The sequence below is a fragment of the Odocoileus virginianus genome, chromosome X (assembly GCF_023699985.2).
Source record: "Odocoileus virginianus isolate 20LAN1187 ecotype Illinois chromosome X, Ovbor_1.2, whole genome shotgun sequence".
NCBI classification, from domain to species: Eukaryota; Metazoa; Chordata; class Mammalia; order Artiodactyla; family Cervidae; genus Odocoileus; species Odocoileus virginianus.
This window is the reverse complement of record NC_069708.1, coordinates 45,612,299-45,684,387: the sequence shown is the minus strand read 5'-3', so window position 1 is coordinate 45,684,387 and position 72,089 is coordinate 45,612,299.

The following is a 72,089-nucleotide window of genomic DNA, read 5'->3' as shown; positions in this document are numbered from 1 at the left end:
GAGACATGACAGAATATGAAAGCTATAACTTAGGCACATTAATACAGATAGGCTGTGTTGCCTGTTTACTTCCTAAAAACTGTGTTCTTTACATTTCAAAGAAATAATACTTAACCCCTAAATATTGTTTAGGAATTTTCATTAATATTGAGGGAGAGTGAGCTACCTGATGAATCTGTTGTGACCACTTGGATAAGAAGTTAACAGTAAAGATTAGAATGTGAAAAGCATAGGTAGCAGTTATAATTCAAGAATGAGTAAAAATGCCAGCATACCGAGGGTTATCAATCATTAAGATTGGAAAATCTATGAGGTAGGTACTTCAAAAGTGCTTCGATATCTGGATTCACTTCAATCCTTGCCAAGTCACTTATAACTCCTAAACAAAGGACCATTTAACCAGCTTTGCATTTGACTGGACTGAGATTGCATAGCTTGGATGTAATTTTCAGTTTGGCTGAACACCAATAGAGATTCATTCATTCTAGCTCATACAGTGTGTGATGCATTCAACTTCTTTACCATTCACTCAAAGAAAAGAAAGGAGAGGGCAAATATCCATCCCTCAGCAGATTTTGTGGTGGTGTAGATGGTGGTGGTGGTTGTTACTGTTGTTATTTTACCCTTAAGTGGCAACTGTGTTCTCATTTAATAGAAATAGTGGCAAAATGCTTTTGTGAGGTATACTATGTCTTTGTGAACTATGATAGGAATTTTCTGCAATTGTTTCAGTTGCTTTAAGAAGATACACATTCTACAGACTTCCCTGGTGATCCAGTGGTTAAGAATCCACCATCCAATGCAGGGATGCGGGTTTGGTCCCTGGTCAGGGAACTAAGATTCCACATGTCACAGGGCAACTAAGCTCTTGAGCTGCAAGTACTGAGCTTGTGCTCTAGAGCCCCCAGACCACAACTAGAGAAGCCTGTGTGCTGCAACAAAGAGCCCACAGGCCCCCATCTTCCCCCAGCCCCAAAAAACAAGAAAATGCACGTTCTAGACTATTTGTAAAAACCTATTATGTCCTGGCCATTTTCAGTAGATGTGTATGTGTATAAGAAAGATGAACCTGAACTCCCTGAAGGCTTAAGAAAGTCAGATAAGTGAACAGTTTTGTTTTTAATCTAAACTTCGGGTTTTTTAGGTGTTGTGGCATTTTCCCCGGGGCTATCTGGTACCAGCTTTCAAAGCTGTGAGATATCTATCCCACTCTAAAACCAACAATTTAATTCAAGCCATGTTTCTTTCATATTTCCATGTTAAAATAATCCATGCATAGGTATACACATGTAATACACATATGTACCTTTATCAGATCACCACAATAGCTCAAATAACATTTAAAAAGCAAAGAAGGAATATTAAAATATAGATGATGAATGTCACAATTTTCAAAGAATTCTAGATGGAGCTTAAGAAGCATTCTTAGCTGAGTATAGAGCTTGGCAGTGTTTGGAGACAGTAGCAATAATTATAGACTAAAGATCCCTGAAGTTTGCTTCATCTGCACAAGGCTCCTGAACAGCTTCCTGGGAGCCCAGCAGTGAGCTAGACGCTAAGGAGAACAGAGAAAAGAACATAGTGTAGTGATAAGAACAGGAATTGGAAGTCAAGAGATTTGGATTCTAATCTTGTTACAGTCTTCCCTGAATCTCAATTGTCTCAGCATGTGTACAATGAGGAAAGGGCACAGGATGAATGCCCTTTGGATTTTTACAGACCTAAGGTCATATGATCTGACTCAAGAGAAATAGAAGTCATTGGTTCCTAACCCAGGCACGTAAAGCTACTTTAGAGAGGTTAGACTAGCAAACATGAAGCTATTAGTGAAGTGTTTAAAAGATAGCATGAACAAATGCTGGGTAATATAGAATATGATGTAGGATGTCAGGTAAGATTTATATCTGTGCTGTGGAAAAGAAGGTTTTTTGGAGGGTGCAGTCTATACTTTGGGTCTTGCAGGTTGAGTAGAAAATAGCAGAAAATATTATTGGCTTAAAAAGCCATGGGACAACATAGTTGCACTTCAACCCTAATATTTAAACTATAATTAAAATGACATAGTCACTTATATTTGTCTACAAGAAAGGAAGGCAATGTTCAGTACCTTAAAAGTGAACTAAATGTTTTTAGAACTTTGTGTAACATCCCTTGCTATTACCTTGGCATTTCTCTCTTTTTAAAAATTTTGTTAATGCTTACAATGTTGTGTTAATTTCTGCTGTACATCAAAGTGGTTCATATATGTATATATTCCTTTTCATATTCTTTTGGATTATGGTTTATCACAGGATATTGAATATAGTTCTGTGTGCTATACAATAGGATCTTTTTATTTATCCACTCTCTATATAATAGTTTGTATCTGCTAACCTCAAACTCCAAATCCTTCCTTCCCTGACTCCCCCTTCCTTAGCAACTACAAGTCTGTTACCTATATCTCTGAATCTATTTTTGTTTCATAGATATGTTCATTTGTGAGGCATTTGAGATTCCACATAGATGTTACATCATATTTGTCTTTCTATGTTGACTTACTTCATTTAGTATGATAATCTCATCAATCCAACCATGTCACTGCAAATGACATTATTTCATTCTTTTTTATGGCTGAGTAGTATTCCACTGTATATATATACCACATCTTCTTTATCTGTTCATCTGTTAATGAACATTTAGATTGTTTCCATGTCTTGGTTATTGTGAACAGTGCTGCTAAGATATGTTCTTAGGGGTGCATGTATCTTTTCAAATTATAGTTTTGTCTGAATATATGCCCAGAGGTAGGATTGCTGGATCATATGGCAACTCAATGTTTAGTTTTTTGAAGAACTGCCATACTTTTTTCCCATAGTGACTACACCAATTTGCATTCCCACCTTGGTGATTCTCTTTAAAACAAGTAGCAATTATGCTTGGCCTTCCAGAATATATTCTCTAACAGTTCTCAAAGTTATAAGTAATTACTCCTTTTGGTGAAAATAGAACCTCCAAAGTACTTACTAGGTTACTGATGCAAAGTGATTATACTAAATGTTAAGGAAAAAATGAATTATAGCTTCAACACATATAATGTGATTCTTAAGTGTAAGTGTGCATGGTATTTTCTACATGAATGATTTAATTTTATGAAGTCATTTAATACAATTGGTAGAGATCAACAAAAGCATGGCAAATAGCTAAAGTGAAACTTTTTATGTTAGGTGCAATTTAAGAGTATATTTGACATGTTTATCATTTTAAATTCTTCAGTCAAAATAAATAAATAAAATGTTCAGTCATTATTTCCAGCCAGAAATGCAACCATTCACTGCTATTTTATGCTGTTTCATGATTAGAATACTTGTTTGTATTTTTTTCTGGATATTTCTTAACTTTTTGAATAGAAATATGCCTTTTCTTTTTGATGAAATGTATTCCCTAGGAAGTCAGTAAGTAAAAATATGAAAAAAATGAGTTAAAATATGAATATGGTAACTTCTTTTTGTAATTAAAACCATGACAGAGATGACTAGTTTCATGATACATAGTCATGTGGTACTTCAAATTAACTTTTACTGATTCAACATGATTTTGTGTATAGTGATAACCATTGATTCAGTTACTAAGGAAGGAGAGGAAAATAGAGACATTTTTCAATTTTTTGAAGAATCTCCACACTGTTTTCCATAAGGGCTGGACCAATTTACATTCCCACCAGCAATGTATAAGGGTTCCCTTTTCACCACATCTTCAATAATACTTTCTGTCTTGTCTTCTTCATAAGAGCCATTCTAACAGGTGTGAGATGACATCTCACTGTGGTCTTGATTTGCATTTTCCCAATGATTAACATCTTTTCATGTGCCTTTTGGCCATTTTGATGTCCCTCTTTGGAAAAATAACTATTTAGTTCTTCTGCTCATTTTAATTGGATTGCTTGCGTTTTTATTAAGTTGTTTGAGTTCATTCTGTAGATTATCTTTTCATTGTGTTGTTTCTTTTGCTGTACAGAAGATTTTGAGTAGTCCTACTGGTTGATTTTGTCATTTCTTGATATGGAATAATTAAAATAATACTTATGTGATTTTCACATAAGGCTTTGTTTGTCAAGAATAAAAACCAAAGAAACCATTTTCAGTCTACACAAACTGAGATATATAGAATTTGACTAGAATGGATTTGAAGCAGTGGTCAATGGTTTAATGTGTGAATATATGACCAATTCCAAAATTTTAATAAAAACTCTTATGCTAGAAGAAGTCTACTGGAAACCCTCTGTATATTAGCTATGTTAAGCCTGTTTAGTTTCTGAGATAAAAGGGGTGTTACCTTAGGTTCTAAGTAGGAACTATGGAACATTGTGACATGCCTTATAAGAAACAAACCAAAACAAAAAGTAAAATTTTGAATATGGCATCAGTCTCAAATGAGGACTTTTTTTCCCCCTAATACATTTCGTTAGATAATAGGAATTGGACTTAGGAGTAACTAGACTAGGAATGGGCTTTAAGGGGGTACTGTCCTCAAATAAATAATCCACCTTTAAGATATCCCTAGAGTCTACCACACTGAAGGCTTTAGCTATTTTAATGCAATTATTCCATCAGAGGGATCACGACTTAACTGCTTCCAGTAAAATCCTAGCTAAATCGATAGAAACATCATCTAACATAGGGACTTGGAATGTGTAGAAGAAGAGAGGATGCAATGAATACTGGTAATGGGGAAGTGAGAGGGTGTCAGGCTGGCCCTTTCACACTTTTCTAGAATTAACTGCACATGTGCATGAATAACTCAGTGTACCTAGGATGGAGAGCTTTGTGGCCTCCTTACATATGGAAGTCCTCTTGAGGTGCTAAGGTATCATCTCCATGTCACCTCAACTTGCAGTATAATAAAAAAAGAAGGTATCCTGCTAAAATTTTTATTTAACTAGCTTCAATTCACAACAGTGTTAAGTTTAGCAGATCCTTGTGACACCTGCTCTGCCTTTGCCAAATTTTAATTACACGCAGCTCTGCTCAGTAAAAGACAAGCATTTTTCTGCATTTGGTGGTGGGAGAAATGCTGACTGCCTGGGGACTAGAGTGAGCTCAGCAAACATATATCTTTGCTTCTTAAAAAATGCTAGCAGAAAGTCACCAATAAAAAGCAGCATACAAAATAGAAACAAAACAGAGAAATAATCTCTTAAAGAAGTGTGGCATGAAATATTTGCTGAAATTCAAATACCTCTCTTCTTCATCTGTATTAGGTTAATTTCCTTTGAGCAGAAAAAGATGCTACTCTGTTAGTGAAATTTATTTAATGTGACATATTACATCTTTTGGGGAACAGTAGAGAAGGAAATTAAAGCATTCTCAGATCATTACCACTGGCTGTGCAATCCTGAAGCCCTGGCAGAATGAGAAAGTGATTCTCCAAAAGAAAATAGAAATAAAGGATTGTAGGTCAAAGTTTTAATGGAACAAATCCTGAATCTGAGTACTTAAAAGTTGAATGACATGCAGTTTCATTTAGTTTTAGTTCAAAAGGAAACAAAAATTTTATAGTCATTTTAGCAGTTACCTTTATTATGTAGTTTTCTTTTTTGTGTATAAGGATAATAAACTAGAAGATGGTAGGTTGTTTCTCTAATAAAAATTCCATTTAAAATAAATCTTGTATCAGAAGAAGTAGACAAGTTTAAACAGCACTTCTCCTCTCCCCAGGAAGGCAGTAAATAATAGAGCTTCAGAAGATTTGAAAAGAGAATGTGCTTTGGAGGAGGAACTGAAGAGAATGTGTTTTGGAGGAGGAACTGGTTAATCTATGTCTCTTAATTTGTTACTCCCTATTTTCCTATTGTAAACAGTAGTGAAAATAATTTTAACAGGGGGCTCTGAACATGCATTTCTGATTATGGAAACTGCATTGTACTCCACAGTTAGACTTGGGGGTTGAAGATCCAAGAAATACTGTGGCTGGTGACAGCCTTAAAAAAATAAAATAAAATGGGATACTGGCAGAGCATGTATATGTAAAGCATAGTGCAAGACCATTGTTAAGTGATGGGGCCTATGGCAACCTGGGGAATGAAATGTATGTTTGAAGGCAGTCAAATTCAGATTCTTAAGAAAATAATGTATTGGCCAAACAAGTGAATCTGTGGGCTAATGACCACCAACAGTTGCTGTTTCACCTGTGCCCTGGGACCTGGCAAATAAATAAATGAATAAATGTTTCATTTATTAAAAGGACTTTGAAAATCCTATGCAGGGCAGTAACGTGACCCTGAACTTTAACTTTAGGAGGCTCCTGAGTAGTTCTCTACTATGAGTTGGCAAAGGTTTCATAAAGGAGTTGATATTTAACTTAGAAATTGAGGGATGTCTTTTTACAGATAATGAATTGGATTTTGAATCAGGGCTTGAGTAAAGGCAAAGAGGCAAGGAATATGTTTCAGTTCAGTTCAATTCAGTTCAGTTGCTCAGTCGTGTCTGACTCTTTGCGACCCCATGAACCGCAGCACGCCAGGCCTCCCTGTCCATCACCAACTCCTGGAGTCCACCCAAACCCATGTCCATTGAGTCAGTGATGCCATCCAACCATCTCATCCTCTGTTGTCCCCTTCTCCTCCTGCCCTCAATCTCTCCCAGCATCAGGGTCTTTTCCAATGAGTCAGCTCTTCGCATCAGGTGGCCAAAGTATTGGAGTTTCAGCTTCAACATCAATCATCCAAATGAACACCCAGGACTGATTTCCTTTAGGATGGACTGGTTGGATCTCCTTGCAGTCCAAGGGACTCTCAAGAGTCTTCTCCAACACCACAGCTCAAAAGCATCAATTCTTCGGCGCTCAGCTTACTTTATAGTCCAACTCTCACATTCACACATGACTACTGGAAAAAACATAGTCTATATGTTTAGGGAACAGCAAATAGTCTGGTGTCACAATAGCAATAAAAGAGGCTGCGAATATTGGTTGGGGCATTGTGAAAAAATTGAATGCCATGTTAAGAAATTGACCATGTCCAAGATGATACGTAGCCAAGTGGGAAGATTTATCAGATGGATTCTCAACCACCCATCCATAAGAATGAGTATTTGTGGGGGAAAAAAAATTTCTGGCACATTTGACGGGCAGTGGATTCTAAGGTCTACTGTCCTTCCAAACATTGTTAATCAACTATATTCTGATATAAAACAAAATGTTAAAAAATCAAGATAGGAAATAAAATAACCATGACATAAGGATCCTAAAAAAAAAGTATCAGAGTGAAGACAACACTTTTATATTATCTACTTCAGCTTCCTTTTATTTCACTGATGGGGAAACTAGGACTAGGGAAGTGATATAGTATGATTAAGGTTACATAGATATAAGAGCTAGAATATTCTTTCTACTATCCCAAACTATCTCACTAAGTTTCAGGTCAATTTCTCTTCACATGGTTCTTACATTTTGCTTTTATTTTTGCTGATCTGTGAATTCTTGGAGTTAGGCAAGGCTGCATATCACTTCCAAAGAGCTATGAAATTTTCTGCCAGTGAAATCAATAGTACTTGATACTCTGCAGTCTCCAGGTGTGAAGAAAGATTCTTTCATGGGATTCTGGCTAGCCTCTGCCATTTTAGGTGAGCTGTGCAAATAATTTGAAATGCATTGTAAATTAACTGTGGCATGTCTGTTACTACAGTCTTGGGCATGTTGATTTAGAAGTAGTCATTCTCTTTTCAGTGCTGATTCATTTTCTAATCATGAGTTGTCTCCCCAATTTGCATCTAGGCAAGACTGACCTTATTCAAAGGTAGAAGAGATAGATGTTTATGTGATGTGGTTTGAAGTCCAATCCCTATGTAAAGTTTCTAATTCACATGCTTAGGCTCATTCCTTAGGGATTTGCTTTAGGCATATACATTTTAATAATGTCATATCTTCATTATTGATTATAGCTCATATCACTAGAAAATGACCCTCCTTATCTCCTTTAATACATTTTGCTCTAAATTTTACTTTTATTATATTCATAATGCCATTCCTAACACTTTACTTTTGAGTTTGATTAATGTATCTTTGCAGCATATGAATTTTAAGTGTTTTTAGACATTCTGTTTCTTAGATCACACATTAACCAGGTAGCATATTTAGTGAAGATGCATTTATCTAATTTACCCATTGTATTAGTTTTGTATTGCTGCATTAAAAATATCATAAATATTACAGTTGAAGTAAGTAAGTAAGTAAGTGAAGTCCCTCAGTCTTGTTCGACTCTTTGCGACCCTGTGGACTGTAGCCCACCAGGCTTCTCCATCCATGGGATTCTCCAGGCAAGAATACTGGGGTGGGTTGCCATTTCCTTCTCCATTATAGTTGAAAGCAGCACACAAATTTATTAGCTCATAGTTCTATAGGTCAAAAGTCCAACAAAGCTCAACCTATTCTCTGCTGAGGGTCTCACAAGACTAAAATTCAACTGTCTGCTAGGTTGAGTTCTTATCTGGATGTTCTGGGGAAAAGTCTACTTCCAGGGTTTTTCAAGTTGTTGGTCACATTCATTTCCTTGCAGTTGTAGGACTGAGGTCCCCATTCTCTTTCCAGTTGTCAATTGGGATCCTCTGTTAGTGCCTGAAAGCTTCTCATGTTTCTTCTCCATAACCCCTTCCATCTTGAACCCAACAATGGCCAAGTCCTTCTCCTGGTTCAAAGTCCACATACTTTTCTCTTACTCTCCTGCTGTCAGCTGGAGAAAGTTCTCAGCTTTTAAGAGTGCCTATGAGTAGGATAGGCCCACTCAGATAATCTCAACTTTTTAAGAAGCAAGGCTCCTGCTAAAAGAATGTGGAATTCTCTATATATTGAAGGGGATAGGAATTATGAATATTCCTGGGATGAAGCAGGGCAACAAGTAGGGATGGTGGTGAGGGATAGAGAGCAACTTGAGGACACAGTGTGGTTGTCAGGCAGAGGGAAAGAAGGGTGAGGGCAAGCAAGTTGGAAAGTATGTAGGGGAAGAGCTTCTACTTCCCACTTTCTTTTCTGCCCTGGTCCAGAGGACAATGTAAACTTGCTTCAAAACCACAGAGCATCTCATATGGGTGATCCTTTCTTCAGACATGCATTCAAATTGCTATGGAAAGAGTGGTACTATTTTTCCCTATAGAATCTTACAGTGCCTTTTAACCACTGCTAGGAAGAAGTAGAAGAGATGGTCATTCTTCCAGCTTCATGTAATAATAGAGGATCTGCAAAGTAATACTAGCATCATTTATTGTCATGGCAAGTTCCATTAGGCAAAATACATGTAATTAGGTGGCAGCAAAGATCCCAAACAGTTTAGCTATTGTGAGCATGTTGTTGTTCAGTAGCTAAGTTGTGTCTGACTCTTTGCAACCCCATGGACTGCAGCACGCCAGGTTTCCTGTCCTTCACTATCTCCTGGAGTTTGCTCATACTCGTGTCCATGGAGTCAGTGAGGCCAAGTAGGGTAATTGCAGAAGTACCCTCGAACTTCTTGACAATAACTTCAAACTATTAGGGTGATGTGTGGACATCAGAGAAGCAACAGCAGACTGATGGGCTTGGTGTCCAGCAATTGAGGATGGGGCAGCCATCAAACAGTATCAGAATCCCCCCAAACAGAGTCTTTCTTCAACTAGAAATGAAATGGAAAATTTATATTCATCTTCCAAATTGGATTGGCCATCCTTCATTTGTCTCCTCAGCTCTATAATTTATAAGCAGTAATGACATCATCTTTGAATCATAACAGTTAATAGGAAAAAATGGTCAAAGAAAAAGGAGGGTTTATTTTTTTTAGTGGAAATGGGTTATATAATCCAAGATTAAATTGGACTGTGTCCTATGACTTTGGTATCTTCAATCCTGTCATTTACTATATTCCTTCAGAGTTGAATCAATTGATGTAGCTTCCAGTATGCTATGAATAAAGTTATTTAGTCATACCCCATAGAGATGACTTCTTTCTCTGTTTTTGGTTTTTATTTGCCTCCAAGTAACATCATTCCAGTAAATGCTGAGGTGTTTGTTTTTACCAACACTATTTTCTGTGGAGTTTCATTATTTATGGATATGAAAAACCAGAGTGTGCAGTAACTATAAACATGAAGGTGTCTTTCTGTGAATAAAGACAGCAATATAAATTTGAACTCTGACCTTCAGATTTTAAAACTTTTCTCTGATGCCTTGCTAAACTATTTTTTGTTCTTAAAAAGAGAAAAGGGGGGTTAAGTTATTATAAAATGCTTTACTATTTAGGCCATATTGAAGTGGCATTTTATGACTTTCAGGAGTGGCAGTAAACCACATTTCACTGATCTTGTTTTATAAGTCACAATGCATTTTTAAAGATGGAATACCAATTCATTCTACTGAGTGTAGTTGGTTCTGTAGATGATAAATATCACACAGGAGAGAGCAGGTTTTCTAACTATAAAACCGTTCTCACCTTGTTTCAGGAAAATTAAAGAATAAATAACTCACAAAAGAGTAAAACCAGGAGGGTGTATGTTTGTATTCTGTGTGAGATTAAAAGCACCCAGATTTAACTGTAATATTGTAGTAGCAATCAAGTAACTTATTACCTATTTTCCCATGGAATCAAAATAAATTCTCCAAAATATGCTTCCCTTTCTATATTCTTCATTTCTTTTTAATTCCTCTTTGACTAGGACTTATTTGCTCTAAGTGCATAGTGGTTAAGCGGTATGTGGACTTCTTTTATGGACTAGAAATGTGCTATATATGCTCCCTAAAAGACGTTCACATATCACTTAATCACTTTTAAGAAAAACCTCAAAATATTATCTAGACAACCATCCTGGTATCAGGTAATCTTCTGTACTTTCTCAGATACTTGTCTGTCACCTTGACTTTAGAATTATCCCCAATAAATCCTTGTGTTCTAAATTCCACACACAAAATTTCATTGGGGCAAAATGAAACATACAATCATTTGCCCATTTTACATATACTGGGCTTGATTCTTTATTATGCCTGAATTAAGGAGAGGGAGGGTGCCTTTTAAGGCACTCACGATAACCCAAACTCAGGCAGCACAACTTTCAGGACAAACAAGCACAGGTCACTAAGAATACCATTTTTGCCCCCGATTAGGCATACGATGTCAGCTTCCCTGGTGGCTCAGACAGTAAAGAATCCGCCTGCAATGCAGGAGACCTGGGCTTGATTCCTGGGTTGGAAATATCCCCTGGAGGAGGGCATGGCAGCCCACTCCAGTATTCTTCCCTGGAGAATCCCCATGGACAAAGGAGCCTGGTGGGCTACAGCCCATGGGGTCACAAAGAATTTGACACAACTAAGCAATTAAACACAGCACAGCACAGGCATAAGATCTATCATTTCTTTTTGTAGTTAATTCCATTAAACCCCTGGTGTTATTGTTCAGGCCTGGTCCATATAGGTAAGGTGTGTATAATTGTACTTATTAGGAGTATAGGCCCTTGTTATCTTTTCCCTTAGTCATACAGTGGAGATCTGAATGCACTTTTATAAAAATTTGTACCCCTGTTATTGGGGATAGGGCAGAGATTTATCCCCATAAGGGAATATTTCAAATGAAGATACCCTTTTTGATATAATGGATATGTGACTCACTCATGTAAAAATTTGTATTCATTTGGAAATGAAATGCAGTTTCTACCTGTATCAGAGTATAGGAAAGCCCTCAAATCTATCTCACAAGATGCAAGAATGGTAAATATTAACTAATATGAAAAGAAACGCATCTTCATGACAATAATTCCAATTTTCAAAAAACCCTGAAAAGTAATGTTAAATCACCTAATGGAATGTAGCTGAAGTAAGGCATGGAGTTTTTGTTTCACCACCATCGTATCAAGTTTTCATGGATGGTTTTCAAAAAAATGAATGAAAATGAACCATTCACTTATACATGATGTCTTTGTTAATGACATCAAATCTTTACATTATACAGACTAGGACTACAAATTAAGCTTTGGGAGAAATAAACAGAACATTTTTGCAAGAACTGATATTAGTTTTCACCCCCTATAAACTGATAAGGTAAATAAGAAGAAGTAGTAATTGGAAAAATGACAAGACTTTCATTAAACATAAGAAAAAAAGTAAAATACATATTTCTCAAGGGCTATTCCATGTTTATCCATGGAGAATTTGTGTGATAGATACTTGTAATTCACAAACCTTAGGCCTTGGTTAAAATATCACTCCTCTTCTCCAATAGTAATTGCCATGGATTCATTTCCAGGAGAGTGTAAAGAAAGTTGGATTCAGACCAGGGCAAGGAAGGTGCCTGACCTCCAGCAAGTAGTCATGCTGTTGAAAACATTGCTAGGAAGTGGATACATTAGTCCAAGTATAGGAGACTGGACTAAGATAAAAAGCTAAAGAAAATTTCCTATCTTCCAAAGCCAAATTTCCATCAGAGTAAGGAGTTTGCTTAGGTGAACTGTCTTCAAGCAAAGATTAGGATCAAATTGTTAGAAAACAGTGGTAGGTGTGATTGAGACTTTGGCAACAGCGAGATGTAATAAAATGATTGGGAACTTGAAGAAAATCTATGCACATAGTAGAATACAAACTGAACCATTTAACTGAATGCTTGTTTCTTCTTGGTCTAATGCAATGAACTACTGCAGATTGAGGGCAAAAATGGGGAAAATATATACATATATAAGAGAGGACAAAAATGAATCCTATTATTTATAAGTAAAACCTTTAGGAAAAAGAGAGGTAAGATAAACCAGGTATAGCTTAATTTAAAAGGAAACCATCATCAAAGAACATGTGAAAGTTTACATTCTTGTGGATGTTATTAAAGACGTAGGATCTTATCCTTGATTTGGGAGCCTGATCTCAAGCAATTCCAAAGCTAAGAAGGCAATGTCAAAGGCATACTAACAAATGAACATATTGGTAAATTTCATATACCTGTTTAATTTGTTTACTTCCCACAGTAGAAGTACATCTTATTTTCCACTCACATAACTCTGTAGCTCATTTCTAACAGTTTACCTAGGTTAAATCCACCCAGCTTACCCCTTATGAATATGACTGCCCCTACCTACCCCCACACCACCCTCGCCCCATTCAAAGCACCTTGGGCAAATACTGCATGAAGTAAAACCTTTAATAAATTAGATGTCCTTATAACAGGAAATGGACAATGGTAACATGGAAATATTAAGAGGAAGAACTATGTATATGAAGAGAATAAAATTAGTACGGTGTATAAATGAGGTACAGAAGGGAGACTTAAGAAGACAGAAAAGATGTAAGAGGAGCGATAAGGATAGAGTCAAAGGAATATAACAGCAACTCTAGCTTGTCTTCTCTGTTCTATTTTCCCGAGGGTACTATCTCTACATCAGTCTATATCTTGAGGGATTAGTCTTCCTTTTTCTCTTTAGCACAAACTCTTAGGTGAAAGAGAAGTCGATCTACCTGATATTTATGTAAACATTGCCTAGATTCATTATGATCAAAGGGCTCCAATACACCTATTGAAGCAGTAATTTTCAACCATGACTCCTCAAAGAAGCACATGTTAGGAGATTTTACATCTGCCTATGCCTATTCCCAGTAAGAGTGTGTATGTGTTTTTGTCTGTGACTGTGTCTGTGTCTGTGTCTCTGTGTGTGCTCAGTTGCTCTTTGCAACCCCATAGACTATAGCCTGCCAGGCTTCTCCATCCATGAACTTTTCTAGGCAAGAATACTGGAGTGGGTTGCCATTTCCTACTCCAAGGGATCTTCCTGACTCAGGGATTCATCTCACATCTTTTGCATCTCCTGGACTGGCAGGTGGATTCTTTACCACATCACTTTGCCAACAAAGGTCTGTCTAGACAAAGCTATGCTTTTTCCAGTGGGCTGGACCATAAAGAAGTCTGAGCAATGAAGAACTGATGCTTTTGAACTGTGGTGCTGGAGAAAATTCTTGAGAGTCACTTGGATAACAAGATCAAACCAGTCAATTCTAAAGGAAATCAACTTCAAATATTCATTGGAAGAAGTGATACTAAAGTTGAAGCTCCAGTACTTTGGCCACCTGATGGGAAGAGCCAATTCATTGGAAAAGACCCTGATGTTGGGAAAGATTGAGGGCATGAGGAGAAGGAGGCAACAGAGGATGAGATGGTTGGATGACATCATCAATTCAATGGACATGAGTTTGAGCGAACTCCAGGAAATAGTAAAGGACAGGGAAGCCTGGAGTGTTGCAGTCCATGGCGTCACAAGGATTTGGTCATGACTGAGCAACTGAACAACAACAACAGCACCTGGGAGCCTCCGGTACAACAGAGTCTCTATTAATTGAGTGGAGCTTACGGACTTTTTTTTTTTTTTTTTTTTTTAAGTTTTTTAGGTATAACTAATGGAGAGCTAGTGTTTAAACCAGTGCTAACTCATTTGTTCTAAAAATTTTATGCAGAAATAATTCTCTGGGGAGCTAGTGAAAAAGGTAGATGTCTAAGCCCCAGAATTTCTCATTTAATAGGTATGAGAAAGGACCTAGGACTTCACATTTTAAAAAGGACACTACATAATGATCAAAGGATCAATTCAAGAGGAAGACATAACAATTGTATATTGCTATGCTCCCAATACAGGGCACCTCAATACATAAGACAAACACTAACGTACACAAAAGGGGAAATTGACAGTAACACAATAATAGTAAGAAATTTTAATATCCCACTCACACCAATGGACAGATCATCAAAACAGAAAATTAAAAAGGAAGCACAAGTCTTAAATGATACATTAGATGAATTGGATCTCATTGATACTTTCAAGACATTCCATCTAAATGCAGAAAAATACACCTTCTTCTCAAGTGCACATGGAACATTCTCCAGTATAGACCACAGCTTGTGTCACAAATCAAACCTCAGTAAATTTAATAAAATTGAAACCATATCAAGCATCTTCTCTGATCACAACACTATGAGACTAAATATCAATTAACAAGGAACACACTGTAAGAAACACAAACACATGGAGATTAAACAACACGTTTCTAAATAACCAGCAGGTTACTGAAGAAATCAAAAGGGAAATCAATAAATTTCTAGAAATAAATGACAATGGAAACATGACAACTCTAAACCTATGGGATGCAGCAAAAGCAGTTCTAAGAGGGAAGTTTATACTAATACAATCCTATCTCAAGAAACAAGAAAACCATTGAGTAGACAATCTAACTTTACACCTAAAACAACTGGAAAAAGAGGAACAAAACACCCCAAAATTAGTAGGGGGAAAGAAATCCTAAAGATCTGAGCAGAAATATATGAGAAAAAAGAAAGAAACAATAGTAAAGATTAATAAAACTAAAAGCTAGTCCTTTGAGGAGACAAACTAAATCGACAAACCCTTAGCCAGACTCATCAAGAAAAAAAGAGAGGAATCAAATCAACAAAATTAGAAATGAAAAAGGAGAGGTTGCAACAGACAATGCAGAAATACAAAGGATTATAAGAGACGATTAAGAACAAGTATATGGCAATAAAATGGATAACCTGGAAGAAATGTACAGATTCTTAGAAAAGTTCAATCTTCAAGACTGAACCAGGAAGAAGTAGAAATTATGAACAACCCAATTACATGCACTGAAATTGAAGCTGTGACCAGAAATCTCCCATAGAAAAGCCCAGGACCAGATGGCTTCACAGGAGAATTCTATCAAACATTTAGACAAGAGCTAATGCCTATCCTTCTAAAACTCTTTCAAAATATTGCAGAAGAAAGAACACTTCCAAATTTATTCTACAAGGCTACCAGCACTCTGATACCAAAACCAGACAAAGACAATGCACACACAAAAGAAAATTACAGGCCAATATCACTGATGAACATAGATGCAAAAATCCTCAGCAACATTTTAGCACACATAATTCAGCAACACATCAAAAAGCTCATATACCATGACCAAGTTGGGTTTATTCCAGGGATGTAAGGATTCTTCAATATACGGAAATCAATCAATGTGAAACACCATTTAAAAAAATTGGAAGATATAAATCATATGATCATCTCAATAGATGCAGAAAAAGCCTTTGACAAAATTCAGCACACATTTATGATTAAAACTCTCAAAAAAATGGGTATAGAAGGAACCTACCTCAACATAGTAAAGGCTGTATATGATAAGCCCACAGCAAACATTCTCAGTGGTGAAAAGCTGAGAACATTCCCCCTAAGGTCAGGAAAAAGACAAAGGTGTTCACTTTCACCACCATTATTCAACATAGTTCTGGAAGTCCTAGTTATAGCAATCAGGGAAGGAAAAGACATAAAAGGAATGCAGATTGGAAAAGAAGAAGTAAAGCTCTCACTGTTTGCAGATAACATAATACTGGACATAGAAAACCCTAAAGATAGTATCAGAAAATTGCTAGAGCTAATCAGTGAATTTAGCAAAGTTGCAGGATACAAAATCAATGCACAGAAATCACTTGCATTTCTAAATACTAATAATGAAAACTCAGAAAGAGAAATTAAGGTATCAATCCCATTCACCATTGCAACAAAAATAATTAAATATCTAGGAATAAACTTACCTAAGGAGACAAAAGAACTGTACACAGAAAATTATAAGACACTAATGAAAGAAATCAAAGATAACATAAACAGGTGGAGGGATATTCCATGTTCCTGGGTAGGAAGAATCAATATTTTGAAAATGACTCTACTACCAAATGCAATCTATAGATTCAATGCAATCCCTATAAATTACTGATATTTTCACAGAACTAGAGCAAAAATATTTCAAAATTCGTATGGAAACACAGAAGACCCCAAATAAACAAATCAGTCTTGAGAAAGAAGAATGGAGCTGGAGGAATTAACTTTCCTGACTTCAGGTTATACTACAAAGCTACAGTCACCAAAACAGTATAGTACTGGCACAAAAACAGAAATATAGACCAATGGAACAAGATAGAAAGTCCAGATATAACTCATGCACCTACAGGTCCCTTATTTTTGACAAAGGAGGCAAGAATATACAATGGGACAAAGACAGCCTCTTCAATAAATGGTGCTGGGAAAACTGGACAGCTCCATGAAAAGAATGAAATTAGAACACTTCCTAACACTATACACACAGATAAGCTCAAAATAGATTAAAGACCTAAATGTAAGACCAGAAACTAGAAAACTCTTAGAGAAAACATCAGCTGAACACTCGATGACATAAATCAAAGCAAGATCCTCTATGACCCACCTCCTAGAGTAACGGAAATAAAAACAAACATAAACAAATGGGACCTGGTTAAACTTCAAAGCTTTTACACAGCAAAGGAAACTATAAGCAAGGTGAAAGTCAACCTTCAGAATGGGAGAAAATGATAGCAAGTGAAACCACTGACAAAGGATTAATTTACAAAATATACAATCAGCTCATACAACTTAATACCAGGAAAACAACCCAATCAAAAAGTGGGGAAAAAACCTAAACAGACATTTCTCCAAAGAAGACATACAGATGGCTAACAAGCACATGAAAAGATGCTCAGTTATTAGGTGCTCATTATTAGAAAAATGCAAATCAAACTGCAATGAGTTATCACCTCACATCGGTCAGAATGGCCCTCATCAAAAAGTCTACAAACAATAAATGCTGGAGAGGGTGTGGAGAAAAGGGAACACTCTTGCACCGTTTGTGGGAATGTAAATTGATACAGCCACTATGGAAGCTGGTGTGGAGATTCCTTAAAAACTAGAAATAAAAGCACCATATGACCCAGCAATCCCACTCCTAGGCATATACCTTGAGGAAACCAAAATTGAAAGAGACACATGTATCTGTTTGTTCATTGCAGCACTATTTACAGTAGCTAGAACATGTAAACAACCTAGATGTCCACTGACAGATGAATGGATAAAGAAGTTGTGATATATATATATATATATATATATATATATATATATAATGTAATATTACTCAGCCATAAAAAGGAACACCTTTGAGTCAGTTCTAATGAGGTGGATGAACCTAGATATACAGAATGAAGTGAGTCAGAAAGAGAAAGTTAAATACCATATTCTAACACATATATACAGAATCTAGAAAAATGGTATTAAAGAATTTATTTACAGGGCAACAGTGGAGAAACAGACATAGAGAACAGACTTATGAACACAGGGAGAGGGGAGGAGAGGGTGAGATGTATGGAAAGAGTAACATGGAATCTTACATCACCATATGTAAAATAGATAGCCAAAGGGAATGTACTGGCTCAGGAAACCCAAACAGGGGCTCTGTATCAACCTAGGGGGGTGGGATGGGGAGAGAGATGGGAGGGAGGTTCAAAAGGGAGGGGATATATGTTTGCCTATGGCTGATTCATGTTGAGGTTTGACAGAAAAGAGCAAAATTCTCTAAAGCAATTTTCATTCAATAAAAAAATCAATTAAAAAATAATTTAAAAAACCCCTCAAGAACAGGAGGCTAAAAACTCCTCAAAATGAATTTCAAAAAGCATTATTCAAATGCCAGCTGAATCATAGCTGGATGAAAAATGTTAAACATGTATATAATTCTCTAATGTGGCATTATTAACTTTGGGAATTTTTTTTTTGACTGTATATAACATCTGTTACTATATTCTTAAAATTTTATAATGTTGGAAGATGACCTGTTGGGTGAAAACTGAGAAAATTCTCTTTGATGATATGTATTACTGATACTTTCCATTTCATAAGTACTTAAATTTGGGGAAGATGTAATTTTCTTTATATAAAAATATATGTTACAATTTAAAGCAGTAGGAGTTAAAAACTGCACTTCGTTTCCGAGGAAGGTTTTTCTGCTTCACTGATTATCAGAGGGTAGGTCCCTAATAATAACTACTGGTCATAGAGTAGTATGACCTTGAGTCTTCTCCCATTCAGCAACACCAATGCATTTCATATATGATCTCTAGATTTTATGGGCTGAGATGATTGAACAAGTGACCCTCGCTACTATTATCTAGATACTGTACCTACTGGAAAGACAATATTAAGCTTGAAAAGTATGTTATCTAAACTTGAATCCGCATGCTCTCATGTGAAATACAGAATGTCAATCACCCAGGTCGTATTGTTTGGATGATTGACACCTTTGCAGTTGATTAAGCCCTCAGTTCAGTTCAGTCGCTCAGTTGTGTCCGACTGTTTGTGACCCCACGAATCTCACCACGCCAGGCCTCCCTGTCCATCACCAACTCCCGGAGTTTACTAAACTCATGTCCATCGAGTCGGTGATGCCATTCAGCCATCTCATCCTCTGTCGTCCCCTTCTCCTCCTGCCCCCAACCCCTCCCAGCATCAGGGTCTTTTCCAATGAGTCAACTCTTCACATGAGGTGGCCAAAGTATTGGAGTTTCAGCTTCAGCATCAGTCCTTCCAATGAACACCCAGGACTGATCTCCTATAACCTAAGGTTAGTCATATAATCATATAATTAGCGTTTCTAATACTTTCCACTGGCATCTGTTAGGTTGTCCATTATATGGTTTGTCTATCCTCTTAACCCAAAGCACCTTCTATAAAGTAACTATAAGAGAAAGAAATAAACTTTTTGCATATATAAATGACGTGATATATATTATAATGAATTTAAGCAGTTAGTCTGTTGGCTGCCACACCTTTTCTACCTGTAAATGTCTCACAGATGCCTTAAAGGGTTATGGGCATTCAAGGATTCCTAAGCATCAGATGTATTGTGATTTTAATGGGATACTGTTAGAGAATTTATATTCCATATAACACGATTAAAACCCCCTTCCTTTGTTTGGGTTTAGGGAAAGTAAAATCAAAGTTAGATTCCTTTCGATGACTCTTGTATTGAATATATTGAAACCAACTGTTAGATGCACTTTGCAATATGACCCTGAATGTGCAGCCACTAGTTTCTTCTTGTACAATTTTGTTTGATTTCAGAGCAGAGTTACACATGGGAAGAGTTGGCTACTGTCTCACTCTGGCACAATTACAAATTCAGTAACTTTAACATAATGAGTGTTTTGTTTTTGTTTGATTTTTTACACTTAATTTAATTCCGTGAAAAGATTCACATGGCTCAACAATGAACAACTATAAACAGAGTGAAAGGTCTCCTGTTAACTCCTGTACCTAGGTCCTACTTCACATTTCACATTTAACTGTTGCTAATTTGTTTGTTCTGTATTTTTCCATGTCACTATTCATTGGCTCAATTTCTGCACTTCTTTTCTGTTGCATTGATCTGTCTATCAATTCATGCAACTACAAGACTGTGTTTTACTTTAGGGCTTTATATTAAATTTTAATACTTAGAAGGGTTGATTTCTCCTGCTTGCCCTTCTGTTTTCAATTTTTTATGATTTTTTTTTTGCTTATTTTTCCATACAAACTCAAGAATCAGCATGTCTAGTTAAAAAACCTGTTGGTATTTTAAGTGGTTTACATATTTATAAGTTGATTTAGGGAACACTGACATTTTGATGATATTGTCGTTGTCTAGAGAAGCATGCTAAAGTCTCTGGATGATAGATTTGCTAATAATACTAAAGGGCAAGTGAAATAAAATTTCCAAATTTCTGGCTTAGGTTTCTGGGTGGATGTGGACTTGCAACCAAGCAAGTTACAGAGTATAAAATAAGTTGAAATCAACACTTTGTATGTATGTTACGTGTGTATGTTGGAGAGGGGAAAAAGTGAAGTACTAAATTCACTCAGTTTTTACTTTTATTTGAAAATAATTTCAAACACTGAGACAAATTATAAGAATAGTATAATGAATACCTGCATCTCTTTTATTGAATTTGACTATTAACAGTTTGACTCATTTGCTTTGCCTCATTTGCTTCCCCTACTCTCTCTCTCTCACACACATGCGCACGCGCACACACACACACACACACACACACACACACACTTTTTCTGAACCACTGAAAGTAAATATTTCAGTCTGCATTGGCTAAGAATGAGGATGTCCATCTGTGTTCTGAATTTTTTCAGTTTACCCAATCATGCATTTTTAGTTGAGAATAATTCCTCAGCTTTTCTTTGTCTTTTAAGATGTTTACAGCTTTGAAGAAGGCAGGGCTTTAAAAATAGCAATAGTCACTTTGAGTTTACATCTTGTTTCCTGATGATTAGATTCAGATTATACAACCTGGGGTTAAATGCTACATAAGTGATGTGTCCTTCTTAGAGTGTGACATCCCTAGACACACAATGTACCTCTGTGCATTAATGGTGGTGTTAATTTTATCATTTAGACAAAGTGTTGCTAATTTCTCAATGGTATACTTTTTTTTTTTTGCAAATAATAGGTAATCTGTGGGAAGACATTTTAAGACTGTAAAAATGTTCTACTCCGGCCTGATCATGTTGGCTCTTTCAGATTTAGTATCCACCGATAATCTTTGTCTGTATCAATCTTTACTATGACAGCTGCAAATGATTATTTTTCTGGCTGTAGCAATCCCTATAACTTTATCATGGATTATCCCACTCTTCATCTGTTTATTTATGTATTTATTTAGCTATTTATTATTTTGATAATGGATAACTATTTCTTCAGTAATTTGTAATCCAGTGATGAATTTACTCTAGTCATAATGTCAGGATGCCCATGTGGCCATGTTTTGTCTCCAGTTAAATTACAATCTTCCCAACAATGGAAACTGTGCTTCTTTCTCCTTCCTATTAACTTTCTTTCTCCCCCCCCCCCCCCCCCCCCCCCCGGCACACACACAATCTCCTAGTCCAGAACTGTTTAGAGAAGTCATTTACTAAAGACTGAATAACTGACCAAATGTCTTGAGGGTGTTGGCAAGGACATTTGTAGCTTCAAGCCACAGTCATGGTGCAGGATCTCTCTGTGAATCACTATAGTTACCACCAAATAAAATATTGGAAGTTTAAAATGGAGCCCTGTGATAACTGTTTGGGATAGTGTTAATTGAGAAGCAATCTTTTAAAGTATACATCAAAGGCTATCTTTATACAAGATCCAGACTATAGCATGTAACTAATTGTGCATTTCCTTAAAACCTCAAAATTGAATCTTAGTCCATATTATGTATGAAATGTCACATGGCTAAGTTTGATTGCAATTTTGTTTACTAATCTAGTGTCTAATGCTTCTTGTATTGCAATAAAATTTTTTAATGTAAAACTTCCTCCGCTTCTCATTTCCCATCTGAATCTCCCTGGTTTGTTTCTGCAGGGTACTCTCTAAAGCAAGAGAAACAAATAATACTTTTCCTGATAACCTCAAAGTCTATATAAGACCTTAACTTTAGAGATAGCATATTGTTTGTGGATTTAAAGCAAGTCTCTCTTTTCAATTCATTTTCAAGAACATGAGTTTTTCCCATATCATAGACATTACTTCCACAGGCTATTGAGAGTTCAGAAGTCTTTTAGGAAAATTTGTGTTTGTGAATATGTATATACAAACACACATCTTTCTATGCCCTGCCATATATCTGTTCACATAGGATACACACAGATATGTTTTTTTCCCTCCATCTACTTCCTTTGTTATTTCCAAGGTGACTCAGTGGCAGAAGAAGGATTTCAGCTTCAATAAGTGTCCCCTGCCTTTTTCCTTTTTGGTTATAGCATCTCCCTCTTCTATCCTACCATAGCTTGTGGGGGAAGGTGTTTTCTCTGAAGACATTAGCTGTTGGTAGTTGTTGTTTAAAGAGACTTCTGAGTCCATGTTCAGGGATTTTAATTCACTCTGTCTCTATCTTCTAAAACTAGCCTCTCCTGACATTTTTTTTTTTTTTGTGTGTGTGTGTGTACTGTATTTCACCAAGGAAACTTCATCTAATCTAATTTTTGCTGCAAACTTCAGATTTGGAATAAAGATTTTTATACATACATACATGCACATGTGCACACATAAGTGGAGGTAGTTTTAGAGGAAATCACTGGCCAAAAAAAAAAAAAAGTTCCCTAGTTTTGGGTGCAGCTTGGTATAATTTGGCCTTGGAATACAGAATGAAGCAGGGCAAAGGCTAATAGAGTTTTGCCAACAGAACTCACTGACCATAGCAAAGCAAGCACCCTCTTCCAACAACACAAGAGAAGACTCTACACATGGACATTACCAGATGGTCAACACAAAAATCATATTGATTATATTCTTTGCAGCCAAAGATGGAGAAGCTGTATACAGTGAGCACAAACAAGACTGGGAGCTGACTGTGGCTCAGATCATGGAATCCTTACTGCCAAATTCAGACTTAAATGGAAGAAAGTGGGGAAAACCACTAGACCATTCAGGTATGGCCTAAATCAAACTCCTTATGTCTATAAAGTGGAAGTGAGAAATAGATTTAAGGGACTAGATCTGATAGACAGAGTGCCTGATGAACTCCGTCCATGGAGGTTCATGACATTGTACAGGGATAAGGATCAAGACCATCCCCAAGACAAAGAAATGCAAAAAAGCAAAATGGCTGTCTGAGGAGGTCTTACAAATTGCTATGAAAAGAAGAGAGCCAAAAAACAAAGGAGAAAAGGAAACATATACCCATTTGAATGCAGTGTTCCAAAGACTAGCAAGGAGAGATAAGAAAGCCTTCCTCAGTGATCAATTCAAAGAAATAGAGATAAACAATAGAATGGGAAAGACTAGAGATCTCTTGAAGAAAATTAGAGATACCAAGGGAAAATTTCATGCAAAGATGGGCTCAATAAAGGACAGAAATGGTATGGACCTAACAGAAGCATAAGATATGAAGAAGAGGTGGCAAGAATACACAGAAGAACTGAACAAAAAAGATTTTCACGACCCAGATAAACACGATGGTGTGATCACTCATCTAGAGCCAGATATTTTGGAATGTGAAGTCAAATGGACCTTAGGAACCATCACTATGAACAAAGCTATTGGAGTGATGGAATTCCAGTTGAACAATTTCAAATCCTGAAAGATGATGCTGTGAAAGTGCTGCACTCAATATGCCAGCAAATTTGGCTCAGCAGTGGCCACAGGACTGGAAAAGGTCAATTTTCATTCCAATACCAAAGAAAGGCAATCCCAAAGAATGCTCAAACTACCACACAATTTCACTCATTTCACACACTAGCAAAGTAATGCTTAATATTCTCTAAGTCAGGCTTCAGCAATATGTGAACCGTGAACTTCCAGATGTTCAGGCTGGTTTTAGAAAAGGCAGAGGAACCAGAGATCAAATTGCCAACATCTGCTGGATCATCGAAAAAGCAAGAGAGTTCCAGAAAAGCATCTATTTCTGCTTTATTGACTATGGCAAAGCCTTTGACTGTGTGGATCACAATAAGCTGTGGAAAATTCTGAAGGAGATGGGAATACCAGACCACCTGACCTGCCTCTTGAGAAACCTGTATGCAGGCCAGGAAGCAACAGTTACAATTGGACATGGAACAACAAACTGGTTCCAAATAAGAAAAGGAGTACATCAAGGTTGTATATTGTCACCCTGCTTATTTAACTTCTATTCAGAGTACATCATGAGAAACGCTGGGCTGGAGGAAGTACAAGCTGGAATCAAGATTGCCGGGAGAAATATCAGTAACCTCAGATATGCAGATAACACCACTCTTATGGCAGAAAGTGAAGAAGAACTAAAGAGCTTCTTGAAAGTGAAAGAGGAGAGTGAAAAAGTAGGCTTAAAGATCAACATTCAGAAAACTAAGATCATGGCATCTAGTCCCACCACTTTATGGTAAATAGATGGGGAAACAGTGGAAACAGTGGCTGACCTTATTTTGGGGGGCTCCAAAATCACTGCAGATGGTGATTGCAGCCATGAAATTAAAAGACACTTACTCCTTGGGAAGAAAGTTATGACCAACCTAGACAATATATTAAAAAGCAGAGACATTACTTTGTCAATGAAGGTCTTTCTAGTCAAGGCTATGGTTTTTCCAGTAGTCAAGTATGGATGTGAGAGTTGGATTATAAGGAAAGCTGAGCATCGAAGAATTGATGCTCTTGAACTGTGGTGTTGGAGAAGACTCTTGAGAGTCTCCTGGACTTCAAGGCCATCCAACCAGTCCATCCTAAAGGGGATCAGTCCTGGGTGTTCATTAGAATAATTGATGTTGAAGATGAAACTCCAATATTTTGGTCACCTGATGCGAAGAGCTGACTCATTGGAAAAGACCCTGATGCTGGGAAAGAATGAGGGCAGGAGGAGAAGGAGATGACAGAGTATGAGATGGTTGGATGGCATCTCCGACTCAATGGACATGAGTTTGGGTGGACTCCGGGAGTTGGTGATAAACAGGGGGGCCTGGCGTGCTGTGGTTCATGGGGTCGCAAAGAGTCAGACATGCCTGAGCAATTGAACTGAACTGAGTTGAACTGATATAATCACATATTAATGTGTTTTTAAGAGTCATCTCTTTATACATAGATGGGAATACCAGCTAGAAATAACATGTAAGCTGGTATAGTTTGTGATGACATTATTATTGTAGAAAGTTTTTTAACATCGCTACTTTAAGGTATAGCCAAAATGTAAAGATAATCCAATAAAGAGGCTAGCATATCAGAATTAGGAATGTTTCCTCAGTGCAATATCAAGAAATGAGTTCAACGTGCTGTCTCCCTCAACCTGTCACAAATTTGCTCTCCATTTTCCATTTATATTTTGGGAATATTTGAAAATAATATTTGATGAAATTTTAAAGATGAAGGTTCCTAATACCAGAAAAAGCGATTAGTCTCTTTAAACCTAATTTTGGTGCTCTGCCCTCCCCTCAGTTTTTTTTTTTTTTTTTCCCTTTGTACCAAAACAACGTGTTTTTTTTTTTTTTTTTTTTTTTAAATTTTTGGTCAGTTGAATATTCAGGACGAAGCATCAAAAGTATCATTATTTTTTTTCTTGAAACTTAATTCTTTTTTATGGGCTTCCTTGGTGGCTCAGCTGGTAAAGAATCTGCCTGCAATGCAGGAGAACTGGATTCGGTCTCTGGGCTGAGAAGATCCCCTGGAGAAGGGAACAGCTACCCCCTTCAGTATTCTGGCCTGGAGAATTCCATGGGGTCACAAAGAGTCAGACATGACTAAGTGACTTTCACTCTAATTCTTTTTATAGAAAAATTTACTTTCTTGGCAGTTTCACAACTTGAAAATATATCCTTTATTTACATTTCAAAGCTGTCTGTTGCTCTCCAATTTACTTTTACTTTTGCTACCACTGCCATCTCACCTCCTGTCCTAACTACTTTGTATTTAATCTATATATTTCTGGACTTCCTTGGTGGCTCAGATGGTTAAGCGTCTGCCTACAGTGTGGGAGACGCAGGTTCAGTCCCTGGGCCAGGAAGATCTCCTGGAGAAGGAGATGGCAACCCATTCCAGTATTCTTGCCTGGAAAATCCCATGGACAGAAGAGCCTGGTAGGCTACAGTCCATGGGGTCGCAAAGAGTCAGACACGAATGAGCAACTTCACTTACTCTTATACATTTCTGGACCTTATGTTTACCTGACTACTGTTTTCTTTTTTTTTTTCCCATTTATTTTTATTAGTTGGAGGCTAATTACTTTACAACATTGCAGTGGTTTTTGTCATACATTGAATTAGCCATGGATTTACATGTATTCCCCATCCCGGTCCCCCCTCCCACCTCCCTCTCCACCCCATCCCTCTGGGTCTTCCCAGTGCACCAGGCCCGAGCACTTGTCTCATGCATCCAACCTGGGCTGGTGATCTGTTTCACCCTAGATATACATGTTTCGATGCTGTTCTCTTGAAACATCCCACCCCCGGGTTCTCCCATAGAGTCCACAAAGCTAAAAGAAAAAGAAACTGACTACTGTTTTCTTAGAAAACCTTGAAAATGTTAGTCTGACTAAGTTTCCATGTGATGTTACGCTGAGAGAGTAAATGTCATTCAGGAAGAAGCATACAAGTCCTGGAGAATTAGAAACAGCTGCATTCATATCCCGAGTCTGTCAGTGATTACATGTGGGTTTATGCACCAATAACTGTGGCTTCCTCATTTACATAATGTAAAAATTATTTCATCTATTTCTTCAAATAGTCATTGTGTAGGTTAAATTTAAAAAAATAACAGATGTAAACATCTAGTTCAGGTCTGGCAAATAGGTGGTACTTGGATTATGGTAGTTACTATTATTTTTATTATTACCATTGTGTTTTGTTTGGGGTGGGGGTTCTTCTTTGTTGTTGTTTTAGATTGAGAGACCAGGAAGAACTAAGCAGCCTGCTCTACTGATTGATATAAGGAGTTGGAAATAGATTTCAATATTATCCTTGATTGCCTCCAAGGGCTAGGAAAGTTACTCAAATTTTCTCTCTATATATATGGAAGAAATAAATCATCTATGTACAGAATAGTGATTACTATTAGCTGATTAGTTTTCTCCAAAGATGTTGACCATATAGAAATCTGTAAGTACTAGGTAGTAGTGATGGTTATTTATTGTTTTCAATTGAAACCTTTATTATGGTTTTAATGAATCAGTTTAGAAGTCCTATATGTTCATGTGACTGTATAAATGTAATTACAAAAGTGAATTTCAGCTGAGAAATCTTGGAGACAGCTACCATGTATCTTTTCCCTGTAAGCAATATCTGCTTATGGTTTTATTTTTTGTAGGTGCCTTTTAGCACTTCTGTGACAACCCTTCCCCAAGGCAAATCAGGGAGTATCAAAGAACAGTGGGGGCTATTAAAAATGGTATGCTGGAACATCATTTTGACTTCCCTTAAGGAACCATTTTGACATTTTATCAGACTGTGTCTAGTAGTCCACAGAGATTTTACTTATGTATAAGACTCAAAATCCATAAACGTCAATTGTTTTTTGTTGTATTTGCATTTATATATAACCTTTGATATATTTTATATCATAGTTCTTTTGCAGACCAGTGAATTATATAGGTTTATGGCAAGGACTATAGCTAGAAAAATTGACAGCTATTACTTATGAAAGTCCCCCTTCTACATATTTCTGTATGTGAGAAAGAATGTTGCAGATTATGGAAAAGTGTAAATGGAGAGGAATTAATTAACACCTACCAGTTACTGTCTTTCAAGTGAGCACAGTAATTGTAAAACATATTATACTGAATAAGTGGATATTAAGAGATTTTTATCAGCTCAGGAAACCAACTACATTCATTGCAAGTATCATCACATCAGAGCTATTTTCCGTAGTATGAGGATAGGCTTTGGCTAGGACATATTTTTAGAGGTGGCAAGCATTTATTTACACGTGTTCTTGGACTCTTGGCTATAGAAGAGTGTTTTAAAGCTATGTGCCACTAAACAGGACTCCAAGCAATCATTAACATAAATTATAGAATCTTGTCTGCACTTCAGGGCTAGTTTCCTAGCAGACCATTGGGAAGATTTGCCATGTATTTGTAAGACTACAGATTGTAGAATTAGCAAGTGAGAAATCTAAAGGATTGGGGAAAGGGAAAAATATATATATATATATAATTTATAGAAAATGTCATTTATTCCATAAATTAGAAATTTTACTATTTTCTAAACTCAATTTCATCTCCAAGGTCCATCTTTTAAAAAAGAAAATATTTCATGCCTTACAATACTAATGTATCATAGTGTGTTGATTAGCAGGAACCCTGCTAGTTTATACAGTGGGGGATGGGGTCTCCTCTGCTTCTCTGAAAAGAGATGTTTGACTTTTCAAATAACTGAAATTCAATCAAAATATGCTTCAAGGACTACTATAAAATTTTTAAACTGATGCTGTCTTACATAATTGAGGATCTTTAGGGTATATATGAAATAAAAACTGACTGGTTCATGTGAATAATAACACTATAATCATAAAGCCCTGGAGTTGAATGCGGTCTTCATAAAACACTTATCACAGAATTAAGAATCTGAGGGTTAAGAAGTTTGTGCCATATACTGAATGTGTTTCCCTTCAAACTCATTTGTTGAAACCTGATCCTCAGTGTTGATGGAATCTGAAGGTGGGGACTTTAGGAGATGTTTAGGTCATGGGTACAGAGCCCTCAGGAGTGGGAGCCCTCTCCTTTATAAAAGAGACCTAACAAAGATCCCTTAAGCCTTCTACCTTGTGAGAAGAATTAAAAGAGAGTCAGCTTTGAACCAGGAAGCCATTGCCAGACACCAAATCTGCCAACATCTTGATCTTGGACTTCTATTTAATGTCTTCATTGGTCTTGTATATGGTTCATCATTACCATCTATGTGAGGAGCTTTACAAAACAGATTCCTGGTTCCAAAACAAACCTACTCAATAAAAATTTCCAGGAGTTGTAGAGTACAGGAAATTTTTTCCAGTGCCTTTAAGGAATTCTAATGACAAACCAGGTTTGAAAACCATGATTTTAGGCCAAAGACAATGGAGTTTACCTCTAACTGTATTCCAAAATGGGAATTCCACTAAGTCCATAGATAATACGTATCTGGAATTAGTTACATATTTATGACATAATTTTAAAGTGTATTTTTCCTGCAAGACAAAACTAATAGCCTCTAGTGACACACCTGAGAAACAGCCATTCAGCTTTGCTCATTTTTCTTTAGAAGGTACTAAAAATATTAAAGGGTTGTATTTAATTATCCCTCAGGCACATTTTCTCTATAATAAACCAGTCCCCTTAAAATTTTTTCTTATATGTCCAATTTTTTAACTCTTTAATAGCATTTGCTTTCCTCAAAGATCTAGTTTCTTCAAATATGGAGATATAAACACCAGTAGCATACAAACTCTGAGAAGAATAAAGTTAACTAATAACTAGTCTTACTAGAATATCCATTTCTAATGTCAGATAATTAAAATTGGCAGTTTCAATTTAGGTCAGCCATTAGGGCTTATAAGTATTATTATATAAGCATTTCTACAGTGTTTACAAGCTGAAATCAAGATTGCTGGGGAAAATATCAATAACCTCAGATATGCAGATGACACCATGCTTATGACAGAAAGCTAAGAGGAACTAAAGAGACTCTTGATGAAAGTGAAAGAGGAGAGTGAAAAAGCTGGCTTAAAACTTAACATTCAAAAAACTAAGATCACAGCATCCAGTCCCATCACTTCATGGCAAATAGATGGGGAAATGATGGAAACAGTGAAATACTTTGTTTCCTTGGGCTCCAAAATCACTGCAAATGGTGACTGCAGCCATGAAATTAAAAGATGCTTGCTCCTTGGAAGAAAAGCTATGATCAACCTAAACAGCATATTAAAAAAGGCAGAGACATTACTTCACCAACAAAGGTCCACCAACAAAGCTATCATTTATCCAGTAATGTATGGATGTGAGAGTTGGACTATAAAGAAAGCTGAGCACTGAAAAATTGATGCTTTTTAACTGTGGTGTTGGAGAGGACCCTTGAGAGTCCCTTGGATTGCAAGGAAATCAAACCAGTCCATCCTAAAGGAAATCAGTCCTTAATATTCATTGGACAGACTGATGCTGAAGCTGAAACTCCAATACTTTGGCCACCTGATGTGAAGAACTGACTCATTAGAAAAGACCCTGATGCTGGGAAAGATTGAAAGCAGGAGGAGGAGGGGATGACAAAGGATGAGATGGTTGGATGGCATCACTGACATGATGGACATGAGTTTGAGCAAGCTCTGGTAATTGGTGATGAACAGGGAAGTCTGGCATGCTGCAGCCATGAAGTCGCAAAGAGTAGGACATAACTGATCAACTGAACTAAACTGACAGTCAATCCAGACCCAATGAAAATATGACTTAGCCATTACCTAAGAATAGCAACAAACTCTTGAACTGGGGCTTTCACACCGTATTTTTTTAGATAGCATCTAAATACATACCTATACATGAACACATATATTGCTGTCTGAGGGTTCATTGGGTCACTGTGATCAGAAACAGTTGTTTTGACATAACTGCCAAATAATTGCATAACCTAACTTCTAACAACTAAAATAACATCCTGGAACTAAGCATGAACTGCACCCACCAGTAAAAAATAATAAATTTATGCTAATTTGCTGAGCTTATATAATATACTGAAATCTGAACCAATCCATACTTTTTTCTACTGAGATTTTTAACCTAAATTAACAAATGAACCAGCTGGAACTGTAAATAAAAATTATATAGCTTCTAAAAATGAAATATCAATGCAGGGCAAAACTGAAATATCAAAACATCTGCTACACTGATTCTGAATTGGTTGAAACTTTAGTTCAAATTTTTAGTTCAAACAACCAAATGTGGATATAGCTATATTTTGTCTGGTTCGATAGACAAGTTAATTCTCAGAGGGACCAGGAACAAAAGCTCTTAATCAAAAATCACCTAGCTTCATTGAGTTAACTCTGGTAAATTAAAGCTGGTTCCTCCTGAACATTTCCTGTTGGAACAATCTGTATATTTGTCCTTGGTCTTGAATATATACAGACAGACATTCATGATTTCAAATATTACAAAATACCAATTAGTTTTATGATTTTTTAAAATTAGTCTACCCAGGAATTCTCTTTTATTTTGTGGCAACACAACATGCCTGATTTTATAGATTTTTCTAAAAAGCATTATGTGGAAAAATATTTCAGTTAATTCAGTTGGTTGATCTGGAATTTTCAAACTGCACTTTGGTATTTGGTATAACTTTTAATACCAAAGGGCAGTAAGCATCAAAATCTCCATTGCAAGCCTATTCTGGTGTGTGTGTGTGTGTGTATAACACCTGATTTTGGTACAGTTATTTCAACATTTCAAAGCAGTTTCACATCTATTATTCCATTTAATCTCCATCTCCATATATTTAACAAAGTGTAATTATTACATAGTACATATTTGAAATTTTTCCACCATCAAAGTGATAGCACTTGCTTAGATATTTAAATAAACATTTCCTACTAAAAATGAAATAATTACCTCATGTTTTCTTTATGTTGCCTCCTCCTGTTTCTTTCTCTTATTCATGATGGTGTATCTGCTCCTGGGTTTTGCTCCTGTGTGTGTTATTATGCAATATTTGTTTTTAAGTTCCCACTTTGTGCAAAAGGTATTGTTTGCTTTTGCTATACAGCTATCTAGCTTGCTACAGGTTAAGGAAAAAACAAGAGTGCAATATATTTGGCCTCAGGATATTTGTATTCTAATAGGAAAGTAAAGACACTACGATTCTTTCTAAGTAAAATTGACTTCTTCCTCACCTTTGAAATTTAGTCCCACCAGAATCTTGGTTTCATGTCTGTCTTTCCTTCTTGACAATGAATTACCTGAAGGCAGAGATTGAGTCTCATTGATTTTCGAATCATAGTGTGGAGCTCAGTGTTACTCATGTACTAGAAGTTTGCTGTTTTATGTCACTCCCTGTTTTAAATCCTTTAATTTCTCATTGACTTAAAGATAGAATTCAATCCCTCAGCATATAAGCTGCTAAGTCACTTCAGTTGTGTCCGACTCTGTGCAACCTCATAGACAGCAACCCACCAGGCTCCCCCGTCTCTGGGATTCTCCAGGCAAGAACACTGGAGTGGGTTGCCATTTCCTTCTCCAATGCATGAAAGTGAAAAGTGAAAGTGAAGTTGCTCAGTCATGTCCAACTCTTAGCGACCCCATGGAGTGCAGTCTATCAGGTCCCTCCGTCCATGGGGATTTTCCAGGCTAGAGTACTGGAGTGGAGTGTCATTGCCTTCTCTGAGCATACAAGCTAGGCCTTTTGTATTTTAAGCCACTAGTCACATGTATTGAGCACATGAAGTATGGCTAGTCTGAACTGAGATGTGCTGTAAAATACACATTAGATTTCAATGACTCAGTACCAAAACTGCGCTGTAAAAGGTCTCATGAATAATTACCTTGAAATGAAATTCTATTTATGTTAAACACAGTTTATTATTAAAATCAGTTTCAACTTTTTTTGCTTTTAAAAATACAACTGAAAGTGAAAGTGAAAGTGAAGTCGCTCAGTCTGGTCCAACTCTTTGCGATAAATCCCATATGTAGCTTACCTTTGATACTGGTGAACATGCTCAAGCCCCTGCCTACCTCCTTTTCTTTATTTTCCACATGAACTTTGTTTCTACCCTTAAAAAGTCTTTTTGTCCTCTTCCAAAAGTGTGTGTTAAGTTCCTACTTCGATTCCTTTGCATGTCTTCTTGGTATTCTCTCTCGTCTTAGCACATTGGCAAAGGCCTACCCACTGCACTCCACCTTGGACCACTCTGAAGACCTCTTTTAGATGCCCTGTGTCTGTAATACCACATCATCCTTCACAAAGTCTTATCTAGGACTTACCACACTGTATTGTGTTTCCTGTTTGCTTCTGCTTCTTTTAAGCTGGGGGCTGCTTCTCTGACTCTCCTGCTTTGTACATCTTTTTGGGTTAGAATAATTCCTAATGTTTGTTGAATAAATGCAAGAAATGCCTGGTTGAATAGTCAGTCTAAAGAGAAACTTTAAGGTCTGAATGTAGATGATAGCTCTTACCCCAACCAACCACCCTAGACCAAAACAAAAACAAAAACAAAAACCAAAAAAACCCCACAAACCCCACATTCCCCCCCACTCCCCTTGCCTGGAAAGCAAAAACAAAACAAACAAAACAAAAACAGGAAAGAAGCCAGTATAAAGTTGCTATAAAACCAGTAAACATTTATTTTCGAGAAAACAACTTTCATAAAATAAAAGTCTCAAATTCTTGTGTTATCTTCTTGTCACTACAATGTCAAAAGGTTATGGGGCGGGGGGGAAACTGGTTCTTAACAGCAGCTGAAAATAGAGAAAGTTAGTAACAACGTCCTAGTAAACTCAGTAAATTCAGTCATTCCTTATTTCAGTAACGTAACATTTCATTCGAGGACAGGGAGGCTCTGAGGTGGCTTCTTTCTTCATCTTCAGAAAGGCTGGCAAAGTCCCTGGAAACCATTACCAGCGGGCAAAGTCCCTGGAAACTATTACCTTAAGGAGCTGCTTCATTTATTTGTGCATTGCAATTAGTAAACGGAGCTCCGAACCCTTGAAGCCCATAGTTATAGCCAACAGAACAAGCTCCACCATAGGTATTAAAACTTGACTGGTTATTGTAGTCATTGTGGAAATTGCCATACATTTGATCAGAAAAATTAAACCCTTCGTTACTAGCTAAGAAGGGAACAGGTAGAAACACGGTAGGAGGGTTTCTGCTGCTGGTGCCTCCAACTGCCACCCCATAAACACTTGGATTTGCATCAAAGGCATTTGGGTTTGCCCCGCCAGGCATCTGATTTGTATCGAAAAGCCTCAGGTTTGTTCCGCGGAGGAAAGGCGTCGGGCTTGTGCTGCAAGCTTGGTCTGATGCCGAAAGGCATCAGGTTTGATCTGCAAGGCATGGGATTTGCGTCGCATGGCATCGGGTTTGGGCTTCAAGGAATTAGGTTTGCCTGGGAGCCTATTTTTCCCCAGGGGTTACCTTGCCTGGCAAATGGAATCTCTCTTACTCCACTAGGTTGTGACTTCGTATATTCTTTCAGGAGTGCAATTTTAATTTCACAGCGCCCAGAGCCAATCAGGTGATATCTGGTTTCTAACAGCTTCCTCACATGTTTTTCGTCAGTGTACGTGATAAAACAGAAAGCTTGTCTTTGGTTTGTTCTTGGACACAGTGGAAGCTCAATATTATGAATCATGCCAAATGCCCTAAAATACTCTCTGATTTTTTTCTTCAGACGTTTGAGGATTCAACCCCCGCCACAAAATTTTTTCTTGAGGGGAATTATGAGTCCAAGGCTTTAGCCCTTTTAAGATTGATCACTTTGTCATCCAGTTTGTGCTTTTTAACTTTTTGAAAAGCACAAAGGCAAAGACTCTGGAAAGTCCAGTGTCTGGATGGATTTTAAGAGTGAGTCTATGATCTCACCAAATTGGGTCAAGTATTAAGAACAGCTTGCTTAGTGATATTATGGGCTATTCCCTCGATAAACATTTTATGGGCATCATTCTGATTCTTGGTGGCTTTGATTTAGGATCCCTCAAGGAAGTGTTTCTCATTGATTTTGCTAATCGTGAGGCTAATGGCATCTCTGAAGAGAGGCTGGCAGCAGCAGAGCTGTGTCGCTGACTAAAAGCTGACTGAGTCTCAACTGACGGAGAAGGGGAATATGGGAATTGGTGGGAAGACGATGAAACAGGGATGTGGTGATGTGGGAGTCAGTGGTTTGAACTTTGAAATGAGCTCTGAGGAGAGTGCCTGTTTGTACGTGAGAGTGAGAGGGATTTGCCTGGCGGAATTTGGTTTGCTTTGGGCATGTGAAGTTTCTGTCCTTAAGACAAAAAATAATAATCCAATGGAAAGAAAGTTTGTCAGGAGCCACAGTGACGCCTCATCTTGTTCTCTTCAGATGGCGTCTCTTAAGTTTTGTTAAAACTTGTTAGTTTTTTCAAGATGAAGCCTGCACCTCTCAATGACCACTTGGTCATTGCTCTCCTTCCCATCCTTTTTCTGTCCGTGGCAATATTTGGGGTCAGGAATGGGAATGGAGGTGAGGCGGGTAGACTGGAAAGTAGACTACAGGGAAAGCACAATGCCTGCAGTTTATGCTGAAAAGTGAAAGTGAAAGGCGCCCAGTCGTGTCCGACTCTGTGACCCATGTATAGTCCGTGGAATTCTCCAGGCCAGAATACTGGAGTAGGTAGTGGTTCCCTTTGCCAAGGGATCTTCCTAACCCTGGGATCGAACCCCAGGTCTCCAGCATTGCTGGTGGATTCTTTATCAGCTAAGCCACCAGGGAAGCCCAAGAATACTGAAATGGGTAGCCTATCCCTTCTCCAGCAGATCTTCCTGACCCAGGAATCAAACCGGGGTCTCCTGCATTGCAGGCGGATTCTTTACCAGCTGAGCTACCAGGGAAGCACGGGTTATGCTGAAGGGATCTAAAAATCACATTAAAAATTTAAAAAAGAAAAAAAAAAGCTTTGTTTTGACGTAAATTACATACCATTGGATTCACCATTCTGACCTCTTTAGTATATTTGTGTAGTTGTGCAGATCATTACCACTAGCTAATTTTAGAAACTGTTTATACCCTGAGAAAAAATTCTGTACCCCATTAATTAGTCACTCCTCATTTTCCCCTCAACCCTCTCAAATCATAGTTATGACATTTTGTGTCTGGTTTCTTTCACTTAGCCCAGTGTTTTCAAGGGTCATCCACGTCGGGGCATGTTTCAGTATTTTAATCTTTTTCATGGCTGAATAATGTTACATTGCATGGATATATATTTTGTTTATTTCTCTAGAATGATATTTGAAAGCATTGATATTGTTATATTATTCCATATCCGCATCAAGGTTAAAAGAAGTATAAGGGGTTTTTCTGTCAGTCATTAGCATTTCTGATTTATAGCATGGTGGGTCAGTGTAGATAAATTCATCACAACTGTCTAGATAACTGAATACTGAGTATTAACTTTTCCTTCCACTTGAAGACAAAAACTCAATATTTTGAATGCTTAGTTTAGCTACTTTTTCCCTTATGTTGCCTATCAAGAATACTGGAGTGGGGAGCCATTCTGTTCTCCAGGGGAGCTTCCTGACCCAGGGATTAAACCCAGGTCTCCTGAACTGCAGATAGATCCTTTACTATCTGAGCCACCAGGGAAGACCTGCCTATCCAATATAATTGAGTAACTTCCATTTGTCTTCTTTCAAATATTTGATTTTTTGAGGGGAGGGCTTTTTAATTCCTCCATGGCACCACACCACAGATTCTGTCTCTACATACTTGTTCTCAGTGAATTTCTGCAATTACTTATTTTAAAAAAATCATATTGTTAATAATAATAATACCTGCTTGTTTCTCTCTGCAAATATGTGTATTTGTCATCGTTTGAAGATAAGAGAAAGGGAACTGTATTTAAAAACTCCCTCTATGAAATTAAACCATAGTGAAATTGAATTATTTCACAACAAAGGTAAAACTAAAAACTCTAGGGAAAAAAAAAAATCTCTGGCTCACACTTTAATTATAAACTATTTGAGGCCCCAGCTGCTCCCACATCTCAGATGTTCCACACACCTGTGCCTTCGTTCATTCTGAACATTCTTCCTCAAATGCCTTTCTTTTCTCCTCAGCCAACCACTCTATCCCCATCCTGCAGGCCTTATCTTTATAGCTTCCCTCTGTGAACCTCTTACACCCATCTTATACATTTTCATCAAGGTGCGTATATATGTGTCTGTTTGTGAGCTTCTCATGGACACAGTGCCACACTTAACCTAAAGGTTTCAACACAAAGCATAATATATATAATATCTGGCACAGTTTGTGTGTGTGTGTGTATGTGTGTGTGTGTGTGTGTGTGTGTGTGTGTGTGTGTTTAAGGAACTCACTAAATGCTTGTTGAAATAAAGCATTAGAATTCTGAGGACCACATTTTTAATAAATACTTGGTTTAACTGGCCTCTGGGAGGATGAACCTATTGTAGATTACTTCCTGAATGCTTATTTGCCACAGTTTTGGATATCTGCTTCCCTGGTAGCTCAGCTGGTAAAGAATCTGCCTGCAGTGCAGGAGACCCCAGTTTGATTACTGGGTCGAGAAGACCCACTGGAGAAGGGATGGGCTCCCCACTCCAGTGTTCTCAGGCTTCCCTGGTGGCTCAGCTGGTAAAGAATCCACCTGCAGTGTGGGAGACCTGGGTTTGAGCCCAGGGTTAGGAAGATCCCCTGAAGAAGGAAATGGCTACCCACTCCAGTATTCTGGCCTAGAGAATTCCATGGATTGTGTAGTCTGTGGGATCACAAAGAGTCGGACACAACCGAGCGACTTTCAGTTTCCCTTTGGATATCTGACCTATCTTCTTATGGAAGAGGGTGTGCTATTAAAATTTTCTTATTTTGGGGTCATTTGTAAACCAATTGAAATAACCACAAAGAAGCCAAAGCTCTACTTAGCTCCTGCTTTCACTAGAATGATAATCTTAGGGACATTTTACCCTCTGTGTTTCTAAATTAATGAGGCACCCTGATGGTTTATTTACCTGTGGCTCTTTTTCTAATTAGGCTATGGCTGATGTCATAGTTTTGACCCCTTTGTGGGCTGGTTAGCTTTATTCAATTACATGGCTACAGGCTGCACTCATGACCCTAGTCCTTGGCCTTGCAAACGCTTATTCTTGGGGATAATGGGTCAGAGGGCTACATGTAAATGAAGCAGTGAAAAGACAGTCCTCATTTCTGGATACACAATTCAAAGCATTTAACCTACTGATCTTGGGTCAATAGTGTCATCTTGGTTCCCAAAAGACAACGCATCATGACCGTAATTACTTCTGAGGCAGTAAAAAAGAATATTTTTAAAAAGATTGTATCTACTCCTTGTCCCCTGAGGTACTCTCCTCCCACACAACATGATCCATGATCTTTAACTGTCTAAAATGTTTTAAAATGACTCCTTTCCACTGCCATGCCTAAAGAAATTAAAATCTATACTGTTTAGCTTTAGTTTCCCATGGCAATGGTGCCACACAACTTAATATATTTTAGGTACTGAAATATTGGCATCAGATTCCTAATGTTAACTTTCCTTATGAGCAGTACAGTATCCATAATTCTGACTAGTAATTTATTCTTATTCCATATTAAATCAAAATATGTATATTGGAGAATTCAAGGAACTGGAGATTTCTTTGTTAGGAAGTGAATAAATGAATGAATAAATGTTAGGTATCCAGACAGTCATCAAAGGTATTTTTACAAACATGGACTGCTTGTAAAAGCAAACAACAAAAATCAAAAAACAAGTGACACAGAAGCTAGAGATATAAAGTCAGGATTTGCTGCTTTGGGGGTAGGGGGACCAAGTGCTATAACACATGCAGACTGTCATAATATTTGTATTTTTGGGAGCATGGGACACCCGACTTAGGTTTACTAAGATCTAGACCATGCCTGCAGTATTTATAGCTCTTAATTTGATCATCCCTTAGACCTTAGTATCTCATTTATAATGGTTGGAGAATGGGGGGAAAATGAAAGATGACGTATGTCTTTAGAGTTAATCTGTGACATGTGCCTTTAGAGTTAATCTGCCTCTGTTCTCATGGGACTCAACCTTGGCAGAAGGATGCTGTGGGACCCATAAATCAGGAAAGTATCCTGATTTGATATGCTGGCATAGATATGTCTCTGTGGTAATATGTTCTTTAATGCTCTGTTGAACCTGTTCTCTTTAGTGAAATGAAAATGCATGTGTTTGACATACTTGGTCTAGTTGGTTTTTTGATAAAGTAAGATTTCCCTTATTCTTTTTCCTCTTCATTTTCCACAGAGACTGCCAGTGCCCATTACTTCAATTAAGTTGAGAGGGCTAGCAGATTGAAAAATGATCATTTAGGATATACTGTTCTCTACTAACTTTGAGTACATTGAAATAGCGATCCAGCTAAATGTAGTCCACTGGACATAGACTAAAGTTAATTTAACATCAAAAGTTTTCAATAACTGAATCCAGCTTCCAGACTTCTAACTACATGAGAGCTATTTAAAAAGAACTTTTTGCCATCTGCATAAGAATAGACAAATGTGCCAGGTTGTAGGAAGACCACATAAACATGGCAGTTTCAAGAACTGCTTGACATGGCATGTGTAGGTATTAAAATATGACTTTCTCTTGATAATACCACTTAAACAGGCAGTTCAATCATGCAAATCTCAGATATACATATTTAAAGTTTTTTTAAAAAGAAGAAGGATTGGTAGAGAGGAAGATTCATCCTCCATCACCATGCACTGAACAACATGCAGTATATAGTAAAAGGGAGTCTACTGAGATGCCCTCTGTGTCTCCTGGTCTTTCTTAGGAGAATTCTGAGAGCCTCAAAGACTTCCTGGTTGTAGGTTTGAGTTGGATCTACCACAGAAAGAATGAGAGTCCACTCCCCAAACACCTATACATAACCTGAAGAATACTGGAACAATAGTATATGACCTTGTATTTCTTTTTTCCTCTTCACCTTCCAATTAGCCAGTGCCATGTCAAAGAAAGGGAGTACCCTATGGATGTACAGATAAAAATATTCCAAAATTGCTTTTTTTCTTTTTGGATGTAGGTCAGAGCTGCCCACACCTCTTGAGTTGAATTAAAATTTTTGAAGCTTGTAGCTTAATTTGATATTTTGCTTCATTGAATTATCTATTTTTATGACTTTAACTTTTTGGTAGAGGGAAAGAAACTCGACCTGCCAACTCACATTTTTTTTTTTTGGTTTGTTTGTTTATAAGTCACTGGTGGAGGGGCTTTTATTTGTTTATTTGGTCTTTTTTTTTTCTTTTCTTTTTATTAGTTGGAGGCTAATTACTTTACAATATTGTAGTGGTTTTTGCCATACATTTACATGAGTCAGCCATGGATTTACATGTGTTCCCCATCCCAATCCCCCCTCCCACCTCCCTCTCCATCCCATCCCTCTGGGTCTTTCCAGTGCACCAACCCTGAGCACTTGTCTCATGCATCCAACCTGGGCTGGTGATCTGTTTCACCCTTGATAGTATACTTGTTTCAATGAAACTGGAGCTCGTTATACAGAGTGAAATAAGCCAGAAAGATAAAGACCAATACAGGATACTAACACATATATATGGAATTTTAAAAGATGGTTACGATAACCCTATATGCAAAACAGAAAAAGAGACACAGATGTACAGAACAGACTTTTGGACCCTGTGGGAGAAGGTGAGGGTGGGATGTTCTGAGGGCTTTTTTAAATTAATAATTTGTATTGCTTATACATGAATGTATAAGTCATAAAGGTAATCATGCTTGCATATAAATCATGGAAATATAAAGTTAGATATTCTTGTTGTGCAAATATAGATATGAATAAATATATGAAATCAATTTATACACCATAAGAAGTATGTGAGTATAATGCTCTTTGAAGACTTATAAAAATATCTGATTACTCAATTCATATACAGTCATCCTTCAGTATCCTTGGGGATTAATTCCAGGACTCCCTTCTGATACCAAAGTCCATGGATGCTCAAGTCTCTTATATAAAATGTCATAGAATTTGCATATAACCAAACATCCACCTGTATACTCTAAATCATGCTTCGATTGCTTATAATACCTAATACAGTGTAAATGTATTTATCCATTTACAATGTATTTATGGATTTACAGCTATGCAAATAGTTGCCAGCACACAACAAATTCAATTTTTACTTTTTGGAAGTTTCTGGATTTTTTTCCAAATATTTTCAATCTGAATTTGGTTGAATCATCAGATACAGAGAGCCAGCTGTACTACTTAATGTGAACTTCTTTCTAGTTCTTTTTGTTCGGTCAAAGAAACATCTGTATTTAAATACTCATAGACTCTTGTCTTTAGCCTAAGATGTAAAAGTACTGAGAAGATGTTTTATTTCTGTCGTACTTTTTTTGCCTCATAAATAATTTTTCATGTATCTCCTCTAGGGAAAAATACATGGACTAATAATTTTCCAGTTGTGATTATTTTGTGAATGTAATTCCTGATTTTATAAAGGAAAACACGTTTAAAAATAAACCATACAGTCCTTGTGTTTCATATTTAATCCCCTTCCAGTTACAACCCACACAATCCAAGCTGATCACAGAGAGAACAGTCGCAGAGTGAGAATTACAGAGGTTTGTGCAAAGTGCATAAGACATGGAGAAAGTATTCAAAAATATAATCAATACTAATTGAAGTTGTATTGAGAATCATCTGACAGAGATAGACAAAGGAAGGCTAGTGCCGCTCCAATGAAACTCTTGAGTCAGGTCCTAAGACAAGGAAGGATTTAGGTATATCTAGAACTAGAGGAATCAGAGATAAGAAGAAAAATACAAACTCACATGGATGTCTTCTGGACCAAAAAGATAAGGATGAGCACTGTGTTGGTTAGTGAGAAATGGAATATGGTGAATCAGTAGTCAGTTGTAACTGATTTTAGACTTTTCATTGTTTCCTTCAGCAGTGATTTGCTTCTGTACAGAAGTATTATCTGCTTTAAGTGACAGTAGCTAAAGAATCCAAATACCAAGGATTTATGCTCATCGAGTTGCTTTTTGCTTTTTCTTTGTTCATGTAAATGGCAGGCTTTAGTATCTTGAACCATATAGTTCCCAGTACTTTTGTGAATGTGGGGAGCGATAATCCTTAACTGGCAGTTCTTTCTTTCTTTCTTTATTCTATCTGCCAATGTCCATTTTAGTCTTTTGCCAGTGCAGACTCTCTGCCTGCAATCAACTACACGGATTTGTTTTACTTTGTTTTTTCAACCTCTGGTAATCAAGACTTCATTTTATCCCCGACAACATAATATCTGAATTATCTGTGCTTTCTCTCTGTAGATATTGCTTCCTAATAGATTGTCTATTTCAGCCTTAATAAGCATTCCTAGGCTTGTCAGAAAGGAAACTTAAGAAAGAGTGTAGCACTTGTATAAACTCAATGTTTTCAAACAGTCAGCCAAAACACATAATGAACATTAGACAGAGAAAGGGGAATAATGGTATCTCAGGCAGAGAAAGCAGTATGCACACAAATTAAATGTGTTCTTTGAGCAACAGTAGTGTAGCTGGGGAACTGTTTATATGGAAACATGATAGGAGATGAGGCTGGAAATATGGGCCCCTTTTTAGTATGTAATAAATATTTTTGAACCTTCATGTGTCAGGCACTATGCACGGATTTGTCTGTACAAGGATGAATAGAGTATTTTTATGAACTAACAGTAGGATGGTGATAGGCTTGTGATGCAAGCTCCATTATAATGTAAATACAGTCAGAGGTAAACAAAGGCTGTTTAGGCAGTTGAGGAGGTGAGTGCCAATCTTAGCCTGGATACAGATAGGGGTAAAATATCATGAAGAAAGAAAACAAAATGAAAAAAAAAAAGAAAAGAAAACAAAATGAGGAGCCAAGGGAGTCCAGCACTAAATCCTGAGATGTTTCAGCATTTAAAGGACCAGGAAGTTTCACAGACTATGGAGTTTATGGCAATTTAAAGTTGAAAACTATTTGGTGTTTAGAATGCCTTAGAAAAGTGCTTTCTTTCGAAGATTCAGAAAGTGATTAAACTACAGTTCTCATATTCAGTTGATTTCCCTTGCAGAGAATGATATATTGGCATAACAATCTACGTGTATCTTTGTGGTCACATATGAATGAGCCAAAAATATATGGTAGCAATTGAATTCACAGTCATTTATTTAAAAATAAGACACCAAAAACAGGAGTACTAAAAGAAAATTGTGTTATATTAAACTTTATTAAAATTAAAACTTTTGCGTTTCAAAAGACACCATTGAGAAAACAAGAAGGGAGATCACAAACTGGGAGAAAATATTTTTAAATAATATAACATCCAATAGTGAACTTGCAGTCAGAATACATGAAGAATATTTACTGTTCAATTATAAGAAAGCAAGTAACCCAATTAAAAATGAGGAAAGATATGAATAGCAATTTCATCAAAAAAGATATTGAAATGGTCAATAAACACAGGCAAAGATGCACAACATGATTATGACATTAATCATGAGGGGAATGCACATTAAAGCCACAATAGAATACTACTTCAAACACACCTGAATAATTATAATAAACATACATATGTAATCATATGTGTTGGTGAGAATATGGAGAAGTGAGAATTTTCATATATTAATAATAGGTATGTAAAATGGCGAGATGCTTTAGAAAAGTTTGATGTTTCCAAAGATTGACATATATGGACACTATTACCTAGCAAATCCACCTCTATGATCTACCCAAGAAAAATGAAAGCCTGTGTCTTGTACACAAATATTTATAGCTGAATTCTTCATAATAGCTCAAAAGTGAGAAAAATGTCTATCAACTTGTGAATATAAACAAATGGCATGTATCCGTGTGTGTGTGTGTGTGTGTGTACACACACAGATGGATGAAATTCCAAAAAATTCTCTAGGCTATCTTAGAAAACATCTCAAAATATCTCGTTTGATTTGTGCAGGAATGTTAGCATTTATATTCTGGAATGTTTCCTTGTACAACTAGAAAACTGCAATGTAAATTTGTGTTGACACTTCTATATCTAAAATGGATAGCCAATAAGGTCCTACTATATAGCACATGAAACTTTGCTCAATGTTATGTGGCAGCCTGGATAGGAGGGGAGTTTTGGGGAGAATGGATACATACATATGTATGACTGAGTCCCTTTGCTGTCCACCTGAAACTATTACAACATTGTTAATCAGCTATACACCAATATAAAATAGAGAGCTTTTTTTTTTTTAATGTGTTGAAATGCAAGGATTGTGACGTTTTAAAGTACTCATCTCTACGTATGCTGTGAGTTATTGGTTGACTTTTTTTTTTCATTTATTTTTATTAGTTGGAGGCTAATTACTTTACAATATTGTAGTGGTTTTTGTCACACATTGACATGAATTAGCCATGGATTTACATGTATTCCCCATCCCGATCCCCCCCTCCCACCTCCCTCTCCACCCGATCCCTCTGGGTCTTCCCAGTGCACCAGGCCCGAGCACTTGTCTCATGCATCCAACCTGGGCTGGTGATCTGTTTTGACTTTTTTTAAAATAACAACTTAATATACATACAGAAAAGTATACAATACCCATAATATGTGTATAGGCTCTATTTTGACAAACTGAACATATGATTTTTAAATTACAAATCTCAGGTAAAAGATGAATTTGGAAATATTCAGTAAGCACCAAAAAGAAAAAAAAAACAAACAAAACTTAATTTAAATATTATAAAATAATTATGACATTTTGTTACTCTGAAGACTATTATACTCTTTAACCACACTAATGTCAATCACATTCAGTCTTCCAAGATAGAGTTTCTGAGTCAGTCCACAATGACGATGCATTTTTCTTACTTTATTGTATCATTTTTACACAAGAGCACACCCGGCAGCAGTAAAATCATCTTAGAGGATTTGTGAACACTTAAAGATTTTCTCTAAGAATATATATAGAAAACAAATTTCTTCAAACAGTCATAAGTTCAAAAATTATCACCTATGGCAATATAAAGCAAGAAACAAATGCCTTAGTTTAGTTTTCTATTAGAGCAATATGTGTAAAATAATACCTAAAATGGCTGCCAAATAATTTATTGTATTACCTGCTGCTTCTCATTTTGTTTTCTGAGGCTCCATAGTAAACCTTATGCTGCTGCTGCTGCTACTACTAAGTCGCTTCAATCATGTCCGACTCTGTGTGACCCCATAGATCGCAGCCCACAAGGCTCCGCCGTCCCTTGGATTCTCCATGCAAGAACACTGGAGTGGGTTGCCATTTCCTTCTCCAATGCATGAAAGTGAAAAGTGAAAGTGGAGTCACTCAGTCGTGTCTGACTCTTCGCGACACCATGGATCCCTACCAGACTCCTCCGTCCATGGAATTTTCCAGGCAAGAATACTAGAGTGGGTTGCCAAACCTTCTGAAGACTCTCAAAAGAGAAACCATTCCACTTCCCAATGTCTAAGAAGTGAGTAGAAGCAGACAGAAGGCTGATTTTTCTACACTTAAGGTAGAAGGGAGAAATTTCTTGGATCAGGTTTCTATCTTGGTTTGTTGAATTAGCTATCTGCTAGATGTATTCATCTATCTTCCAAGAGAATCTCAAAAAATGTTTATATCTATAGTGGACAGTCTGGAAAGCAAGGAAGGGAGGGAGGGACGAAGAAAAGTTATATAGCTATATATGGTTATCAGTTCAGCTCAGTTGTTCAGTCGTGTCTGACTTTTTCCAACCACATGGACTGCAGCACATTGGGTTTCCCTGTCCCTCACCATCTCCTGGAGCTTGCTCAAAATCATGCCCATCGAGTTGGTGATACCATCAAGCCATCTCATCCTCTGTCGTCCCCTTCTCTTCCTGCTTTGAATCTTTCTCAGCATCAGGGTATTTTCCAATGAGACAGTTCTTCGACTCAAGTGGCCACAGTATTGGAGCTTCAGCTTCAGCACTAGTCCTTCCAATTAATATTCAGGACTGATTTCCTTTAAGATAGACTGGTTGGATCTCCTTGCAGTTCAAGGTCAAGGGTCTTTTCCAACACTATAGTTTGAAAGCATCAGTTCTCCAGTGCTCAGCTTTCCTTATGGTCCAACTCTCACATCCGTACATGACCACTGGATAAACGATAGCTTTGACTAGACGGACCTTTGTCAGCAAAGTAATGTCTCTGCTTTTTTAATATGCTGTCAAGGTTTGTCATAACTTCTCTTCCAATGAGAAAGTGTCTATTAATTTCATGGCTGCAATCACCATCCACAGTGATTTTGGAGCCCAAGAAAATAAAGTCTGTCCCTGTTTCCATTGTTTCCCCATCTATTTGCCATGAAGTGATGGAATAAGATGCCATGATCTTTCTTTTTTAAATGCTGAGTTTTAAGATAGCCTTTTCACTCTCCTCTTTCAGTTTCATCAAGAGGCTCTTTTTTATTTTTTAATTAAATTATTTGTTTTCATTGGAGGCTAATTACTTTAAAATGTTGTAGCAGTTTTTGCCACACATTGACATGAATCATGTGTCCCCCGTCCTGAACCGCCCTCCCACCTCCCTCCCTATCCCATCCCTCAGGGTCATCCGAGTGCACCAGTCCAGAGTGCCTTGTCTCATGCATCGAGCCTGGACTGGTGATCTATTTCACATATGGTAATATACATGTTTCAATGCTGCAATGCTATTCTCTCAAATCATACCACCCTCACCTTCTCCCACAGAGAGCAAAAGTCTGCTATTTACATCTGTGTCTCTTTTGCTGTCTCACACATAGGGTCATCATTACCATCTTTCTAAATTCCATATATATGCATTAATATACTGTATTGGTGTTTTTCTGTCTGGCTTCACTCTGTATAATAGGCTCCAGTTTCATCCACCTCATTAGGACTGCATTCTGTTTAATAGCTGAGTAATATTCCATTGTGTATATTGACCAAAGCATTCTTATTCATTTGTCTCCCAATGGGCATCTAGGTTGCTTCCATATCCTGGCTATTGTAAACAGTGCTGCAATGAACACCAGGGTACACGACTCTTTCAATTCTGGTTTCCTCAATGTGTATGCCTAGCAGTGGGATTGCTGGGTCATATTGCAGTTCTATTTCCAGTTTTTTGTTTTTTTTTAAAGGAATCTCCACACTGTTCTCCATAGTGGCTGTTCTAGTTTGCATTCCCACCAACAGTGTAAGAGGGTTCCTTTTTCTCCACACACTCTCTAGCATTTATTGTTTGTAGACTTTTTGAGAGCAGCCATTCTGATTGGCGTGAGATGGTACCTCATTGTGGTTTGCATTTGCATTTCTCTGATAATGAATGATGTTGAGCATCTTTTAATGTGTTTGTTAGCCATCTGTATGTCTTCTTTGGAGAAATGTCTGTTTAGTTCTTTGGCCCATTTTTTGATTGGGTCACTTATTTTTCTGGAATGGAGCTGCAGGAGTTGCTTGTATACTTTTGAGATTAATTCTTTGTCAGTTGCTTCACTTGCTATTATATTCTCCCATTCTGAAGGCTGTCTTCATCTTGCTTATAATTTTCTTCATTGTGCAAAAGCTTTTATGTTTAATTAGTTCCCATTTATTTATTTTTGCTTTTATTTCCAATACTCTGGGAGGTGGGTCATAGAGGATCCTGCTGTGATTTACATCAGACAATGTTTTGCCTATGTTTTCCTCTAGGGGTTTTATATTTTCTGGTCTTACATTTAGATCTTTATTCTATTTTGAGTTTATTTTTGTGTTTGGTGTTAGAAAGTGTTCTAGTTTCATTCTTTTACAAGTGGTTGACCTGTTTTCCTGGCACCACTTGTTAAAGAGATTGTCTTCTCTCCATTGTGTATACCTGCCTCCTTTTTCAAAGATAAGTTGTCCATAGGAGCGTGGATTTATCTCTGGGCTTTCCATTTTGCTCCATTGATCTATGTTTCTGTCTTTGTGCCAGTACCATGCTGTCTTGATAACTGTAGCTTTGTAGTAGAGACTGAAGTGAGGCAGGTTGATTCCTCCAGTCCCATTCTTCTTTCTTAAGATTGCTTTGCCTATTCAAGGTTTTTTTGTATTTCCATACAAATTGTAAAATTATTTGTTCTAGTTCTGTAAAAAATACTGTTGGTAGCTTGATAGGGATTGCATTGAATCTATAGATTGCTTTGTATAGTATGATCATTTTCACTATATAGATTGTTCCAATCCATGAACATGGTATATTTCTCCATCTATTTGTGTCAGCTTTGATTTCTTTCATCAGTGTTTTATAGCTTTCTATATACAGGTATTTGGTTTCTTTAGGTAGATTTATTCCTAAGTATTTTATTATTTTCTCACAATGGTGAATAGAATTATTTCCTTAATTTCTCTTTCTGTTTTCTCAGTGTATAGGAATTTAAGGGATTGCTGTGTGTTAATTTTATATCCTAAAACTTTACTCTATTCATTGATTGGCTCTAATAATTTTCTAGTGGAGTCTTTAGGGTTTTCTATGTAGAGGATCATATCCACTGCAAACAGTGAGAGTTTACTTCTTCTTTTCCAATCTGGATTCCCTTTAATTCTTTTTCTTCCCTGATTGCTGTGGCTATAACTTCCAAAACTATGTTGAATAGTAATGGTGAAAGTAGGCATCCTTATATTGTTCTTGACTTTAGGGGAAATGCTTTCAATTTTTCACCATTGAGGATAATATTTGCTGTGGGTTTGTCATATATAGCTTTTATTATGTTTAGGTATGTTCCTTCTATGCCTGCTTTCTGGAGGGTTTTTATCATAAATGGATGTTGAATTTTGTCAAAGGCTTTCTCTGTGTCAGTTGAGATAAACATATGGTTTTTATCTTTCAATTTGTTAATGTGGTGTATTACATTGATTATTTTGCAGATATTGAAGAATCCTTGCATCCCTGGATAAAGCCCACTTGGTCATGATGTATGATCTTTTCAATATGTTGTTGGATTCTGTTTGCTAGAATTTTGTTAAGGATTTTTGCATCTATGTTCATCAGTGATATTGGCCTGTAGTTTTCTTTCTTTTTTTGTGGCATCTTTGTCTGGTTTTGGCATTAGGGTGATGGTGGCCTCATAGAATGAGTTAGGAAGCTTACCTTCCTCTGCAATTTTCTGGAAGAATTTGAGTAGGATAGGTATTAGCTCTTCTCCAAATTTTTGGTATAACTCAGCTGTGAAGCTCTCTGGTTCTGGGCTTTTGTTTGCTGGAAGATTTCTCTTTACAGGTTTGATTTCCGTGCTTGTGATTGATGGGTCTGTTAAGATATTCTATTTCTTCCTGGTTCAGTTTTGGGAGTTGTACTTTCCTAAGAATTTGTCCATTTCTTCCAAGTTGTCCATTTTATTGGCATATAGTTGCTGATAGTAGTCTCTTATGATCCTTTGTATTTCTGTGTTGTCTATTGTGATTTCTCCATTTTCATTTCTAAGTTTTTTGATTTGATTCTTCTCCCTTTGTTTCTTGATGAGCCTGACTAATTCCTTGTCAATTTTAGTTATTTTCTCAAAGAACCAGCTTTTAGCTTTGTTGATTTTTGCTATGGTCTCCTTTGCTTCTTTTGCATTTATTTCTGCTCTATTTTTTATGATTTCTTTCCTTTTACTAACCCTGAGGTGCTTAATTTCTTCTTTTTCTAGTTGTTTTAGGTGTAGAGTTAGGTTATTTAATTGATTTCTCTCCTGTTTCTTGAGGGAGGCTTGTATTGCTATGAACCTTCCCCTATCACTGCTTTTACTGAATCCCATAGGTTTTGAGTTGCTGTGGTTTCATTTTCATTTGTTTCTATACATATTTTGATTTCTTTTTTCATTTCTTCTGTGATTTGTTGGTTATTCAGAATGTGTTGTTTAGCCTCCATATGTTTGCATGAACAAACAGACTTCATGTGTTTACTGTCAGCTGCCTGCCTCTCTGCCTCCAGCAGGGGGATGGGCCAGTCTACAGCCAGTTGGCAGCTCTCCTTGGGTATTCTCTGAATCATTTGTTCTGTGAGCAGGCCTGGAAGTGCCTTAGGTTAGAGCCTTTCACGGGAAAGCTCTCTCTCTTTTTATCTTTCCTCTTCTCTCTCTCTCTCTCTCTCTTTCTCTCTCTCTCTCTCTCTCTCTCTCTCTCTCTCTCTCTCTCTCTCTCTGGCTATCCCATGGATTGGATTGCTATCTCACCCTAGCTCCCTCAGATTGCCCTCAGGGCATTCAGGCCAGGTCCTTACCCTAAGCAATGCAGCCTTCTCAGCCCCCACTTGCTGGTGGTGGATACAAGCGTCTGGGCTACTTCACTGCTGGGAGTTGTAATTAGGTGAGTAATCTGTGGGTTTTATTTATTAATTTTTTCCTCCTGAGTATGTTGCCTTCTGAGATTCCAAAACTCCTCACAAACCCGCTGGTGAGAGGGTTTCCTTGTGTTTGGAAACTTCTTTTTTATGACTCCATCCCCAGGATGGGTCTCGGTCCCTAACTCTTTCATCTCTCTTTTTGTCTTTTATATGTTGTCCTACCTCCTTTTGAAGGCAATGGGCTGCCTTTCTGTGTGCCTGATGTCCTCTGCCAGCGTTCAGAAGTTGCTTTGTGGAAGTTGCTCAGCATTCAAATAACCTTTTGCCATACATTGACATGAATCTTTGTTGGGGAGAAAGTGGTCTCCCCGTTCTATTCACTGCCCCCTCATTCTATTTTATTTATCTTCTCAAAGAACCAGCTTTTTTTGTTGTTGTTGATTTTTGCTATAGGCTACTTTGTTTCTTTTTCATTTATTTCTGCCCCAATTTTTATGTCTTTTTTTTTTCCTTCTACTAACCCTGGGTTTCTTCATTTCTCCTGGTTGCTTTAGGTGTAGAGTTAGGTTATTTATTTGATTTTTCTCTTGTTTCTTGAGGAAAGCTTGTATTGCTATAAACCTTCCCCTTAGCACTGCTTTTACTGAATCCCATAGGTTTTGGGTTTTCGTGTTTTCATTTTCATTCGTTACTATGCATATTTTGATTCATTTTTTTTAATTACTTCTGTGATTTCTTGGTCATTCAGAAGTGTGTTGTTTAGCCTCCATATGTTTGTATTTTTAATAGTTTTTTTTTTTTCCTGTAGTTGACATCTAATCTTACTGCATTGTGATCAGAAAAGATGCTTGAGATTATTTCTTTCTTTTCTTTTTTTTTTTTTTTTTACTTTACCATGGCTGGATTTATGGCCCAAGATGTGATCTATCTTGGAGAATGTTCCGTGTGCACTTGAGAAAAAGGTGAAAATCATTGTTTTAGGGTGAAATGTCCTATAGATATCGATTAGGTCTAACTGTTCCACTTTATCATTTAAAGTTTGTGTTTCCTTGCTAATTTTCTGTTTAGTTGATCTATCCATAGGTGTAAGTAGGGTATTAAAGTCTCCCACTATTATTGTGTTATTGTTAATTTCCCCTTTCATATTTGTTAACATTTGCCTTACATATTGCAGTGCTCCTATGTTGGGTGCATATATATTTATAACTGTTATATCTTCTTAGACGGATCCTTTGATCATTATGTAGTGTCCTTCTTTGTATCTTTTCACAGCCTTTATTTCAAAGTCTATTCTATCTGATATGAGTATTGCTACTCCTGCTTTCTTTTGGTCTCCATTTGCAGTAAATACCTTTTTCCAGCCCTTCACTTTCAGTCTGTATGTGTCCATAAGTTTGAGGTGGATCTCTTGTAGACAGCAAATATAAGGGTCTTGTTTTTGTATCCATTCAGCCAGTCTTTGTCTTTTGGTTGGGGCATTCAACCCGTTTACATTTAAAGTAATTATTGATAAATATGATCCTGCTGCCATTTACTTTGTTGTTTTGGGTTCGAGTTTATGCACCTTTTCTGTGTTTCCTGCCTAGAGAAGATCCTTTAGCATTTGTTGAAGAGCTGGTTTGGTGGTGTTGAATCCTCTCAACTTTTGCTTGTCTGTAAAGCTTTTGATTTCTCCCTCATATTTGAATCAGATCCTTGCTGGGTATCATAATCTGATTTGTAGGTTTTTCTTTTTCATGACTTTAAGTATGTCCTGCCATTCCCTTCTGGCCTGAAGAGTTTCTAGTGAAAGATCAGCTGTTATCCTTATGGGGATCCCCTTGTGTGTTATTTGTTGTTTTTCCCTTGCTGCTTTTAATATGGTCTTTGTGTTTGATCTTTGTGAATTTGATTAATATGTGCCTTGGGGTGTTTCACCTTGGGTTTATCCTGATTCAGACCCTCTGGTTTTCTTGGACTTGGGTCACTATTTCCTTCCCCATTTTAGGAAAGTTTTCAACTATTATCTCCTCAAGTATTTTCTCATGGCCTTCCTTTGGTCTTCTTCTTCTGGGACTACTATGATTTGAATGTTGGGCATTTAGCATTGTCCCAGAGGTCTCTGAAGTTGTCCTCATCTCTTTTAATTCTTTTTTTTCTTTTTTCCTCTCTGCTTCATTTATTTCCACCATATATCTTCCACCTCACTTATCTTATCTGCTGCCTCAGTTATTTTACTGTTGGTTCCCTCCAGAGTGCTTTTGATCTCAGTTATTGCATTATTAATTATTGAATGACTCTTTTATTTCTTCTAGGTCTTCATTAAACTTTTATTGCATCTTCTCAATCCTTGTCTCCAGACTATCTATAACTCCATTTGGTTTTCAAGATTTTGAATCATCTTTACTATCATTATTCTGAATCCTTTTTCAGGTAGACTCCTTATCTCCTCCTCTTTTGTTTTATCTGGTGGGCATTTATCATGTTCCTTTACCAGCTGAATATTTCTCTGCCTTTTCATTTTGTTTAGATTGCTGTGTTTGGGGTTGCCTTTCTGTATGCTGGGAGTTTGTGGTTCCTCTTTATTGTGGAGGTTCCTCCCTGTGGGTGTGGTTGGACTAGTGGCTTGTCAAAGTTTCCTGGTTAGGGAAGCTTGTGTCAGTGTTCTGGTGTGTGGGGCTGAATCTTTTCTCTCTGGAGTGCAATGAAGTGTCCAGTTGTGAGTTTAGAGTTGTCTGTTCGTTTTGTGTGACTTTGGGCAGAGTGTATTTTAATGCTTAGGGCTATGTTCCTGTGTTGCTGGAGAATTAGCATGGTATGTTTTGATCTGGAACTTGCTGACTGGTGGGTGGAGCTTGGTTTCAGTGCAGGTATGGGGGCTTTTGGATGAGCTCTTGTTGATTAATGTTCCCTGAACTCGGGAGTTCTCTGGTGTTCTCAAGTTTTGAATTTAAGCTTCCTGCCTCTGGCTTTCAGTCTTATTCTTACAGTAGCTTCAAGACTTCTCCATCTATACAGCACTGATGATAAAACATCTAGGTAATGGTGAAAAGATTATCCCCAATGAGGAATACTTAGAAAGGTTCACAGAGTTGCATGGAGAAGAGAAGAGGGATGAGGGAGATAGGAGTGAACAGGAGGGAAACAGGGGAAATCAAAAGGGGAGAGAGAAATCTAGACTAATAAATTCCCTATGTGCTCTTAACAGTCTGGAACACCCAGAGAGGTTCACAGAGTTCAATAGAGAAGAGAAGAGAAGAGGGAGAAGGGAGATAGAGGTGACCAGGAGGAGAAGAGGGGAAGTCAAAAGAGGAGAGATCAATCTAGCCAGTAATCAATTCCCTAAATGTTCTCCATAGCCCAGAACACCCAGCAAGATTCATAGAGTTAAGTAGAAAAGAGAAGGATTAGGGAGGAGACAGAGGTGATCTGGGGGGAGAAAAGGGATAGTCAAAAGGGGAGTGAGCAATCAAGCCAGTAATCACACACCTAAGTAAAAATGGGTACTGAAGATTAGGTTCTTAAAGGTACAAAATTGATATAAAATATCAAAAGGCAAAGATTAAAAATCTAGAGTAGAGGTTAGACTCTGAAAAATGCAATATTAAAAGTACAAAGCAAAATAAAAAAAATTATAAAAAATATATATGTGAAATCTGCCTTAAAATAGTTTTTTTTTTTTTTTTTTTGTCAAGGTAATAATAGGTTATAAAAGTGAAAATTAAAGGGGTAATAAGAACTGAAAAATAACCAAAAAAATAGAAAATGATAATAGTAAGAATATGTCTATGAATTTCTCTGGAGCTGTTGTGGGCAGTGTGTGGTCAGTTCAGTTTCAGATAGTTCCTTGTTCCAGCTTATACTTCTTCTCAAGGTCTATAGGCCCCTTCCAATGCTTAGTCAGTGTTAACTACAGGGTTTTAATCTGTTGCACCTGTCACTTCCAGAGTGACTCCCTCTTTGTTTATTTTGGTTTCCTCTGTTTTCAAATCTCTTCAGTGTCTAAGTTTCACCCTAACACAAGGGGGTGAAAGTGGTCACTTATTTAGGCTCACTTGTTCAGCTGTGCTGTGGGGAGGGAGGAACACTACAAACAATATCACTGGTATGTGTGGGGAGTGCTCGCAGTGTATGGACCACACCGGATTTGCCCCAGCTCACAGAGAATGTGCTTTCCCTGTCTACAGCGCTCAGGCTCCAGGTTGCTCTGCAGGGGAACTGTCTAAAGTGGGCCCTGGGTTGCGTGCACTTCCCAGGTCTAAGCTGATCAAGTTCAGGTTATCCGGTACTCCACAATGGCACAGACTCATTTGGGCCTTTGTTTTGGGCCCTTCCCAGATCCAAGGAGTTCAGGCGAACAGTTGCTTGGCAAGCACACTATCCCAGGTGTGCGGGTCATCTTATCACCTCTCTGGTCTCAGCCGCTCGGTCTCCTGGGTGTACTGCAAGAGCACAGTCTCAGGTGTGCCATGTGTCTCCTCTGGAGGACTGATGTCAGGCTGCGACCCTCCTGGCATTTGCCAACCGTCCAGGATCCCAGGAAGACTTTTTTAGCAACTGAGAGCCTGCTCAGTTTGGCAGAGGATGCCATCTCTGGGGCCAAGAGTGCCTCTCATCTTCCGACTTTGGCTGTCACCCGTCTGCCTCTCTACCTCCAGCAGGGGAATGGGCTGGTCCGCATCCAGCTAGCTCTCCTTGGGTATTCACTCAGTCCTTTCGTCTGTGAGCCGGACAACCTGTGCCTTTTAGAACTTCTCACAGGAAAGTTCTCTGTCTCCCCCCCCCCCACCTTTTTTTCTCTCTCTGGCTATCCCACAGTTTGTGTTACCATCTCACATTAGCTCCTTCAGATGGTCCTTAGAGCATTCAGGCCTGGTCCCTAAGCATGCAACCCACGCCTCATGACAGATGCGAATGTCTGGCCTATTTCTCCACTGGGAATTGTGGTTAAGGCACATATTCTGTGTTTTTTTTTTTTTTTTTTTCCCACTCCCGGTTATGTTGCTCTCTGAGATTCCAGAACTCCCCACAAATCCGCTGGTGAGAGGGTTTCCTGGTGTTTCGAAACTTCTCCTCCTTCATGACTCTCTCCCCAAGATGGGTCTCCGTCCTTAACTCTTTTGTCTCTCTTTTTGTCTTTATATTTTGTCCTACCTCCTTTCAAAGGCAATGGGCTGCCTTTCTGGGTGTCTCGTGTCCTCCACCAGTGTTCAGAAGTGGTTTTGTGGAAGTTGCTCAGCGTTCAAATGGCCTTTTGATGAATTTGTGGTGGAGAAAGTGGTCTCCCGGTCCTATTCCTCTGCCATCTTAGGACTCCGCCCCCTAGAGCCTCTAGTTCCTCTTCACTTTCTGCCATAAGGGTGGTGTCATTTGCAGATCTGAGGTTGTTGATATTTCTCCCAGCAATCTTGATTCTGGGTTGTGCTTCATCCAGAACGGCATTTCGCATGATGTACTCTGCATACAAGGTAAACAAGCAGGGTGACAATATACAGCCTTGACGTATTCTTTTCCAATTTTGAATCAGCCCATTGTTCTATGTCCGGTTCTAACTGTTGCTTCTTGACCTGCATACAGGTTTCTCAGGAGGCAGGTAAGGTGGTCTGGTATTCTCATCTCTTTAAGAATTTTCAACAGTTTGTGGTGATCCACACAGTCAAAGGCTTTGGCAGAATCAATAAAGCAGAAATAGATATTTTTCTGGAACTCTCTTGCTTTTTTGATGATCCAGTGAATGTTGGCAATTTGGTCTCTGGTTCCTCTGCCTTTGCTAAATCCAGCTTGAACATCTGGAAGTTCACGGTTCATGTACTGTTGAATCCTGGCTAGGAGAATTTTTATCATTACCTTGCTAGCATGTCAGATGAGTGCAATCGTGTGGTAGTTTGAGAATTATTTTCCCAAGACTACCATATGACCCAGCAATACCACTTCTAGTCATATACTCTGAAGAAATAAAAACTGAAACAAGACACATGTACCCCAATGTTCATTACAGCACAATGTACAATAGCTAAGACATGGAAGCAACCTAGATGCCCATCAACAGACGAATGGATAAATAAGCTGTGGTACATATATACTGTGGCATTCTACTCTGCCACAAAAAGGAACACGTTTGAGTCAGTTCTAATGAGGTAGAGGAACCTAGAGCCTATTATATAGAGTGAAGTAAGTCAGAAAGAGAAAAAAGAATATGGTATATCAACGCATATGTATGGAATCTAGAAGGATGATACTGATGAACCTGTTTGCAGAGCCGCAATGCAGACAGAGACATAAAGAACAGACTTATGGGCAAAGGTAGGGGAAAAGAGAGAAGGGATGAAATGAATGGAGAGAGTAGCATGGTAGCATATACAATACCACATGTAAATAGATTGCCAATGGTAATTTGCTGTATAACTCAGGTAACCCAAACTGGGGCTCTGTAATAACCTAGAGGGGTAGGAATGGGCAGGAGCTGAGAGGGAGATTCAACAAGGAGGGGGCAGATGTACACTTATGGCTAATTCATGCTGATGTATGATAGAAATAAAAAAAAATATTGTAAAGCAATCATTAATCAATTTTAAAATAAATAAATATTAAAAAATAAAAAATAAAAAAGGTCGAGTGCTGAAGAACTTATACTTTTTAACTGTGGTGCTGGAGAAGACTCTTGGGAGTCCCTTGGACTGCAAGGAGATCAAACCTGTCAATCCTAGAGGAAATCGACCCTGAATATTCATTGGAAGGACTGATTCCGAAGATGAAGCTCCAACACTTTGGCCACCTGATATGAAGAGCCTACTCACTGGAGAAGACCCTGATGCTGGGAAAGACTGAAGGCAAAAGAAGAGGGTGGCAGAGGATGAGATGGTTAGATAGCATCAACTGAGTCAATGGACATGAATTTGAGCAAACTCCAGGAGACAGAGAAAACAGAGGAGCCTGGCATGTTGCAACCCATGGGGTCACACAGAATCAGATATGATTTAGTGACTGAACAACAACCACAGGTCCAAGGTGGAGCCACATCTCTTTAGGACATTAAACCAAGATTTAATTGCTGTTTCAACTTCTCCTAGGAAAAGAGGATCTGACATTTTTAGGTTGGCACTAGGGAGAAACATTGCCTGAAACAACATTTCTTTTATTTTCCTAATAACCTCTTTGTCTCACCCTGATTCTAGAAAATCCTTCCATTTTGTCCACCTCCTTAGAGCATCCTTCTATTTACTACATGAGATGCTGCCCAATTCTTGAATCACTGAACAAAATCACTTAGATCTTCAAGTTCACTTGAATGTTGTTCTTAAACATGGCTAATGTATTAAGATAGAGAAAATAGGCTGTAGAGTGAGGATGGATGTATTGCATGAAACATTGATACTCCAAAGGCCTCCTTTGACCCACTTTCCCTTAAGCTGATAGACATTGAATACAGGTGTAGGGACACAGGAGAGCCACTTGAACTCTCATCTATAAATGGCTGTAAACTCTAGAAAACATTATTAATGAACTGGACACTTCACTTATGTTTTTTCACTGAAAATGGGTAAAGCAAAGACAAAGCAGAGTGGCTTTTGGAAAGTGGCTCCATGGAAAGTAAAATTGCCATTAGTAAACCCAACATGCATTCTAGAAAACCTACAACTCACTTTTTCTACATAAATTCCAGACAAAGGACAGGTAGAACATCCGAAGTGAATTGAGTATTAGCTTTGAACCTTAGCAGTATACCAACTTAGAATGCTCAGCCTCAATTTCACTGATGCCTTTAAAAATAAACTTGCATGATACTTTTAGCTGAAACTTATAAACTTTTTTGCAGTCAATCTCTTGCCAAGAAAAAACTTATGTATTAATAATATTTTGGATCTCTTACCAGCCTAAGTCAGCATGCAATTTACCTTTTCTTGGCCTGAGTTATATGTCTTTAGTTTGCATACAGCACATTTTGGCCCACTTGTCACTGCATATAACACTGAGTGACTGAACTGAACTGAACTGATAACACAATCTAGAGGCAAACTGAGAAAGTACATATAGAAAGAGCTTTGAAAATGACACCCGAATTCCAAGGCAAACCTCCTGGGATTACTGTAGATCCTATTGAAGCCTTTAGCTGAGTCTCCAGTGATCCCATTAGGGTGAAAGTTAGAAGCAATTTTAAAGCTACCAATTGATAGTTGTCACAGAGCAGTCCCGCCATTATCCATGTTTCATTTTCATCATATTTTCAGCACGAGTGTAGAAAAAGTGGTTTTGAGGACCGTTCTCATCTCGGTACTTTCAGGTCAGTTTTGCATTCTGGACAGATGGATAATTATTTAATTCTTAAAGATGTTGGATGAAATTGAGTGTGGTAAACAGTTCTGAGTTTTAGTAATAGCTAGGCACTGCTTCTCATTGTTATGATTTTTAGGGCCCTGACATATAAGGACCGTTTTTATCCTCCACTAAACTGGAGCCACACAGCCACAATTACAATAGTCACTCAGGCCAAAAATGTGCTTTTACTTGAATTGTGGAGCCAATTACACCTACTCCTAGAGTGGCAGATAATTGAAAAGTGTAAGAGCTTGATTGCAGCAAAGCTCTGCAGTTCTTCATCTTCATTTTCTCCCAGGATAAGTTTTCTTGATTTTTATAAGACAAGAAAACAGAATATTCCAGAACTTCAGTATTGTGAGGACAATAGAGGGTTTATATACAAATTGGGAACAACAAAGAGTCATGAGAGAAACAGAAGAGAGGAGAGGAACAAGTTTGGAAGACGTGTCATCCTATTTTAATCTCTGGGAAACTGTGTGATATTATACTCTACTGTGAAATCTACTACTGTGTTGAGGATGAAAAGAGATAATCCACAAGGAGGAGAGGAGGGGGAAAAGATTTGTGTTATTAATGGTTTAAATGCATCATGGTCTCTGTTTAAATACAATCTTGATGAATTGTTCTTAAAAATGGTATTGATCCAGGTAATCAATCTTGGAGCTTTTGTCAAAAAGGATTTTTTCACCAAAACTACAGTATCGATTACTTGCATCAAAGCGAGCTTAAAAAAAAATAGAAATGCATTGAAGTCAAAGCTATTGCTGATGCACCTAAAAATACCCAAGGTGCACATCGACCCCCATTAAAAAAAAAAAGAAAGATTCCAATAACAATCACTAGCAGTTCTTTGCTTCATCCCCTATCTGTCCTCGGACAAATCCTGTTAATCTTGTAGCCTCCTGCTACCTACCCCTCACTTTAACAAGCCAAGTTGCACTGACTGAGCTCTAGCCTTGCCAAACAAAGGCAAGAACAACAAAATTATAAAGGTGTTTGACAGTTAAAATAAAGGCTTCACTAGCTAACTCCAGATCAGTAAAGCTAATGTGAGTGAAGTCTTGCAGTTTCAAAATCTCGAGTGATTCCTGTATTAGCATTAAACCCCAGAGAAGCAGAGAAGACACTGAAATCCTGCACACTATAGTCAGTCATCTGAAGTGTTTATTTGGTAGGTTAAGGATGAACTTAGCAATCCTGGTGGGCCTGTATTTTTGATAGTTAATGCATTACTGTTTCTCTACTTATATGCCTTGTGGTGCAAAAGAGTGTACTCATCAGCTGTAAAAGGATTATTGCTATTTATATTAATAAGTCAAATCACTGCCCTAACCTTAAAACAGGGAAGTGCATCTAGGTACTGGGCCATTGTGGAGATTCCAGGAAGAAAGATTCAATTGAGATAACCCCAGTCAGTCACCTGGGAGGAGGCACGAAATAGACACGAGACCTGATATTCTCCAAGGGATCACCTTCCAGTTCTATGTCATGCGGCAGGAGCAACAATAACATTGTCCTTCGGTGCCTTCTTTAGGCCAAAAGACTCTATCACAGATCTACAGTAACAGCCAAAATATAAAGTCCAGGGATAGCAGTATCTTTAAAGAATGAGTAAGTTTATAACCATATATTGCTATATCATGAAAATAAATAATCAAATGACATAAAAATATTCATGTTGAGAATCAATAAAGTCATAATTGTATCTTGACTCTTCTTCTAAGAGACAAGCAATATTGTCTCACACAAAGAACATATTAAGTAAATGGTTAGATATTTCCAACTAGATCAGAAAAAGATGTTATTCTTAGACAAAAAAAAAAAAAAAAAAGATAAAATAGAATGTCATTCTAAGGCTTCTCCATAAAGAACATACTTTTAAATGACTAGACCATGAGAGAATAGAGTATGGAATGGGAGAAAAAGTAATTTACATGGGAGTAATCTGTCAACCACTACTGCTATCGAGTGATCTAGGTGATCACCAGTGACAAGTCATGTTCATTGCATATACCCATGATCTGATGTCTGATGAAAATGACACTTTACCTCTGTTGTTTTCCTCCCAAGAGCCCATAGCACCATTCTAGACATTAGAAAAAATCAGAAACATCCCTACTGAGGGATGTTTCACAGAATACAGACCAGTAATCTTCAAAACTTTCAACGTCATCAAAAACAAGGAAAGTCTGAGAAACTATCACTGCCCAGAAGAGACTAGATGACATGGCAAATAAATGTAACAGAGAAAACATATTAAGGAAAAACTAGTGAAACCTGAAGAAACTGTGGAGTTTAGTTAATAATAATGTACAGATGGTTCTTTATTTTTGACAAAATACCACAGTACTATTAGGGGATTTGAGAGGTGGGTGTTTGGAAACTTCCTACTGTCTTAGCATTTTTTCTGGAAACATACTACTCTAAATTTTTTTTTAATTTGTTTAAAAAATAAAACCAACTAAATCTGTCTTAAGAAAAACAAAACAAAGCAAACAAACAAAAAAAACTATGAAATCTTCTTAACAGTTTTCCATACTACCTTTTCTGAATCAAAACATGTTTGAAGAAACACCTTTAAAGTTACTTGTTATCAACTTTTACATTCTAGAATCCAGAATTTTGTTTCTAAGACTATATATTAGAGTATGAAAAGACAAAAAGACATGACACTGAAAGATGAACTCCCCAGGTCAGTAGGTGCCCAATGTGCTACTGGAGATCAGTGGAGAAATACGTCAAGAAAGGATGAACTGGCTAGACCAAAATGAAAATGCCACTCAACTGTGGATGTGTCTTGTGGTGAAAGCAATGTCTGATGCTGTAAAGAACAATTTTGCATAGGAACCTGGAATGTTAGGTCCATGAATCAAGGTAAAAAGGAAGTGGTCAAAGAGGAGATGGCAAGGGTGAACATTGACATTTTAGGAATTAGTGACCTAAAACAGACCAGAATGGGTGAATTTAATTCAGATAACCATTGCATCTACTACTGTGGACAGGAATCGCTTATAAGAAATAGAGTAGCTGTCACACTTAACAAGAGAGTCTGAAATGTAGTACTTTGGTGCAATCTCAAAAACAACAGAATGATTTTGGTTCACTTCCATGGCAAACCATTATTCAATATCATAATAATCCAAGTTTATGCCCCTACCACTAATGCTGAAGAAGTTGAAGTTGAATAGTTCTGTGAATATCTACAAGACATTTAGAACAAACATCAAAAAAGATGTCCTTTTAATCACAGGGACTGGAATGCAAAAGTAGGAAGTGAAGAGATACCTGGAGTAACAGGCAAGTTTGGCCTTGGAGTACAAAATGAAGCAGAGCAAAGGCTAACAGAGCTTTGCCAAGAGAATGCACTGGTCATAGCAAACATCCTCTCCCAACAACACAAGAGATGACTCTATACATGAACACCACCAGACGGTCAGTACTGAAATCAGATTGATTACATTCTTTGCAGCTGAAGATGGGAAAGCTATGTACAGTCAGCAAAATCAAGACCAGGAGCTGACTGTGCCTCAGATCATGAAAACCTTATTGTGAAATTCAAACTTAAATTGAAGAAAGTAGAGAAAACCACTAGACCATTCAGTTATGATCTAAATCATATCCCTTATGATTATGCAGTTGAAGTGACAAATAGATTCAAGAGATTGCGTCTGATAGACAGAGTGCCCGAAGAACTATGGACGGAGGTTTGCAACATTGTGCAGGAGACCATGATCAAAACCATCCCCAAGAAAAGAAAATGCAAAAAGACAAAATGGTTTCCTGAGGAGGCCCTACAAATATCTGAGAAAAGAAGAGAAACTAAAGGCAAAGAAGAAAAGGAAATATACACCCATCTTAATGGAGAGTTCCAATGTATAGGAAGGAGAGAGAAGATAGCCTTCCTAAGTGGTCAATGCAAAGAAATAGAGGAAAACAATAGAATGGGAAAGACTAGAGATCTATGCAAGAAAATTAGAGATACCAAGGGATCATTTCATGCAAATATGGGCACAATAAAGGAAAGAAACATTATGGAGCTAACAGAAGCAGAAGATATTAAGAAAAGGTGGCAAGAACTATACAAAACACTGAAGAACTATACAAAAAAAAGATCTTAATGACTCAGATAACCATGATGGTGTGATCACTCTCCTAGAGCCAGACATCCTGGAGTGTGAAGTCAAGTGGACCTTAGGAAGCATCACTATATACAAAGCTACTGGAGGTAATGGAATTCCAGTTGAACTATTTCAAATCCTAAGAAATGATTCTGTGAAAGAGCTGCACTCAATATACCAGCAAATTTGGAAAACTCAGCATTGGATACAGGACTGGAAAAGGTCAGTTTTCATTCCAATCCCAAAGAAAGGCAATGCAAAAGAATGTTCAAACTACTGCACCATTTGCTCTTCTCACATGCTAGCAGTGTAATGCTCAAATTCTTCAAGCTAGGCTTCACTAATACATGAGCCAAGAAATTCCAGATGTTCAATCTGGATTTAGAAAAGGCAGAGGAACCAGAGGTCATATTGCCAACATTGATTGGATCATAGAAAAAGCAAGAGAATTCCAGAAAAAGATCAACTTCTGCTTCATTGACTCTGCTAAAGCCTTTGACTGTGTGCATTGCAACAAACCATGGAAAATTCTTTAAAAAATGGGAATACCAGACCACCTTACCTGCCTCCTGATAAATCTGTATGCAGGTCAAGAAGCAACAGTTAGAACTGGACATGGAACAATGGGCTGATTCCCAAATTGGGAAAGGAGTAGTTCAAGGTTGTATACTGTAACCCTGCTTACTTAATCTATATGCAGAGTACATCATGTGAAATGTTGGGTTGGATGAAGCATGAGCTGGGATCAAGATTGCTGGGAGAAATATAAATAACCTCAGACACCAAATTTAAGGCAGAAAGCAAAGAGGAACTGAAAAGTCTGTTGATGAAAGTGAAAGAGTAGAGTGAAAAAGGAGGCTTAAAATTCAACATTCAAAAAAACTAAAATCATGGCATCCAGTCCCATCACTTCATGGCAAATAGGTGGGGAAACAACCAAAACAGTGAGCAACTTTATTTTCTTGGGCTCCATAGTTTTTGGTGATGAGGAATGGGATCTGAAACTGACTGTTAATGGCCTATGGGGCAATGAGATGCACAGGAGAGGTGCCCTCAGAAAGCTTTGAGTTCACTGTTCTTCTCTTTGTTACCAAGGGTCATGGGTAACTCACTCTTGGATTTGAGCTTCACTCACCTTTGTACAGCTCTCTGAGCCAAACAAACCTTATTTTAAAAATACTGTTCCCAGAAAGGTTATCACTCCCTGAAAAGCTTCTGGGATGCTTATACTGAGAGTCCATGATGGATGACAACAACTAGGGCACTCACAAAGCCTTGTGGTAAGTTCACAGCCTAAAGTGTTGAGGATGAGGAAAATAAATTTGGGAAAATAAATGAAGACAAAAGATTCAGAATGTTCTGGCCTCAAAATCACAATCTAAGGTGGCAAAGGTCACACTATGAAAAAGCTATCAAGGGAGTCTCTCCCTACAGTCAACCCTCAGTACCTGTGGGGGATTGGTTCTAACATCCCTTGCAGATACCAAAATCAATGGATCTTCAAGTCCCTTCTATAAAATGTCATCATACATTTTGACCCTCTGTATCTGTGGGCTCCACAGCCACAGATATGGAGAGCCAACTACATGAAGAAACCTAGTGAAGGGAATCATAGATTTATTGCTAATGGAAATCTTGGAAACCAAAGATATGAAACTGGTAGGCATGGGTCGAACACTTAAAAGCTGTTACAGTATGCATCACTTCCATGTTAGGATAAGTTGGTCACCAAACAGGTTATATTGACACTAGGTCACCCACCAGCCTCAAGAAAGTTTCTGTGCAATGAGACACGCTGTAGAACACCACAAAATCCTCAAACCAGAAGCACATACCTTTTAGGAATTAATTTGGCTCCAAGAAACCCATGGCTTAGCTGAAGAAGAGGGATCCTCAAGTTTCAAAGAATAAAGTACATCCCCTTATGACACAACTGCTTATTTTATATCTAAGAACTGTGGTCCCAGAAGCTGTATATATCTATAAAATAGCAAAATCCTACAAACCCTAGAATTACAATGACCATTATGGGGAACATTCAAATTAGATAAGGTCATTTAAAAGTGCACTTGAAAGCAAGGGCTTCCAAATCAACAAACACAATAGGATAACTATTTTAATAGGCAGGCTGAAGAGTTCAACAGTCTTCAAATTTCCATGATAGTCCACTGCAAAAGGTTAATGAAAAATTAAAGACACAAGAGGTACCTAAAACAAAAGACTGTAAGGCTGCCATGATTTGTATTATTACCCTCTAGTCTCCTTTACTTCAGTATTCATTCTACTAATCCTATATCCGAATTGTCTTTTCATTGTGAGGAGATCACAGGCTGTAAACAAAAGTCCACCAAGTTAGTGGCCTTTCAACTTCAACAGCTCCAAGGCCAGAAGTCTAAAATACTGTGGGCTTCCCCTGTTGGACAATTCAAGAGATGGGAATACCAGACCACCTTACCTGCCACCTGAGAAACCTGTATGCAGGTCAAGAAGCAACAGTTAAAACCGGACATAGAACAATGGGCTGATTCAAAATGGGAAAAGGAATACATCAAGGCTCTATATTGTCACCCTGCTTATTTACCTTGTATGCAGAGTACATCATGCAAAATGCCATTCTGGATGAAGCACAACCCAGAATCAAGATTGCTGGGAGAAATATCAACAAGCTCAGGTATGCAGATGACATCATCCTTATGGCAGAAAGTGAAGAGGAACTAAAGAGCCTCTTGATGAAAGTGAAAGAGGAGAGTGAAAAAGCTGGCTTAAAACTTAACATTCAAAAAACAAAGATCATGGCATCTGGTTCCATCACTTCGGAGAAGGCAATGGCAACCCACTCTGGTACTCTTGCCTTGAAAATCCCATGGACGGAGGAGCCTGGTAGGCTGCAGGCCATGGGGTCGTGAAGAGTCAGACACGACTGTGCGACTTCACTTTCACTTTTCACTTTCATGCATTGGAGAAGGAAATGACAACCCACTCCATTGTTCTTGCCTGGAGAACCCCAGGGACGGAGGAGCCTGGTGGGATGCCGTCTATGGGGTCGCACAGAGTCGGATATGACTGAAGTAACTTAGCAGCATGTACGGATGTGAGAGTTGGGCCAAAAGAAAAGCTGAGCACCAAAGAATTGATGCTTTCAAATTGTGGTGTTGAAAAAGCCCCTTGACCTTGGACTGCAAGGGGATCAAACCAGTCGATCCTAAAGGAAATCAGTCCTGAATATTGATCGGAAGGACTGATGTTGAAGCCGAAGCTCCAATACTGTGGTCACTTGATTCGAAGTACTGACTCATTGGAAAAGACCCCGATGCTGAGAAAGATTGAAGGCAGGTGGAGAAGGGAAAGACAGAGAATGAGATGATTTAATGGTATCACCGACTCAGCAGACATGAGTTTGAACAAACTCCAGGAGATGGTGAAGCCTGGTGTGTTGCAATTCATGGGGTCACAAAGATTCAGACATGACTGAGTGACCAAACAACAGCAACAAATCGAAGCACTGGCCCCGTTATTGGTGTCTCATTTGCAATCCTCTGAGACACTAGAGAGAAAGGTTGTCCTTAAAAGTTTTTTTTTTTTTTAATCCTTCTACACCAAATTGAATGTCCCCATACCTAATCCCCATTTATCCCCTTTCACATATAGGACTCAGAGGGATTTTTCAGTAAACTGCTACCCATCATTCACTTAAACAGCCAAGGGGAAACTAAAATTAAAAATAATGGAAAATTTTGCCAAATCTGGTAGACACCAGGGCTACAGTTTCTACCTTAACCCCTACTGGTTCTGGAGACTGCAGAGGGCATCCTGGGAAAACTGGCAGAAGCCAGCCAAAGGTAAAAATTCTTTTCAGTTTCAGATCTCCTGAATCTGTCTGTAGTAACTGGTCAAGAAAGGAAGATAAAATTTTCTGTTTTTTCTTCCTTTCCAAATATAAAATATTGTGAATTTGATTTTGGGGTGCCCATTGGTTATCAACCCTTTCTCTTCCAGGGATAACTATTTTGTTTGTCTCATTTTGTGTCCTGAGAACTTGGCTTGACTTTCTGCCTGCTGGGGGCATACAGGTTGTTGGTTAATTGTGGCATGTGGAATCTAGCTACCTGACCAGGTATCGAACCTGGGCCCCCTGCAATGGGAGCATGGAACCTTAGCCACTGGACTAATAGGAAAGTCCGTTTGTTCTTGCATATGCAGGCAATTCAACTGACAAGTTACCATACAGAAATTGGGTTGCATTCCATTTTCAGCTAGGGTCCTACTAATTGATTCCAGCTCACAGGGATATTGTTTAAGTCTTTCTTTCTTTCAGCTATCTTTGGGAGTGGCTCTGAATCTTTGGAGGATTGTATCTTTTGTGTCTTCTTTGAGGATGTCAATTTCATCCATGGTGTCATTCAGTACTGCCAGGAATATTTACTGTTTGTACCAACTAAGGCCCAACAAGAAATCTGAAAGGATTTTTTTTTTTCAAGTAGCTCTGTGGTCAGAAGTTGGAGAGATTGTAAGCTGATATTCAGAGCCTGATGGGGAATTTTTTTTAGCCTTCTCCCATAAGCTTAATGAAACTATGTACCCAGACAGAAAGAAAAACATTCCAAAGATTAATAGCTCTAAATCTTGAATATAGGAATCTTCTGATTTCTATCTTAGTTCAAGAACTCTCTGATATAAAGAAATAAGTTAAAGATAATGGAGTTGGATGAGTGGGTCAGTGCCTTAATATCATTCAGGTTACAGCCCACTTTTTTGAGGAATTAAAAACTATCCTACCAATTGAGGACAACTTGCCTCAAAAATTGAGTCTTCACAAAAACAAAAAAAGGCCACATATTATTTTACCAATTCCCAAAGTTCCCCTATTTATCTCAAAAGTCTATATCTATTGTAAAAATTCTGGCCTTAGGAAACGAAAATCCTTCTTGGAGGAATTTGCATTTTTTTCTATGTACTTTTGAGATGTAAATGTTCTACCTGGTCTTTTTTAGTAATCAAGGTAATTCTTTTCAAAAAGAAACAAAAATAAAAGGGAAAGGCTCTTTGGAAACTAGATGAGTAAAAAATCTTCTCTACAAATATTAACAAAACATTTAAGTCATCTTAAAAGGTGATCTTATCCCTTCTATCAGAAATCACATTTTGCAACCAATTGTTCTTTTATAAAATAGAGAGCTTTCCATTATTATACCCATCTCATGGCTAAGTTTTTATTCATAGTGTTTTTTTTTTTAAGAATTTGCATATTGTTTTCCATAGTGACTATATCATTTTATATTCCTACAAACAGTGCAATAATTTGTTTTCTTCACATTTTCTCCACATCCTCTCCAGCATTTATTATTTGTAGATTTTTTGATGACAGTCATTCTTACTGGTGTGAGGTGATACCTCATTGTATTAAAGTTTTGATTTGCATTTCTCTAATAATGAGCCCTAAGAAAGGCAGAGCTTTGGAGAACTGATGCCTTCAAACTATGGTGCTGGAGAAGACTCCTGAGAGTCCCTTGGACAGAAAAATCAAATTAGTCAATCTTTAGGGTAATCAACCCTGAATATTCATTGGAAAGACTGATGCTGAATCTGAAACTCCAGTATTTTGGTTATCTGATGTGAACAACTGACTCATTGGAAAAGTCCCTGATGCTGGGAAACATTGAGGACAGAGGAAGAGGGCAACAGAAGATGAGATGGCTGGATGCCATCACAGATGCAGTGGACATGAACTTGGGCAAACTTTGATTGGGTTGTTCATTTTTCTGATATTGACCTGTATAAGCTGCTTATATATTTTGGAGATTAATTCTTCATCAGTTGCTTTGTTTGTAATTATTTTCTCCTATTTTGAGAGTTGTCTTTTCACCTTATCAGTTCTTTTGCTGTGAAAAAGCTTTTAAGTTTAATTAGGCCCCATATGTTCATTTTTGTTTTTATTTCCATTACACTAGGAGGTGGGTCAAAGAGGATCTTGTTATTTGTGTCAGAGTGTTCTGACTTTGTTTTCCTATAAGAGTTTTATACTATCTGGCCTTACATTTAGATCTTTAATTCATTTCAAGTTTATTTTTGTGTATGGCACTAGGAAGTGTTCTAATTTCATTCTTTTACATTCAGCTGTCCAGTTTTCCCAGCACTACTTATTGAAGAGGCTGTCTTTTCTCTATTGTATGTTCTTGCCTCATTTGTCAAAGACAAGGTACCAATGGGTGTGTGAGTTTACCTCTGGGCTTTCTATCTTGTTTCATTGATCTGTGTTTCTGTTTTTGTGCCATGCCATACTGTCCTGATAGTCTAAAGTCAGGAAGGTTGATTCCTCCAGCTTTGTATTTCTTACTCAAGATTGCTTTGTCTATTTGGGGTCTTTTGTGTTTTCACATAAATTGTGACTTTTTTGTTCTAGTTCTGTGAAAAATGCCATTGGTAGTTTGATAGGGATTGCATTGAGTCTATAGATTGCTTTGGGTGAAAGTGAAAGTGTTATTCAGTCAGTCGTGTGGACCATAACCTGCCAGGCTCTTCTGTCCATTGAATTCTCCAGGCAAGAATACTGAAATGAGTAGCCATTCCCTTCTTCAGGGGATCTTCCCAACCCAAGATTGAACCTGGGACTCCTGTATTACAGGCAGACTCTTTACTGTCTGAGCCACCACATTGAATCTGTAAATTGCTTTAGATAGTATAGTCATTTTCATAATACTGATTCTTCCAATCAAGCAGAATGCTATATCTTTCCATGAGTATGTGTCATCTTTGATGTCTTTCTTCAGTGTCTTATAGTTTTCTGCATACAGGTCTTCTGTCTCCTTTGGTAGGTTTCTTCATAGGTATTTTATTTTTTTTCTTGCAATGGTGAGTGGAGTTGTTTCCTTAATTTCTCTTTCTGATTTTTTTTTATTATTGTATAGGGATCCCAGAGATTTCTGTGTATTAATTTTGTATCCTGACTCCACTAATTGCATTGACTAGGTCTAATAATTTTCTGGTGGCATCTCTAAGGTTTTCTATGTGTAGTATCATGTCACCTCCAATCAGTGAGAGTTTTCCATCTTCTTTTCTGATCTAAATTACTTTTATTTATTTATTTTTTCTTCTCTGATTGCCATTGCTAGGACTTCCAGAACTATATTAAATAATAGTAGCAAGAATGGGCACCCTTGTCTTGTTCCTGATCTTAGAGGAAATGCTTTAGGTTTTTTGCTATTGAGAATAATGTTTGTGGCATATTTGTCATGTATGGCCTTTATTATGTTGAGGTGATTTCTTTCTATACCCACTTACTGTAGTTTTTTTTTTTTAATCATAAATGGGTATTGAATCTTGTTGAAAGTTTTTCTGTATCTATTGAAATTATCATGCTTTTTAAAAATCTTTCAGTTTATTAATATGATGTATCACATTGATTGATTTGCATATATTGAAAAATCCTCACACCACTGGGATAAATCCCATTTGATCATGGTGTATGATCCTTTTAATTTGTTCTTAGATTGTGTCTGCTAGTATTTTGTTGAGGATTTCTGAATCTATGTTCATCAGTAATGTTGGCCTGTAATTTTCTCTTTTTGTGCTATATTTGCTCGTTTTCATATCAGAGTGATGATGGCTTTGTAGAAAGAATTTGGGAATGTTCCTCCCTCTGCAGTTTTTGTGGAAGAGTTCAAGAGTGTTAGCTCTTCTCTAAACATTTGATAAAATTCACCTATGAAGCCATCTGGCACCGGTATTTTATTTGTTGGAAGGTTTTTGATCACAGTTTCATTTCTAGTGCTTGTGATTCTCCTGTTCACATTTTCTATTTCTTCCTTGTTCAGGCTTGAAAAGTTGTACTTTTATAAGAATTTGTCCATTTTTTCCAGGTTGTCCATTTTATTGAACTCATCACTTTCACCACAGAGACTGAGGACTGACTTCCAGTCAGGGAGCCAAGACTCCAGAAGTTGGTTATTATGACAATAAATGGAATAAAATAAAACAATGATACAGGAAACAAAAAATGAAACAGAGACAAATGGTAAAAGCAAAATAAGTCTAATAAAAACAAAAACGAAGGAACACACACACACACAAGAAACCAAAATCAAAGAAAACAAATTACAAGAGAGCAACCCAATGAACAAAAGAAACCAAAATGAAATCAATCAATTAAAACATAACTAAGTAAAATACAAACCAGAAACTAAAACAAAAGCAGAGTGCCAACTGAGGAATAAAACAAATAAAATAAGATAAGCAGACAAAAATGTAAAGAAAAATTAAAATAGGAAAGCAAAGTTGGAATTACATGATAAAAAGCTATATATATATGTATATGTTAAATGTTAAAACATCCACCACAACAAAAACGAATCCATAAAAGAGACACAGAACTGTATAAGCCAAAATAGAAGAAATATATAAAAGAAATAAAAAGTATTATTAAAAAATCCCCCAAAAGTCTGAATAATAATAACAATAATAAAAAAAACAAACACAACAGAGAAAAAAGAAAGCCAGAACCAACAATAGGACAAATCAAAACATAAAAATAATAATAAATGCTTTCCTAGGGTCTTCGCTGTCAGTATTCTTGTCCTTGCTGTGAGCCACAGCCCACCTCCACTTCCCTAGGGGGCCCTTCAGTGCTGGGAAGAGCTGGTCTCTGGATCTGCTGAGGTGACAGTTCAGACTCTAATCTGGCCCTCTTCCCACATGTGCTTGCCTTCTGCCTCCACAGTTGCCAGAGCTACAGAATTTTCCTTTTTGGGAACTTTCATTGTCCTTTTACATATTTCATAGACACAGTCTATCTAGTTGATGGTGCTGACTTAATCTGTAACTTGTGCAGCTAATGGAAAGAATTTGATCTTCTTCCTTACCCACTTTGCCCCTGGAATTCAATTGTGGTTTTATCCCCACTTCTGCATGTGGACCATCCATAGGAGTTTGCTGAAGGATTTGGGTCTGCTCTAGTGAGTGAGGACAGGGTGTGAGATGGTGCAGCTGCTTGGATTGCAGGGACTCTGGAGGCACCATGTGCACAGGGAAGCTGGCAGCTATGGGTGCAAGGGTTATGGCTTTAATAGAGACTTTTATAGCCACTGCAGCAGGCACTCGAAGGGCTGCCCTGGCTGGTCCTTCTTTATTACTTGGCCCAGGAGGCACTTACTGGACAGCCCTAGCTGGTCCTTTTCTATTCCTCAGTGTAACAGGCACTCAAAGGGCAGCTCAAGCTGCTCCTTCTGCATTGATCAGCTGCTGATGCTGGCATGTGGTGACAGAGAGGCTACAGTGGTGGCTCTACTTCCTGTGTGTGACTCAGCAGTAACACCCTGTTGCTGATGGCCACCTGGTTTTTCTCCAAAGTCATTACTGGTGTGGATTTCCTCCCTCCAACCCCTCAGTTGTCTCCCTGCCATCAACAGCAGTCCTTTCTCTGAGATTGCTCTCCAATCC